The 65,656-nt window shown below is 38.9% G+C and overlaps 2 protein-coding genes across 2 annotated transcripts; both read right to left on the bottom strand.

Annotated features, from left to right (window-relative positions):
- Positions 1–16,198: 16,198 nt before the first annotated feature.
- On the bottom strand, positions 16,199–23,836 carry KERA (keratocan). Its single transcript, XM_067559094.1, has 2 exons — positions 22,951–23,836; positions 16,199–16,368 (listed from the first exon to the last, which is right to left on the bottom strand). The coding sequence occupies exons 1-2, from the start codon at positions 23,834–23,836 to the stop codon at positions 16,199–16,201; spliced, it is 1,056 nt and encodes a 351-aa protein (XP_067415195.1).
- A 25,385-nt stretch (positions 23,837–49,221) lies between these two features.
- LUM (lumican) lies at positions 49,222–64,505 on the bottom strand. The gene is made up of 3 exons (XM_067559092.1): positions 64,332–64,505; positions 59,460–60,377; positions 49,222–50,250 (listed from the first exon to the last, which is right to left on the bottom strand). Exons 2-3 carry the CDS (start codon positions 60,355–60,357, stop codon positions 50,096–50,098), a joined length of 1,053 nt encoding a protein of 350 aa, XP_067415193.1. The 5' UTR covers positions 60,358–60,377; positions 64,332–64,505; the 3' UTR covers positions 49,222–50,095.
- Between the last annotated feature and the right edge of the window lie 1,151 nt (positions 64,506–65,656).

The raw sequence follows: 65,656 nt of genomic DNA, 5'->3' as shown, positions 1-65,656 counted from the left end.
CATCCTTATGAGTAGGACCATGGCTTGAGGTGCAATCCTAATAGCCACTGGTAATGAACAGCAGTGGGCTTGCACTCATTTACCTTGCCTCACCTCCCCCTACTCCATCTATTGCTGACTTTACCTATTGCCATGAAGTATACAATCATTTCTTGTTAGTAGGGGATACTTTTTAGCCCTGGTTAGCTGCTTACTCTGGGATCTTAGGTAAAACTGATCTTGGTTACAGCTGGCAGTCTTTATGCTTGTGGAAAATGAGTTGGAGAGTCTCAAACAGAAGAAATGTTAGAAACATATACTGGCCACTGTCAGAGATATGATACTACACTACATAGTGATCTGGTTCCGACATTGCTATGTTTCTTCAGCAGAGCCTATAACCATGCTCTGTGGCCACTTAACTTTGCCCTGTACCCTATCCTGGAAGTGCAGTCTGAAACTCTGCTCCTTTCCCTACTGCCATATATGTCCCCGTGGGTGCAGTGCTTCATTGACAGTCTGTGTAGAGTCTCCCAGCAGGACAGATATTGAAAGGTCCTCCAGTACTAGAGCTTTCTGAGGGAGACACACGAGCAGAAACTGTAAAGAGTGTGTGGGACCTCAGGATTTGGGAGGTGGCCACAGAGCTCTGTTACGCAAGGCAGGGTCCTGTACATCACACAAGATTTGCCTCATAGGATGTAAGTATAAGCCCTGTGCTCTGGAGAGTACTGAGGTTGCTGTTGACTGCTGTCGGTGAACAGAGAGAGAGAAGAGCGGCCCAGAGTTGCCTGAAAACTCCAGACGCACCCTATGGGAGGGAGCTTTCTGCCAGCGTCTGTTGGGGAAAAGAGTTAGCAGCGGGCCAGCACTCATCTACATTTCTATTTCGTGACAGTTTTTGGCGTTTCGGTAATAGTTCAGTTAAGTTTAGATATGTTGTAATGTTGTTATTCCTTTAGAGAAACAAACAGGCCAGTAAACTACACCAATGTTACTTTGGGCGAGGGGTCACTGTGACCTTAACCACAGTCTGAAATGGTTAGGTAAAGGAGCCTGGACAGACTAAAGACAAAGAAAAAGGACCACTCTTTTTTTTCGGCTGGGAGTATCTCACTAGTGGCAACGAGTCTGTTAAGAGTTCTATATGCCACCGATCTCTCTTTGAGGATTCAGAAAAGCTGAGGCAGTGGATACATGCTGAGATGGCTTGGGCTGAAGCTATATAAAGCAGCAGCAGCAGCCGCCTACCTCATGAATGCTGATGATGACCAACCTACCCAGCAACAAAACTGTAATTACTTCAGCTGGGATAGGTGATAAAGCCCCTGGAGAAGATCAGGGAGCATTCCCCTTATGAGCTGGATTTGCCTGAATTTTGGACTCCGCTGGCCCTTGACAACAAACTGTGAGTGCGGAGCTGGGGAGGAGGGAAGTAGCTAATGCTAGAATGCATTGTCTCATTAGCTCCTCATAACTGAGGGAAGGAGTGAGGTTAGACTATTTGTAATTGCTGGCTTTCCCATGTTTATTCTATGTCCTTCCCTTCCTCCCCAAAATAAAGTTCTCTTAGTTTTAAACCCCTGGACTCAGTGCTTGTAATTGGGGAAGTATTGCCTATCAAGGGCACTCAAGGAAGGTAATTTAGTTTTCCCAAGTTTCTGGATTGGGGCTTTGGCTGGTGTGGTTTAAGCTCTCAGAAGAAACCCCTAGATAAATGAACCTGGCTTTCTTTGCTACCAACAACACCTGACAGAAAGGTTACATTAGAAAAATAACACTATATTTTTTCAATGAGACTTTGTTAATTATTTGAAATATTATGGAAGCAGCTCAGAGTAAAATATCACATTAGTCAGGTTTCAAAACTTATCATTGTAATATTTTTAACAAAACTTTGGTTCTCAAAAAAGATCACCCTAGATATCTACTCAGCAAAGGTGCAGATTTATACTAACATAACACAGGTGAAGGCTAATTCTGGCTCAGAATCAAAAAATGAATTTCTGCTACCATTATGAAGATCAGACATTAGCCATATTTTTGAGGAATAAATGTTTCAGGGGAAACATTTGAATTGGTGCTGCATGGTTTTTTTTTGTTAAACTAGCATTTCATAACCCATTTTTCCTGTTCTTCTATAGTTTTGCATGTGTGTCTGTTATTGATATATAATTGCTAATTTGACAGAGCCTCAACATTATTCTCATCAGATACCTTTAAAAGAACTTATTTGTTAAGCATGATTTTATTTATTTTTTCCTTCATTGCTTTCACATTGTCATTTACTTTCTCGACTGAGAATTAGTTTGCATCCAGAATTTACTGAAACTTTAATGGACTATTGTCTGAATCAGTTACCATATACTTTTTGTTCTATGAGGGAAAGCTATTATCTCTGTATTATGATTTTAATAGAAACAGTAACTTTTTGAAAGAGTTTTCTCTGGCAGAGTCAGAAATTCCCTATTGGGCAGAATTTTACTGGTGTATATCATCAGGAAGGGACATATCCAGAATAAAGCACAAGGCCTGAGTAGCTGTGAAAATCACAGGGGCAGGATGGGAGATCTTTTCCTCCTTCCCCTCAAGACTCAGAATGGCTGAGGATTCACTCCACAAAGGCTCCTTTAGCTTAGTGGTTGCAGTAGTTTTGCAAGGCTCCAGGAGCCTGAGAAGGAGGGATTGCAGGAGGATCTGCTCAGCATTGGTTCCCCGAACAACAATTCTGGTCAATTCATGCCCCATTCTCTCTCACTGCTCTACTAACAGCCACCCAGGGGTTTCATGTAGAGAAAGGTTCCATTCTGGGCAAAGAGGTGTGAAAACCTCCATTTATATTCATTCCAACCCCACCCTACTTTGGAGAACCACTCTGGTTCTGTTGCACAGGGGAACTCTGCAGCCATGCAAGAGAGGAATGGATTTGCCATTCATGGGATAAATGTAGCTTTCATTTTTGTTTCTGTCCTTTAATGCACATTGTCGTGATTATAGTGTTGTGTGCCTGGATGTCAGGCTTTATGTGTAGTTCTTTTGCTGACTCATTCCAGTAGCCAGGCCAAGTAGGCCTCACTAGCATCAATTAGAGAAAGAATTGGCCTGTTCTCTGAGATGAGGGGACTAGAGGGAGAGAAAGGAATACCTACAGGGAGAAACACTGGGAATAAAGCAATCTAACTGAATAGTATAGATCTGCTTTGGATGAGGCTCTGTGGGCAGCTCGTTCTGAGTAGGTAGAGGTTCAAGTGGGGAAAAAGCAGTGATACTATCCCAAGCTCTACCCAAAAGAGCTACATTCACTGCAGACACAAAAAAATGTTATTTGTGCAAATCTTTATAATACATTTGTTCAACAGCACCCGGGGGAGGGGAATGGGGCTTGTGGCAGATGGGTGTCACCAGGAAATACTGATACCCTAGCTAAACACCCCTTTTCCAAAACCATCTGTCCCATGCCAGTGGGCTGGCAGGGAGTGATGCAGTAGCTACCATGGAAGCTTTCATCTCTTTACACAAAGGGATCCTAAATCAGTGAGATTTACCAGGTGTACAGCAGCCGCACTGCAAGGCAGGGTCACACTTAATTAATATTATTTCTAAGTGGCAGCTTAGATTTCAAAGTACAAGATGTCAGCCTCAGAGATGAAAAATACCAGTTCCCTGAGCCATTGTGAGCCAACCCAATTCCAGTTCTCACATGCGGCAGGGCTGTTCTGTGTTAAGTTCTACTCTTAGGTTTCTGTAACTTAAATTAAATATAACTCCAGGTACATGGAATGAGTTTGGGACAAGATATTGTGTAAGAGAGAAATAGCATAGAAATGTTGCGAGTGGGTAATGTTGTAATCTGGTGTTTGCTTGTATTACGGAGAAAGCATACGGATTCTTCCACAGTTAACAGCAGGTTATAGGCCTTCTATTTCTGAACTATAGGACTAGGGTGCTACTCTAGGCTCTACAGATGTGTATCGGTGATTACGGTTAGTTTATTTCCAATAAAACTGGTGAGAATTTGGTTTAGGAAAAAAAATTTTCATCAGCAAATGCCTATAAATCAAAACTGAAACTTTTAGTGGGAAAGAGTTGGTTTCGACACATTTTTCAACTTGGAAAACTTCAGAATTTTTTTTTAATTGTCAAAAACACTTCATTTTGATATTTCAAAATGACAAATTCTGGTTGTCCATTGGATAACAGCTTTTCCTTTAGAAATTTAATTATAGTTAAAAAATTGAAAATATTTTAAATCAGAATGAAACACTTCAATTTACCCAAAATGAAATGTATTCTTTAGGCTTTTTTTTCATTAAAATTTTGAGACTTTTATTTTTCATCCCATTTGGGATGGGAAAATGTTTGAATATCCTGAAAAGATTTGTTGTACAGGAAAACTGTTTCCTGGCCAGTTCTAACTGGCAGCAATAGATTCATTGTAAAATGGCATGCTCCTGGCAGAAAGTGGGGATGCTCAAAAGAGATGAATGAATAAGTAGGGAGGGGCAGATATACGGAGGGCCTTGAATGTGAAAACAAGAAGCTTGAACTTTATGCAGTCAAAAAGGGGTAGTCATGGACGGTTGAAAATGAGGAATAACATAGTCAGATTGAGAGGAGAGGAACAGATCTTAGAAGCTTCATGGGGGAGGGGGTGATGTGATGTGGTTATCAGAGAACCCAGAGAGAATGCAGTTACAATAATCAAGACTGGAGATGGCAAGAGCTTTCATGGTGTGGATGGAAAGAAAAGTTCAGATCTTAGAAACTTTATAGCGAGGAAGAAGTAGATGGTGTAAAAATTACTTAGACTCCTGAGTGGCAGGAAGGATGATGGTGTTGCCAACTGTGACAAAGAATGAGGGCTTGGGGAGGATTTCAATGAAAACTCAGGAGTTCGCTTTGTCCATATTACATTGAAGTTATTGGTGTAACATTCAGGAGAGGTCAGAGAGAGAGGCTGGTAGTAGATTTGTGAGTCATCACTGTAAAGACTGTAGATGAAGTCACAGGATGAGGTCACCTAAGAAAAAGGAATAGTATAGCAGAGGATAAAAAACAAACTCACCAGACAGTGGGAAAGGGGATAAAGGACTCACTGGGTATGTCTACACAGCCACTTGACATCTGTGACTGGCCTGTGCCAGCCAACTTGGGCTTGTGGAGCTTGGGCTGGGTGTCTGTTTCACTGCTGTGTAGACATCTGGGTTTGGGCTGGAGCCTTGGGACTAGGACCCTGTGGGGTGGGAGGGTCCCAGAGTTTGGGCTGCAGCCCAAACCCAGAAGTCTACCAGCTATGAAACCAGCCCCGCAGCCTGATCCCCATGAGCCTGAGTCAGCTGGCACAGGCCAGCCACAGGTTTTTCTTCACTGCATAGACTGCCTCAGTGGGTATATGTCTACACTATGAACGAGTGGTACATATGCTCAGACTAGCTCTCTTCAAGCTGGCATGAGTATAAATAACAGTGTATCCACGGTAACGCTGGTAGCAGTAGTGGAAGCCTGGTTGAGCTATGCCAAGCACACACCCACTGGTTTCAGGCAGGTTTTTGCTCTGCACAGCACTGCTGCTACCCATGCTGCTATGACAACACTGCGCTTCTGCTAGCTCTGAGAGCTAGCACAAATAAGTGTACACAAGCAGAGGAATCACACTCCTAACTCTTAGTATGGGGGTAGCTTTAAAGAGATATTGAAGGAATGACCAAAGAAGTAGGAGGAGAACCAGGACTGGATGGAGTTGTGAAAGCCCAGGGAAGACAAGATGTCGAATAATTTACCAGCTGCTAAGTTTATTATTTGCATATTGATGTAATTTTGCATAAAGAAGCAAAATTTAATCACCGTTCATTGCTGTTGTGCATATGTTTGTTTTAAAGCTAAGTATTCTAAAACCCCTAATGCTCCACAGCAGTGGTAAATCTTTTCATTTTCTGATGCCAGATTTTAACTATGTGAATTTTAACTATTGAAAAGCCAACTTTCTATACATCTGTTGTTAAAGCTCAGTTATGATTCACAATATGCCTTATTTTATAGTTATGGGTTTCTCCTGTGTAAAGACTGAGGGTCAGAACCTCAGCAGGTGTAAATTATCTCCACTGAGGAGCACTGACACTAGCTGAAGATCTGACCCTGGAAACTGTGTGGTGGCTCAATTATATTAGCCAATGGTCTATGTGGACAGGATGAAACCACTAAACTTATTTGGCTTCTGACTTATAACTCTTTAGAATCCTACACCCCCCAGCCCTTCGCTGTAGAATACTGAGTCACATGCATCCCTGCTGTAAATTACTTTGAGCCAGTGATGAATTTAGCCCCTTGGAACAAATTCTCTTCTCATTCATACCCATTGATCCCCATTTACTAATGGCAGATTTCAGCCCATGAAAAGCATTCAATAGAACAAGCACCTTTGGGCTAATTAAAAAAGCCCTTATTTTTCAAAAGTTAAAAAGGAACACTGCTGGGGGAAGGGCAGGGGCCGTTAACTTTTATTGCTAATGTATTGTGCCATTAGATGTCACTGTGTCAGCAGCTACAGGGTGTCTCATTCCTATGGGGTTTGTTCTGATAGTTTGAATTGATTCCATTTAGAGAACATTGCTTAAATAAAATGGTGTACATAGTACAGAACACTGGACCATTGAATAAAGAGGTACCACGGAGAACCCTAGGATCTATTCTGCAGGGAGGAGGAGAACTGACGGCAATACAAAATGTTCCCTTTGGCAGTCATGCTTTTCCAGTCTGCCCAAGATACATGAGAACTTTTATTATATAAAACGGAGCTTTTTGTGAACTTTTCCTTTAGGCTTGCCAATGGTAGATGATGACTTTAATTTTTTCCAGATACGGACTTGGTTTAATACAAATTTCTTTTGTGTGAAGCAGAATAGGATAAATGGGGCTTGGTCCTAGAATGTTTTTTCCTTTTTACAACTCCTTAAGGCTAAATTTAATAGAATTGCAACACATTTTGGCACTCGATCCCTGCTCTAAATTTTGTGGCATTTGATTGTAAAAACAGCTTATTTAAAATTGTAAGTCATCCGTACTGTATCCTTACATTTTCCCTTTGTTTTAATGGACCGTAATGTGCACTCGAATTCAAAATGCTGTTTCAAACAGAGTTGTTTGAAGAACAAACCCTCCCACCCCATTTCAAGTTTTTAGAAACAGCTGTTACTACTGCAAACAGAGAGGTGCTTTGATGTGCCCCATTCTCATTTCATTTTTGTTGGGTTCTTTCCAGAATAGCCTGAAGCCTTGATTGTGGCTAAAAACTTCATTATTCTGTAAGTAAAAACAGTTCAAATGGAACAAAAAGTGCCTTTGTTTCATAATAGTTTGTATTCACTGTTAGGCCTCTTCCCTCATCCCTTTGGCTTTTGAACTCTATTTTGCTGGATTTCTTCCACTGCTGTTAAAAGAGATACTATAGTTATGGTTGAAAAAGAATGCTAATTCTAACCCTTTGTTTTCAGACACTTACATATTTTCAACAAATGTTAAAAACTATCTTTTTTGCCATGATATATTTTATGTTTGTCCTTCCTCTCTTTTAATGAAGTTGCTTCTTTAAAATTTGAGAGCTTGGCAACTTTCCGCTCACCCATTTTGACTTTCCTGAGTTTGAGAAAATGTGAGCAACAGGTCCCCTTGCCTGGGCATCTCTGTACACAGGACACACTTCCTCACCAATACTGGTCCTAGACTCCAGTGGCAGTCTATGATTCCTAGGCAGAATCTCCACAGGACTTTCACACAGGACTGTCCCCTTTTTAATTGCTCTCTGCCATGCAACAATTGTCATGTTTACTAGGCATCCTGGGCTACTGCATCATCCCTTGCCCTCTGGACTGTTATGCGCTCTCTCAGGGGTCACCAAATTTACTGACTCCCCCGAGACGCTCCTCCCCTCTGAGCTGTATCCTCTAGCACTGGGTTGTCCAACCCATGGTCCGCAGGCCAGAGTCTGGCCCACCAAAGGCTGCTATCCAGCCCAGCGGGGCAGAGGAGCAGCACCTTCTCTCCAGCCCCATGCTGGCTGGGCACAGCAGCAGCCTTCCCACCCCTCCCCTCCAACCCCCTCATGAGTGGGAAAAAAAATTGCAGTGTGGCCCTTCACACAAAAAGGTTGGACACCCTTGCTCTAGCACCACTACCCTGCCACAGGGCAAGAGCTCTGGGCCCCCCATCCCAGTCTGGTAGGCGGAGAATGCGGGGGACATAGGGGACTCTGTGAGCTGCACTTTAATTGGTAAAGAGCTGCATGCAGCTCACAAGCCACGCATTTTTTCCCTCCCATTTGGGTAACTTAAAACCAGTTTAATTTTGTGTGTCAAACCTGGTAGATATGGTGTCCTTGTGAACAAAGAATACTTCTGAGAATTAAAGAATGCATATTCACATGTAAATAGCCTATAAGTACTATGCATGGGCAGTATGTTCTTTTCAGGTGCCCAGACATGCATATAACTGGATAGCAATACATTGAAATAAACACACACAGGGCCTTATCTCATACTGTTTACACGAGGAAGAATCTCAGTGAATGTTAAGGGCATGTAGGTCTTCAAATCTGGCTTTTGTGTTTGTTTTTTTGGCTAGTGTAAGGAGTATGGGATCTTCTGCAAAGTGAAATATAATATCTTTTTTCTTTTATAAACAACATCGCACATTGGAAGAAACGCACAATGGGATTCTGATCATATTGAGGAAAATAGAATTGTAGGCACTGGAGCTCAACACAAGAGCGGCTTCACTCTCATTCCTCTTAACATCTCTCCTCACATCACAAAACTGTCATCATTCTCACCTGCTGTTGAACCTTCAGGCCCTAAAAACCATCTCTATTTCCACTTCCCCGGTATTGTTAATCCAGAAGGGAAGAGGAAAATATTATCTATATTTCCCACAATTTTCTTCTTCATCATTTCTTCTTTCTTCATATCTGGACAGAAGCCCATATATGTCACAGAGTTTGTGGTCCAAACCAAGCCAGTGAGAGATGTCACTACTTGTCCTGCAATCCTGGGTTCCTTACAATGAAAGCTTTGCTACTGATGCTCCCAGCCTGGGATGCTCACAACCTGAAGAGAGTGAGTGTGAGTGAGTGTGTGTGTGTGTGTGTGTGTGTGTGTGCGCGTGTGTGTGTGCATGTGCACTAGACTGCCCTTGTTCAGCAGCTCAGACCAAAGCAGTCTGTGTACAACCCCACTCTGACTTCCTTCGGCCTCGGTTACAATCAGCCAAAGTGACCCCAACACACACCCAGTCCCAAATTTTCCCAAAATCATGTGCTCTGCAACTTCCAGCTCTCTTGGACAGTTGTGAGAAATAGTAAGGTTAGTTTGTTCCTCTAAAGACATAAAAGCACATCACAGCTTATTAACCTAACTGGGGTACATACGCCTTTCCCTTTAAATACAGCATTAGGTTGGTTTATAGTAAAAATAAAATAAATTTATTAACAATAGGATATAGGTTAAATGATACCAAGTAAAAGGAACAAAGTTAGAAAGGGTTACAAGAACATAAAAGTGAAAACACACATCTAAAAGTCTAAAATTTAATTTAGCAAGGTACTGCCTTTGTTCAAGGTCATTTCTCTCACCAGTCATTCTTCTTTCCACCCATGTCTGAGTTTCCCTCAGACAGGATCTTCTTTAGAAGTAAAAGACGCTGACTTCCCTTGTCTGCCTAAGTGAAAGATATTTGCCTAAGTGGGTTTCTCACTTATTTAGTTCTAGGAACTTCAACTGCCCCTTGATTGAAGGATCCATCTTTTTTAGCTTGCAAGAGATCTGGTCTCGTGTGTCTGTCTAGTGATGGATGCCACAGATGGCTACTGTCTTTGCTTATGTCTTTCAAAGTTCAACGACTTTGTTTCAAGAGGCAGGATGACCTCATGCTGTTTTTCTCTTCCTGTGGTCTTCCCATCTACTGCTCATTTCTAGGTGACAGTTGTTCAATGATGAATTTATGCAGCAAAGGAGACCACGTGATCTCACCCAGGATATCAAAGACAGAAGTAAAACACACCAATGAGTCTTAAAGACCCAAATATATGTTTGCCCTCCATAAATGAGATGGATTTGATGGGACATCCATACGTGAGACAAGGTTACCCAGTTGTTGGATTGCACCCTAGAGGTTTATACTTAGGATTCGATCTGTGAATATTCTTTCTGTAACCACCTGACCTAGACTTTCAGCTAGGACACTGACATCCCCTTCTTTTCTGCCAGACTTAAAAATAAAGACTGTTCACTTTTAATTGTGAACTGGGCACCCACAAGAAGCAAAAGACAACAAGATCTGGCACTTAAAGCACCTACAGTACTTGCCTCTGAGCTTGTGGGATGCCTGTCACATGACCAGACATCTGAAAGAGTTTGATGTACCACATGATTCCATGACAAATTCCAAGTGAGAATGTCACTCAGAAATAATAAGCCATCGACCATCCACAGTTTGACATGTCAGCTAATAAAATTAAGTACACAACCGATTGTATGGGTTAAGCTAAGGGTTAAGAGTGAGAACATTACAGAGCTGATTTGAAAACTGGCATTGCCTCCTCATGCATTTCCAACAAATCATTAACAAAAATTAATGATTGTGGCCCATTTCTATATTCCTCCTGGAATTTATTCTGAAAGGCTATTCCACATCGTCATGCAACAGTGCACAGAATATAGTAAGGCATGATTTGAAGAACACTCAGTGATTTTTATTTTCACATGGGCACAGATCCTGCATGTTTAGACAGTGCTCAAATGTTGGATTAATATTATTAACCACAGTACACTAAAATATATCCCAGACAATAGACAATGTTCCTGGCTATGATCACTGCCCTGTCAGCCCCCAAGCAAGTAATATTGGACTACTTTGAGAGGTGGTGAATATCTGGTTTTGAAAAAGACCATGACCTACTACAGAAGGCAGTTTTGAGCCATAGTTCCCAACTTTCTGGACTTGCAGACCTGCATTAACAAGATATCTGCACCTAAGCAACTCTTGCTTCCAGCCCCCCCTACTTTCTTTCTCAACTCAAGATCCACTTTTGTCCCAGTTTCTCAAAGTTCTCTCCTCCAAATCAACCTCAGTCTCTCTTATTCCTTCCCTTCCCTTCCCTTTTCCTTTTCCCTTGTTGTATTTTTACAATTCCTCATTGACCCACCTCGGGTCACTTCCAAGGTTTCTCCTCCTCTGTTGCCCAAGTATATAGCTGGAAACTTGCAAAAAAGTTGACAAAGACAGTTCAACCCTTCTGCCAGGTGCTGTCAGCAGCAATAAGGGCTGGGTTCAAATAGCCAGGAGTCCTCTTAAAACTAACTAACAAACACCACCTGCTCAAGTCCTCTCCCACTGTTTCTGGGATCACTAACTACCTTTCCTGGGAGCCTTTCATAGTCAATGCTCTCCCCTCCCCACCCGCCCACACTCATAAACAAAGTCTGTATGAAACAAGGGACATTTTAGTATGGGGGGGAATCATCTTGGGAAAATGCATTAATAATATATCTATATGAATGATAATAAAACACTCCCCTATGGTAACATTGGCAGTAGTCTGTTAACATGGTTACTTACCCACTGGTATGAATATCCCATAAGCAAATGCACCTTTATCACACCACTTCCCCCGTGAGTGAAAATACTTCAACATATTTCAATGATGAACCAAATCTGAGGAAACACTTGCTGACAATTATATAGATTAGACTATGGAATAGCCTCTTAATCTCCGTTGCTTGACTCATCTAAAACTAATGTCTGTAACACTAGAAAATATACTCTAGAGAATAATCCTACCTGAGAGAAGGGAAGGATGAGAAGGGAAAGGACAAGTATGTCTTTTCCATCTCTAAATCCAGTGGTTTATTGCATGGATCCAATATGCTAGCCAAGATGAATCCAGTTGGTTTTGGATTGCTACCTATTTTAGGACTCTTGACGTTATTGGCCCTTGTAGAAGTCTGGAGGACAGTTCCTTCTATCGACTTCTGCAATCAATGTTTGCTTCTCTTTAATTGCTGCCCCCCGTAGAAGTAGCTACATGCTACTTCTGAGGCTGGCTCCCTGCTTGTTTCATCTGATGTAAAGTCACCTCTGCCTTACTAAATATTTTGTGTTGTATGTGCTTTTGGTGCAGGGGCCTTAATTAATTCTGTGGGGCCTCTCTCCTGTCATTATACAGGGAATGAAATACATCCTCCCACAATCCTCAGCTTCCAGTCTCCTGCTCAGGCCTTTCCAGCCCTAGGCAATCATTGCTGACAGATTTGTTCTAGTCTCAGGAAGGGATGGGTGCTTATTCTTGCTCCTCAAACCTTAAGTTTTATTAATGCTCTTTTATGAAGCATTAGTCTCTCCTTCTGGGCTGTGTCAGTGTAGTAGGGTTTACAGGCTCCACACTAAATCAGAGCAAAGACTGGAGTAGTCCCCCCCGACCACTCTCTGTCATGACAAAACCCCAAGTGGGGAAGAGGAGACCCACAGGCAGTACTGAGACCCACCGTCTATGACCCTGCAGGGCCCCCTCCAGGAAAGGCAGACTGAAAAGAACTGTGAAGCCACTGCCTGATCTCTAAGCCAGAAGGCTATCAGACTGACCACCTACAGCCTCCCATTTGGACACAAAGATAGAGAAATCAATGATCATTGAAGTGAAATGGTTAGATCATACCTTATATACACTTCTTGCAAAGCACTGGTGGTTAGGAAGTTTAATTAGTAATTGACAGTTGTTGCCACACCCCTCTCTCCAGCAAAGTGCTCAGACCTGCTTTGTGCCCAAGTTCTCAGACTCCTCATAAATACACTTATTTTTGTGACAATATGTAATATTCCAGTCAGAGCAGTTTGAGAAGACCAGAAAAAGTCATGGAAAATAGATGTCATCTCTCCCTAAAAAGCTACTGGTGCAATGGACAGCAGGCTGGATGAGACATCTTAGGGACATTTCCAAGCCTGTTGTACAATAATATCACCCTGTCCTCCCTCACGCACCTCAGCAAGCACCCATTGGCAAGCTAGCTTTGGCCCACACGTAAAGTCAGACAGATGTAGAATCTGACTCTCTGGGGCGTGCTGCACGTGAGTTCCATTGCACTGACACCACCACTGTAGCAATAAGCATGATTTCAGATACTCCAAAGCTGAATTTAGATCTATAGCTTTGAAGCCGGATGAAGTTGGAAGAAAATTCCTTACTTTTTGTTGATTTATTCGGAACATTAGTGATATTGTAAATATTTATGGGAGAACAGGTTTGTGTACAATAGGACTCACCCCCACCCTAGAACTGAACCAGTCTCTCAGGTTTAAAGGCCGGGACAAAACTGTTTTTCCATACATGCCTGTGCTTTTCCTGGATCTAGCCAGGGGTGGAATCAGAATGGAGCAAAATATCCTCAAAGAGGCAGTTTCAAGGAGCCCATTTGTTCATTTAGCTGCTGTGTCTGGTATGCTCCTTTGACATAATGGAGTTCTCCATTGTCTGTATGGGAGACACAACATTCTCAGGGGCTCGTCTAAGACTGTAGAATGCATTTCCCTCAGGAACAAAGGACTGCCACAAATCTGCTCTAAGTGCAAGGTGCATTTCTTTGCCTTAGCCTTTGCCTTCTCTAACATAAACACATAGGGAAAAATCTAACCAAAACAAGGAATTCCACTGTACACACTCCTCCCCTTGGGAGAAAATGAGATAACACTTATGACAGATGTATAGTAATGTTGCTTAATGAACTGCAGGAAGGTGCTCAGATACTATAGTGTTGAGTGAAGTATAAGAAACTACACAGAATAGAATCCAGATTGCTTGCTTTGCACATGCGGAACACAGAAAGGGCAGCAACAGTAGCTCCTCATTGCACATTTCCTTCCTTGGCTCCATGGAACCTTCCTCGTGGATATACCCCCATCATTCTGCTTTTATGGGATGGAAGGGGACAAGGCAAGGAATGACCACTATCCATCGAATCAACCAATGAAGGTTATGCTGTATAAGATAATGCTGACTCCAGAAGCATTATTTTATGTATTCACTCTCCCACAATTATCCCTCCTAAGATGAAGCTTGGGTGGAAAAAAAGTGATAAGATTAATGTCATTTGAAAATGTACAAAACTGTTATCAGTAAAATCAGGTTCCCTCACAGTCTAGGGTCCCTATCTGTTTATTTTATTTATTTATTTTATTTGTCACCTTTCAGAGGCAGAGACTATCTTTTTGTTATGTGCCTAACACAATGAGGTCTCAGACCTTGACTGGGCCTCTAGACACGACTGCAATAAAAATATTTAGCACCACTGATAGGGTGGTGATAGATAGATAGATGGATTGATGTCTTCTAAAGCAATCAGGAATTATTTTCTAAATAAAACCACATCATCATATCTTAATTTAATTATTAGTAATGTCACATTACTGCTTTTCTAAGAAATAAATTACTATACACCACCATTATCAAAGTTAAGAACATAATTAAACATGTCTATGCACTATATAGCTACATTTTAAAAAAAATCTTGTGTGTTTGTTTTTCTCCCTATTAGTGAATACCTATGTCTAGAAAATATTTAGTTATGAAGGCAGGATAGTATCCAACCAGCACACGGGAATAACCATGAAAGCAAAATCTTTTGCAGTAAGGTTTATGAAAGAACTTATTGCATTATGGTGCCATTTTAAGTTAAAAACTGATTTCTGCAGTGTTCATTTAGCAATGTTGGGTAAATTCAGATATTGACCAGAGGGGAGGGGAAATAGAATTTACATACAACTTGCATAGTCTTTATATGCTTGTCATTGAGGTCAATCTTAAAATGTCAGAATTAGATGCAGGCCAAAACAGAGCAACTATTTGCTTCTACTTACAGATAAAAGGAGACTAAAACAATGTGATCAGTGGGTAATCATTTATACTAGATATCAGAAATAGCAAAAATCTTCATATTGTCCCCCAGTGATCAGTCCGCTTTAATATTCAGATTATGTTCTGAAACCCCCATTATTGTCATAACTTACTATTAGAAAAGGAAAGAATGACTTGATAGAAAGATGGACTTTTTAAAAATCTAACCTCTTTGCATGAGTCAGTAGATTACTAAATATTACACTAAGCTGATTACATTTGCTTTAAAAAATGACATTCTTCCAATGAAAACATTTGGATATTTTGACACATCCTTGTCATGTATCTGCAGGACATATTTTGGGGCTTTTGTTTGTTATCATATTTTTTTCAAACAATAACTAATTCCCCACAACATTCCTGTGAAATAGGTAAGCAGTATTATCCCCATTTCACCTGTGTGGAAACTGAAACACATTAGTTAAGTGATTTACTCAAGGCCACAGAAAGAAATGTAATTAGAACATTGAGGATTGAATCCTGGCTCTACTGAGGTCAATGCCAAAAGGCTCCCATTGACTTCAATAGAATCAGGATTTCAGTCTGTTTTTCCTTATCCCCAGTTTTGAGTTCAGAACACTATATTTCACAGCTCATGTATTCATATGCTTGTCCTATATATGCATAGTTCAATATATGTGGTGCCCCTAGGAAGTACTATGGTACCCAGAGTCTAATAAATTTCATGCCTATGCAGCTAGGGAAGCATCACTAGAAGACTTTCATCTGTAAAGGAAAAAACACCCCCAAGAAATTGGTGTAATTTATTGATACAATGAAATCACATAATCATATCATTTACAGCAATGCCTATTTTAAGAAAGGAGAGTATAAAGTATGATAGATAATAGCAGACTAGTACATCATTTTTTATCATATATATCAGGCCAAGTGTATCTGTGAATTCATAAATCTGAGCATAATAACAGAGTGTAAGGAAATTATAATTTGACCCAGCAATGTCCTTAGTGGAACTGATACTTAATGTAGAATTTAGCAAGATAGCCAAAGAGTAGACAAGAACTTACACTGGGACTGTGGAACATTACAAATACATAATTTGCAGGATATTTGCATTAGGAATTAAAAAAACATATTGCATATAGATCTGGGAACCTCTTTTCTGAAAGAAGAGCAATCTTTGCAAATGTAAATGATACTAGCAAGTAGGAATTTAAAGTAAAAAGAAAAAAATACTGATTCATTTATGAATTAGATCAAGTTTCATGCCAGCAAAACTTGCTTCTTAAACTCTGACAATGCAAATGTGATAGAGAGATATCTTTAAATAACAACAGCTTGAAGAAGCCGAAAACATATCATGACGTCCAATGGGATAGGAGGCTGAATTTCATTTCCATCCAGGCGGAGATAGCGGAGACGTGGCATATTACTGTAAGAACTGTGATCTTCGATGGCAATAGAGGTGGGACATATTAAAGTGCCATTGACACCTATAAATACAAATACATTATGTACTTTAATTAGCATGAAAAAAGTGCAAGGAGATTAACTTTTCTAAGGTGCATTTTAACAATATTTATACAGTGTTTAGCAGTTCTTTTCAATGTTATAAAATACTGAATTGTCATAATTTCAGTTAAAAAAGAATAAGTGTGCTAAAATAGTATAATCAGATTCAGTATGTAAATGACTTGTCATGATTATTATAAAGTTACCTTCTAGAGAGGTACCAGGATGTATGAGTAAATTTTGGACAGCTGGAAGAATAGGACATGTAACTGCTAAGATGAAATTTTCAAAAATACTCCATGTTAGCCTTTATTCTGCTCGCATTGGACTTCAACAAGGGCAGAATTAGGCCAAAGCTGAGCACTGCTGAAAATCCCACTTTAGTAAAAAATATTGTCCAATTGATATTTGATATTCAAATGGTAAGAGTATTGAATCAGAGGAACTCCTCTTACAAGTGTCCTTTCTAGAGTGTTAATATACAAGCTCCCCAGTTCTCCTATATCATATTGAACAATGGCTTCATCAAATTTCACATCATAACTGATTCACTGGGTTGCTACCATTCCCATTTACTGGTAATAACTGCAATTATTTATAAGCAACAGGTACCTCATTTTATTTCAGATAAGATTTGAAATTGTGGCTCAAATCACGTAATTTTCATTAAAGTTAGGGGTATTACCTTCTTTACATCTGCCCTCCTCAATTCTATCTGCGGTTTCAATTGGATAAAGTATTTTTCACGTCTTGTCTTAAACTGTTGCTTAGTGATTTTCAGCAGGTGCCATGCTTCAGCCTATAAGTGGTTTCATATTAATTATGGCTGAAGTAATTTTTTATATCAAAGGCAGCAAATTCATTGGGCCAAATGGTGGTAGTTAGTTACTAATTTGAGTGCCTGAGGCTGCTTCTGGTCCCCTGTATACCCCCCAAAAAGAGCTTGCAGAGGCAACTTGTAGTAGGGAAACACGTACATTCTCTAAGCAGCCCAAAGCTAATGCCGGTCAAAATTTTTCTATTTAAATCTTTTTAATCAAAACCTAAAATGTTTTTGATTTTTAAAAAACTGAAATGCTTTGTATTGGCGCATTTCTGGTTTTTTGATGAAAGCCCCAAAATTGTCTATGAATATTTTTATGAAAATAAGTTTTGATGAAAACAAACAACTTTAGGTTTTATCAATGTTTTTACAGGGGAAAAAATGATTTCCTGAACGGTTCCATCCAAAATGCCATCTGTAACGTCAATTCATGCTTGGATTTATATCTTCACAACTCAAAGGGCCAGAAACGTTTTTTTTTTAATTAAGGTTTTTATATTGAAGAATATGAATCTCTCATGAGATCTAGATAAATACATCACATTGCCCAAGATTTGACTCCTTTTATTATATACCCCACTACTGGCATCATGGGAATGTTGTGAAGTTTAAATAATGCTTGTAAACCTCTTGGTATTCATGGAAGAAAAGTGCTACAGATGTGAAAACTTTTATTTATTTATAATTATATTCAGAAGAAGGTATTAGAAGCCAACCCTTACTACAAGAATTATATATGATAATATATATTATGGCTCTATCTGTCTTGCAATCAATTTACTTTATTTGTGTAATAACGCTATTGACTTGCTATAAGGTTCATATATGTGTCAGACTAAAAAATTTGGAGCCCTAGAGTGATATTTCACTATACGAGCCGTTACTAAAAGGTGTGATGTTGAATGAGCTCTATCTAGTAGAAAATATCTGTCCTTTCAGGCCACATGGGATTCAGAAGACCAGTGACACAGGGCAGTCTAGTCAGAAGATAGAAGTGTCACAACATAAGAAACAAAAAATGCCCTGCTGTGCTTTCTGTCCAAAATTTCTCTCTCTCTGCATTGGGCTTCAAAGTCCGTATTACTTATTTAAACCTTAGTGCATGGCAACGAATGAACACAGAATGCCAGACCATAGATCACGTTAAAACAAGAAAGATCTCTGAATGGTTTGGGGCATCTTTCACACCTCTCATACTAGGATCTCCAAGACTATCTCTAACTAATATTTCCCCTCACTCTGCTTGGCTGCCAATCAAATGAAGATGTCTTCCCAGTTTCCCTCATGCTATTGTTGGGACTCCCATCGCCACTGAGGTTTTGGAGTGGGATAAGAGAGCGAAATCTTCATGCTGATGTATCCCTTCCTCATTCTTGGCAGAGCTTTCAGCCCATGAGAAGCAGCAACAGTGAGTTTGAAAAGTGATGTTTTCAGCCTACTTGACCCCTTTAAAATTCTGCCTTTGCTGAAGGATTCTTAAGGAAAAGCCTGTCCCTGCTGATAGGATTGTCATTGTGCTGACTGCCATACATGGCCATCTACTTATGTGGACAGTAGCCTTGGTGGTCTGTGTAATGCCTAAACTGGGAATATGGAGCCACTACCCTGGTATAAATGTTCCCTTAGAGTAGGAAATAGCCTCCCCTTGGTACATAACTCAGTAAGCCCGCTGAGCATTCATAGTCCAGCAGCTGCAGAGGATCTTGTTTTTGTTTTTGGTGAGAAAGAGATGTTCAGTAAAGCCTGGGGTGGGAGGGGTGGGATCTTACTATTTTAGAAAGAGATTTTCTGAAAGGCCTACGATAAGGGAGCAGAAGGTAAGTCAGGCCCTTCACCTCCAGTTCTCTAACCCACAGCTGCACCCTTTGTGTTTCAGCTGGAGTACTGGCACCAGTGGCCTCCCTTTTCACAGGAAATAATGTCAGCAGACATTGAAAATCTCCAGACCCTTGGCGGCATTCTTCTCAAAGCAGCCAGCACCAGCTATAGTCCAGGGTTCAAAAGATAAATCAGGGCTTACATCCCCTCCCCCAATAAATTCTCTAGAACGGACACAGAATGGCCCACTTTAGTACCAGGCCCTGAGACTTTGCTTTCCACCTTCACGTGGGGAATACCAGCAATAGCTGAGCAGTGCCTTCCCAGACTTCACCACTTACTCAACTCTGAAATTTGGAATCTGTTTTTTTTTTTTTTTTCTTCAGTAGTGACACTGGTTGCTGGCCTCCATCCTATTTCCCTGCTGGCACTATAAACTTTCACCCATCCAACCACTCTTCCTGGCCGTTGTCCTTCTCATCTGTGTTTTTATCCCTCTTACGCCAACACTGACGACTTCTCCAATTTAACCCCAAGTCCTTTAGGAAAACCCCTTCAAATTGACTTTGTGTCTTACGTTTGTTTATATATGTACATATTTTATTTATATTTTTAAAAGATACTACGTGCCTATTGTCAACCTGGTTACTTTGTTTTAATGTTGATATTTTCTCCCATTCTATCTGTTTTTTGTCCTTTAGATTATTTCTTCTTTGAGGAAGAGTCCATGAGTGAAATCCTAGCTCCATTGAAGACTCTCATTGACTTCAGTGGGACCAGGGTTTCACCCCAGGTTGTCCTGTGTTTATACAGCCCTTAGCAAAATGGGGCTAAGACCATGACTGGGGAATTTGGTTGTAACTGTGAAGTAAATATATAATAAGTAAGCAAATTCCATAACAAGTGATATTGGTGTCTGAGCATCTACAGATCCTACTACTTTTATGGTAAGCCATCTACCTAATACACTACGGTACTGTCAAGCATGTGGGGATATTCAATTTTCATCTCTCAAGTAAAGTAAAGAGGACCAATTCTGTATGCGAAAAAGCTAACTTACTTTGGAACCACTTTATGGAGAAACTCGATCCAAGCTTTTAAAATTGTTTTTCTTTCAGCAACTCTTTAAACTAATCACTTATCTTTTGTAAGTGGAAAAACTGATCTGCAACCTGATGTCAATTCACATCACTTCTGCCAGGCAAAATTACATTCTTATGTCTTTTGAACTTTGATCCTAAAAGTCTTCTGAGATGTTAGATGTCAGAACCAGTGACTAGCGGAGTAGAATATGTCCTTACCATTTACATCTTGAGCAGCAGTAGTAAAATGTTCACACAATTATCTTATGTATTAACTGCTTTTGAATCTAGTGTTGATTTGTATTGTAATTATTTTTATTGTTTATAATTTTAAATTTGAACTAACATTGAATTAGGATATCTTTAGCTGATTTTCTTTCACACTCATGTTTTTTAAGATTAAGGGTAAAATTTTCAAAGTTTATAACTGAGTTAGGAGCCTGTCTCATTGGAAGTCATTGGGATTTAGGTTCCTAAAGCCCAGATCCTCAACAGTATTTAGGTGCCCAACTCCTGATGAGAATATACCTCTTTTGTAAGAGGAATTTAAGATTTGAAATCACTTAAGCACTCTTGAAATTTTACCTTTGATCTTTTATTTCTTTAACAAATAACATGGCTGCTATTTAAAGACTTCACTGTTACCTATTACACCAGGTAAATAACTGCTCACTTTCCACTTATTTCAATTGTGTCCATCTAAAGTGACAGCTGGTAAAGTGTGCACCTGGAGCCCTGCGGTGGAGGGATTAAGATAAATCCCTTTACAAAGAATGGGCAATGGAATTTGCTCAGTAATGACACATGCCAGGAGCACTAATTAAATTTCAGTCTTTTTGTAGTCCACTTAAATGGCATCCAGCTAAGCACAATTATCACACCCATATAAAGGTTTATACATTTGACTTTGTAAGTGCAGACATTGAAATAGTATTTAATTAACTTGATTACTTATAATTAAATGTGCACCAGTTGTTAAATCATTTCTTTCCCAGAAATCAAACTGTTAGTTTTAATACACTATATGAGATATTTTCAGATTGTAACATGACATCACATAGTGATAAGGAATAGTTTTATTAATTCATTTACCATGTTAGAAGACTTTAGGGGTGACAAGAAAGTTAGAAAAGGAATAGGACAGTATGTCGGACCAAAGTATGAAAGAGTCAACATGTGGAGGCTTAGATTTGTTTAGTTTCTTTTGTGCAGTTATTAGTAAGTGATCACTTTTTGGTTTTGATAGCAGATATAGTTTACTTTACTGGCATGAAAAAGTTAGGTGATTTTAGTTTTTCATGACATTTGATTGGGAAACATTGATGGCATAATTGCTCATCAGATCCTATGTCTGAATGGATGCTGGAAGTATGTTGTTGCAAGCAGCATGATAACATGATAGACTCATAAACTTTAATGTCAGAAGGGACCAATATGATCATCTAGTCTGACCTCATGTACAATGCAGGCCACAGAACCTCACCCACCCACTCCTGTAACAAACCTCTAACCTATGACTGAGTTATTGAGGTCCTCAGTCATGGTTTAAAGACTTCAAGGTACAGAAAATCCACCAGCAAATGAGTTGTGCACCATGCTACAGAGGAAGTCAAAAAACTCTCAGGGACTCTGCCAATCAGCCCTGGGGGAAAATTCCTTCCTGACCCCAAATATGGTGATCATCTAAAACCCTGAGCATGTGGGCAAGACTCACCAGCCAGACATCCAAGAAGGAATTCTCTATAGTAACTCAGAACCCACCCCATTTAACATCCCTTCACAGGCCATTGGGCATATTTACCATTAGTAGTCAAAGATGATAAACTTTAAGTTTATGATGATAAACTTAAATTATCTTGGGAATGAAATATGGTGTTAATTCTTTATACCATATGAAAAGCCATAAAATAGATCAAAGGGATCGAAATCCTAAAATCTTGACTCAGACTAAACTTTTGTGAAGTCTGTGGAAGTTTTTCTTGAGAAAGGACTGAGTCAAGATTTCAGGTTTTATTTCACAGACTCCAAAAGATGGAAAAGACATAATCAGATTTTCAAAACTCAGCTCCTAATGTGTCATTATTCACATAGACAAGGTTGATCAGGGCTATGTTTATTAAATATTTGGTGCCTGAAGCAAGACTCCTAATTGAATATTCAGGTATCTGAATAAGTGGACAGATTTTCAGAAGTGCTGAGCACTCACCAGCTTTCATTAATGTTAGTGGGAGCTGTTGGATGCTCAGCAACTTTGAAAATCTGGCAACTTGCTTAAGTGCCCAAGTATGGATTTAAGAGCCTGACTTGAGACACCTATTTTATTTGTTTTTTCAGAAAATCTTAGTCCTTGTATGTAAAATCCCACATTTGATTGCTCAAAATGGCTAATTGGCTGCTTAATTGGGAATTTGAGTGTGCAGGTGCACTTTAATGCATTCATTTATATGATTTGCATGCCAAATGCTCTGTAGGTACAAGTCCAGATTTTGCACATGCCATATCGTATATATGCACATATTTTGTTGACATATCTTAGAGTCCAAACCTTTAGAAATTGGCCCCATGAATCATCTTGCTCATTATTCTTGTCTTTTTACATTAAAGAAGTATTTTTTCTTGGTTTCTTTGCATGTTGATTATAATATCATCAAGACTGATGATATAAAATATGTTTCAAACCTCTCAGGAAATTAAAGGAATTAACCAGTTCAAAGATTCCTGAATGTAAGAAAACAGCCATTCTTGTGCATAACCAGACAGTGAAGTGCTTGTTTTGGTGAAGAGATATTTAATAGGATTGTAATTCTTGGTGTGATCCCACACTGACAATATACACTTACTTTTGATCCTGTTGTGATCAAGGTGAAGATGCTCAAGATGAGCATTGAAGGGTGGAATTTTAGTGAGTTGGTTGTGGGACAGCTGTAAGTCTAGAATAGATGAAACATTAAACCCGTTTGGGGGGATGCCGTCATCAGATAATTTATTGTAGTTCAGTCTAAGGAATGTCACCTTGGGTATTGCATTAAAGTAATTTTCTGGGATCACTTCAATAGAGTTGTTGTCCAAAAACAGCTGCATTGTATTAGCTGGTATGCTTAGTGGCATTTTCTTGAGGGAGTTTTTTGCTATGTTGAGTTGCATGAGGTTATTGAGCCCTTGGAAGGTGTCACTCTGGAGAGCGCTATCCAACAGCTTGTTATGATGCAGATCTAGCATAGTAAGGTTTTCCAAGTTGCTAAAGACGCCTTCAGGGATCCTGGAGATTTTGTTTCTAGCCAGTCTCAGTTGCTCCAGGCTTGTAGGTAATGGAGCAGGCACCTCTTCCAATTCATTATCTTCGAGAAACAAGTAAAGCAGACGCTTCAGTTTGCTCAGCACACCTTCTTCAATTCCCTTGTTGGTGATTTTATTCTTGTTTAAATTTATCCATTTCAGATGAGTGGCGTTCACAAAAGGCTTCTCAGAAATTGTTTCAATCAAGTTGTTTTGCAGATAGAGGTACCAGATTCTTGCTGGGATTGCAGGTATTTCTTTAAGTCCTTTGTTATCACAGTATAAAGCATTGGGGAAGCTAGGCGGACAGAAGCATTTTTGTGGACATTCAAAGGTGAAGAGAGACCAATCCTCTGGATCCATCACATCATAGACTTGTCTCAAATTCCGAGTCCACACAGTATTGGTCAAAAATAATATCAAAAGGCTGGGATAGACTTTTACAGTCATTGTTTGCCTTACAAAGGGAGAAAAGCAATTAGCTATCTCTGTAAAAGAACAGCCTGTACCAAAGTCATGTATTGAAGACAAATAGAAATAATTGTATTCTTTAACAGCACACTAGCAATTTTTAACTTATCACTGAAATAGTATTGCAGTTTTTCTTTATATGACATCACTCTGTATACTAGGGGAAAAAATGGGCAGTAATATTAAAGATATCAAACAGTACAATTTTCACCCTGGCACAATATATTCCTGATCCAAGTTAGATTTCACTTTGGGTGATCATTTCAAGAATCTGGAAATGTTACTTTTTATATTAAATCAATGATCCCTATAAATCTGAAAATAGTTATTTGTAGCATTACATAACATTTCCTATGGAGAACCACTTTGTGTAAACAAAAGGTTACACATAGCATCACAGTCAAGACAGCTACAAATGTCAGTTTTATTAATTCAATTTTACTGTGTTCCTCCTTGAAGGTAGTCATATGTTCTTACTTCTTTTACTTCTAAATTATAAGGGCATCTGGATCAGATTTTCTAATCACACAAAAAAGAAAGATCAAAGAGTATTTTAACAGCTGTTTGGCATGCTCCAAAAAAGCCTGGAGAAATCTGTTTGAATAATCCATTCCCTTGCTCTCCCCTACCCCAAATTAAAGTTTTTCTTCCTTAACTCCCCCTCTTTGGTAAATAACTTAAAGAATAAGTTCTGTATAAGGACTTACCCTGTTTTATGAAATATACAAATTCACTTATTTTGTATCCAATTCCACTTGACACTTTTCACTATTAGACAGTGAAAGGGACATCATCACTTATAATTTGTTCCTATGGATAATGTTTGAGTAGCCTAGTAACAGTGCTTCATAAACTCTGCTCTCTTTCTTACTTTTTGATAATGATTAGATAGCATTTTGGAATATAAATACAAAAGATCAGCAGCACAAACTTGTGGTGAGATACAAAAAGTTACTTTGGCAAAAATAAGATTTAGATTGAAAGAATATCTCTGATATCACTAGTGCAAGAGTAAACTTAAGGATTCTCTTATTTGTGTATAAAATGTGATCATTTATTGCTATTCTTTTCATTTTTATTGCTGTAAGCAGCAAGTGCTGTATTCCCACAGATCTGCTAACCTCAAAAACTGCTAGAGATTTGGAAGTATTCCAAAGAGGACAAACAAAAGATTTCTAGGGGATGTCATAGTTGATTTACACTTGAAATGATATCCCCCTATTACATAAATATCTATAGCCTTACAAATATTTTTAAAAGTAATGAAAATAATTTACCTTGTTAATCAAGTTACTGGAGATATCTGAAGCCTGCTAGAAATCAGTTTACAGTGCAAAGCTTTGTCTGCTAGCAATTTGTTGGATCCTGTCCTCCGGACAATTATTAGCATATAAAACCTAAAGTACACACGCATCCCATGATCCATTCCCATATACACCTTATCTATTCTTTCTAACTTGACAATGCTTCAGAATTCGCTTACCTCAGCTTTCTTGGATCTTCTTTTTCTATTGGTCACTGTTGTTAGACTGTAATAGTTTGACTCAGGCTACACGCTGTGTTTTATGAATACAGCCTAATATATACGCATCAGTGCCTACAACTTTTAACCCCTAAAATAACTAAGGCACCTCGGCACCTAGATATGAAAAGACAGGAAATCCTGACTCAAACATCAAGAGGCAACCGTACTAGGGACACTTTCACTCAGTCTGTGCTCAGATTTTTAAAAATGAGCAGGTTTGATCTAGATGAAACAGGTAATATATAATGCACCTTTTTTCACAATATTATGTGACGTGGTAATTTATAGATAAAGTTTGCTTATATCATACTTCATTTTCATAATACCTAAATCAGGACAAAAGGAATTAAAACCAGTCCCATCTGGTCCTACGGAAGTCTTTTATTTGATTCTGATGAAAACCAGATGCACAAATGCCATTTAAAGATATAAATATTGATTAGAAGCAGCAAATAGTAAGACCATTTGCTAAGAACTTTTTAACCAAATATATATTTTAGTTCTATAAGAATTAGACAATGCATTTGATCTCTTCTTTCACAAAGATATTCTACATGCTCTTCTCTAGAGATTGTGTAATCTGCTAGACATGACTTTGTGCCTCCTGTTGTGAGCTCTTTTTTTAAATAATTATTGCACCAATAAAGTGGTTTGTTTCTATTTTCTTTTAAACAAGTGTTTTCCATCCATTATGCTACCCAGAACACAGATACATGCTTCTCACATTGTCTCAAACTCAAAGTAACAGTTTAATTTCAGGAAAATTAGCCATGTTCAAAGATAATGTACTGACAAAAGTATTTTAAAGGAAAAGCTAAGGTGAAATACTGCCAACATAAAATACATTCTGCCATCTTTATAGGGCTTTATTTTATAGGAGTCTTGCTGATATAATACCACTTTAGTTTTAGTTTTATCTGATTTGGTTTAATAAAACATAATGAAATGTTTTAGGACACTAAATATTTGGGTCCCACAAATAGGGTGAGTAGAAAGAACTTAGTAGTAAAATACACAAAAAGGTCTGTAATGAAATCTAATTTTTAACCCTTACTTTTTCAGATCATCTTAAAAACAGGACTGTCATCCTGATTCAGCAAAACACTAAATATGTGCTTAACTTCAATGAGACTTAGGTGCATCCCTAAAGTTAAGCACATGCTTAAGGCCTTGATTCAGCAAAACATTAAAGTAAATGCTCAAATCCTATTTTTTTCACTGGGATTTTAGCATATGCTTTATTTTAAGCAGAAGCTTAAGTGATTTGCTTAACAGTTCAGATTTCTTCAAGGCATTTCAATTATTCAGAGAAAATTAATTTTTTCTAAGGCTACTATGAGCTGAGGTGTGATTTTTTTCCCCTCTCTTCATGTACACATACTTGTGCTTGATCTCCTTAAGGTAGTGTCAGTATAAATAGCAGTATAGGTGCAGCAGCACAGGTAGTGGTAGCGGAGGCACAGCTGTGAAGAGTGCATTCCTAACAGTTTCAGGTGGGTGTGTACTCTGCATGGCTCAGCCACACCTCTGCTACTGCTGCCTGTGCTACTCCAGTTACAATGCTGTTTATGCTGTCACTAGCTTAATGAGAGCTAGCACAAGTATGTGCCTGTGATCAGGGGAATCACTCCCCTAGCTAGTAATGTAGATGGAACCTAAACTGAGCCTCATACATGGGTATTCTTTCATGTGCAACATGTTGTATATTTAGATGTAGAATTAAAATACTTTAAAATATATAGCACTTAATGTTAATGATGAATAAGGTTATAGGAACTGGATATACCATGTTATTCCTGTCACTATGATTGTCACTTTAAATATCTAGGCCTTAAAATGTTTAGTCTGATCTCCATGAGCAGCCATAATATTGCCATGGACTCCTCTGACAGATGTTAAAACAGGAGTTGTTTGACAGTTGCAGTGAATGGGAGAAAGTCAGTGAGGAGTTGGAAATATGGTTGTATGTATTTGTATTATTTTATTTTATTACTTTCACAGCAAATAGCCCCAAAACACAAAAAAATGGTATGTTCATGGTCATTGTAAAAGCCAGACTATGCAATGTAAACCTGTTCTGACATTGTAGTACGCTTTTGCATAATGTATGGAGGGGATGTTGCGTTACTGAGATCTGTTCACTATTGAACTGAGACCATCAAAATCTCTTTACTATGAGATGTAAACTAGTGAGGAAAATATCTATTGTGATAGTCACTAAACTGCCAGCTGCCAGATGTGGTATGTTTTAGAAGAATAGAAAGATTGACTGTTGTATTATGCTTTCTATGGGGCTGAAAGTAACCTTTAACCTGCTAATTATTTACAGGCCTCTATTATGTATTGCTGGGGAAAAAATAACAGCAGTGAGACTCTTGGGGCTAAATTGTGACAGACAGCATGACTACATGTGTGAATAACTACCCATCAGTGTGAGAGGGAGGTCACAATCTGGCCTTAGTGGTTTAGAGCCAGGCATTTCCCTCTATTGTATAACTCAAGAGCAAAGGAGCAGAAAAAATGAAAGAAAAACTCTCCAAATCAGGAATGGAGAGACTGGTATCCACTCAGGATTATGGAAACCTTTGTGTGAGCAACATGTGCTTGGAATACTACAAGAATTTGGGTAGGTGGCCAGACTGAGTTACCTACAAAAGAGCCCAACTTTCATGAAGCCATCAAGGTTAGAATGGCAGGATGGTCCAGTCCCTAGCTTGAGACATGGGAGACCCTTGTTCAATTCTCTGCTCTATCACAGATTTCCTGAGTGACTTTTGGTCACTTAGTTTTTCTGTGTCTCTGTTCCCCATCTGTAACATGGAGTTGATGACCTAGATATCAATGATCATGAGTTACTTAGATACTGTGGTGAGGGGAGCCATGTAAGCATCTAAGATAGGTCAACGTTGAATTATATCATCACCTCCTGATCTGCATAATTAATTTCTCCATGGAAGAGATAGTATCCTGCACCCACAATGGAGGATCTAGCAGTAGCATGGCATGTAACATGGCCATGTGCCCAGGGATGAAACTAAAATGTGTTGTGAGGGGTCTCAGGTCTGTCAGACATTGGCATATCAGTAGCCATTTGTGACTTCCCCTCCCCTGCAATCTGGACTGGAGTGTAGCTGTATCACCCCAATTCCTCACTCTTGGGTCCTGACATACCCCGCTTTGCTGTGTGAACCACCTACTCCTGGGTCAGCCCACGCCCAGCCTCCTGTGAGTAATCGGTCCCTGACCTAGTAAAGGAGCACTTCTGGCCAGCCACTCATAAGATAGACTCCCAGCAAACACACCCAGCCCCAGATGCAACCCCAGAAATTGCCATCTTGCAGGGTTCAGTACTGCTCCGTGTAATCGCATTTACATTTGTCTGTCAATTTATCGAAGAAATTGATATGCACTAGCTCTGTCACTCTAAGTGGAGTCTCTATACACACTCACTCCACATTCACTGTTTTAGATAAAACAAACAAATAAATGTATTGACTACAGCAATATTTTAAGTGATTACAAGTCAGATTAATATTAATCAAGATATTTGACCACAATTAACTAAAGTAATAAATCGCATGCTAAACTAGACTTGATATTTCAGTAGCTTCCGTGATGTCAGCTTACCCACAGCTGGCTGCAATGTGTCTTGCAGCCAGGCTCCCCCCTGTGGGTAGATTCTCAGTCCTTGGTGTTGCTTTGAAGATGGATTTCAAGGGAGAGCCTTGAGACAAAGACGCCTCAGCTTTTAACAAGTTTCCCCAACGCCCTCTGGGGTCAGGGGATCAGCCCTGTCCAGCAATGGGTATGATTTCTTCCATTTGAGTCAAAGTGCTCACAGGTGCTTAGGCCAGTCCATTGTTCCTGTAAGCATGCCTCTGCTGGATGTGGAAGCACAGCTTTGTGTTCATCTGCATCTATTCAAGCCATGTGAGAGACACATTTGAGGGTATGACATAGCAGAGTTTCATATCTGTACATATGTACAACATTGCAGGAAACATGCTACCACAACAATAATGTTCAGTATGCTATGAGCATTCCAAAAACACCTTACATGGCATACTTTGCATTAGACAATACACAGTTACATTATAATGGTGAACATGAATGATACACAAATCACACTATCAGCGTGTATATGGGCTACAGCATGTCACCATCCTTTGGAGTAAATCCTCAGGCATTACAGCCCTGCCCTTTGTTCTTTACATGAGTTTGATATCTTGTCCTAAATGAGGGAATGATGAAGGGCTATGATGTGGCTCTGAAAACCTCAAGGAGTTTCAGAATACAGTTTCCAATTTGTCAGAATTTCCCCTTGTGAAGAAAACCCTAACTTTGGTAGTTTTCCAATCCTCTAATGCACTGGACTTGATTTTACTGTTTGAAATAAGTTGTTAACAAGTTCTTGGTTACTAATGAATATTAGATGAAGCAGATACTGAAAGCTGTACAAATACAAAACTATATGTAATAGTTTCCTTATTCTCAAATTCCCCTTCATCCTGTCCCTCCTCATGTGTAGTTACTATTTCTTGTTTAAACAATAGGCATAGAGAATTACAGACCAATAACAGACAATGGCCAATGTTGTAAAATTGACTACTGATTTGAGGTGTCTTCAATTATGAGTGGCCAACTTGAGACCCTGTATAAAGGATCCTGATTTTCAGATCATGAGTACTTTCTGAAAACAGGGCCCTTTTTGACATGTCTGAGATTGGGCAACCAAACAACAAAGAACTCAAAATCACAAATCATTTTTGAAAATCCTGGCCACTGTCTCTGTCCCTAAACACTTAAATTAAGACACAATGATGGGAAACAGTAACAAACACAAGGGGCTCGTGGGGAAGTAAAGGGAAGAGAACCAAGAATAAAGATCTTGTGAATGCTTTTATTAGCAATAAATCCATCCCAAGGGCTTTATTTTAAAAAGATACTGTTGGCAGTGTTTTAACAATTCATACTGTTAAAAAGAGTGTTAAATACTCATGTTGACGTTTTGCTCCATGCTCTAGTTTTAGCATTGTATTATCCAGTATATCATAATCCATGCCTATTCAAATAAAAGAACAGTGTTGGCAACAGAGGACAGCAGCATCTCCTTGAGCTGAGAGGCAAGCAAGCTCAAGACCCAAAATGTACATGCATTTGAGCTGCTAGAAGATCTGGAGAAGTGGGAGGGTCTTAAGAACAGCTGCTTTATTTAAGTGCTCAAAAGGAAAAATGGCTGACTTTCCTTGACTCTTGATTGACATGTGTCTTACATTTCTGCATGACCAGGGCCTGATCAACATCAAGCATGTATAAAGCTCATTACTAGTAAAACCAGGAGCCTGCTCACCATCCTCATGGATTACAACACAGTTAAGCATATGCATAGGTACAAAATCTTTAAGGCATACCATTTATTCCTCCCCCTGCAACTCACAAATGGAACTGGATCTTTTTACTTTAGGACATTCTTCTGGGATAGCACAGAAGAGAAAAGTCAGTGTGTTCCTAGCCCCTGTGGAGAGACTGCTCACCCTTTATGTGAAATATCCATCATTGCTGAATGTGCTTCATTATGGAAATATTTGGCTGTCCACTCACCTTCTCTCTTCTGTGCTCTTCATCATGGTGACTTCACAAAGGTTCCATGATCCTGGGCCAGCAACTGAGAATGGAATTTGTCTTGGTTGGTTAGTTTTAACTAAACTGCTATGTGAATCTTGTTGTATATCTATTGCCTCAGTTTGTCTTCATGCTTTAAGCAATCAGCACTTGGTTGCTGTCACTGTCAATATTGAAGCAATTCTGTACATGGTAAGTACTTTGGGCCTGATTATTATAATGTCACCTGTACAATTGTACATGCAAATGTTTACGCTATTATTATTATTTTTTATTACCATGATAGTGCCTAAGATCCCTGATCATGGGCCAGGATCCCATTGTGCTGGTCATACTGTAAACACACAACAAAAAGACAGTCCCTGCCCCAAGAGACATACATTCTAAGATTGAACATTCTAAGATGGAACAATCAGTTTGTAAGCATTTGGAAGATAATAAGATAAGTGATAGCCAACATGGATTTGTCAAGAACAAATTATGACAAGCCAACCTAATTTCTTCCGTGACGAGGTGAATGACCTAGTGCAGGGGTGTCAAACATCCAGCATATGGTCCACCAACCTTTTTGGTCTGACCCCTGGTGGTAGCGCGCACTGCCGCAACATCTCGTGGCGTTGTACTCTCTGGTGGCGTTATGCACTGCTGTGAGATCTCGCAGGAGCGCGCACTGCAGCCAGAGTACAACACTGTGAGATCTCGTGGCAGCGCGCTGACGCCAGAAAGTACAATGCCACAAGATATTGCGGCGTCACGTGCTGCCACGAGATCTGTGTACTCTGGCGGCAATGCGTGGAGCGCTGTGTGCATAAGACACAGTGCTCCGAAAGGCGGGAGAGGGACAGTGTGGTCTTGGGGCATCGCGCAGTACTAAAATTCTTAATCATTGATCGATTCTTTTAATCATAAAATAGTAGTAGTTCTAGAAGTGAATTTACTGCGGTTTTTATATCGCTGATATCTAGCAAATAAAATATAATACTACATAAAAATGGTTGTGCCTAGTATTTCGATTTATGGTATGTATGGCACACTTGAAGTACATTTAATTCAAATCTGGCCCACCATAGCAAATGAGTTTGACACCCCTGACCTGGTGGATGGAGGAAGCAGTAGATGTGATATATCTTGACATATCTAGTGGGGTCCCCCGGGTGTTTGTCCTAAATCTAGTACTAGTCAATATACTAGTTAGTATTTCATTAACAACATGGATAATGGAATGGAGAACTTACTTAATAAATTTCCGTATAACTATAAACTAGGAGGAGTTGCAAGCACTTTGAAGAACCAGATTGGAATTCAAAACAATTACAGGAGCCATCAAACAGAGCTGAAAACAGTGGAGTTTCAGTGGGCCTTAGGGGCAGTGGCTGAGTTTTGTGGAGTTGTGTGTCTTTGTTTTGTTTTGTTTCTTTTTTTTTTCCCTTCAGTTGCAGGAGCTGGTACTGGGTGTTGTACTGAGATCTGCTGACCCTAATTAGGCTTCCCTAATTAGAGGCCTTATAAAGGCAGCCATTCAATCAGGCAGTGGCACAGGAGCCAGCAAACATAGCTGAAAACGGGAGTTTGAGTGGGAGTTTGGGGAGGAAGTGTGCAGTGTTCTGGTATTTTTGGGGTGCTCGTTGGGGGTTGTTTTAGTGGGTTTTTTTTGTTGAAAGCATCAGACGAGGTCTTTCCAGTAGAGATAGGGAGGTGTTAGCACCGTTATACAAGGCATTGATGAGAACTCATCTGGAATACTGTGTGCAGATGTGGTCCCCCATGTTTAAGAAGGATGAATTCAAACTGGAACAGGTGCAGAGAAGGGCTACTAGGATGATCCGCAGAATGGAAAACCTGCCTTATGACAGGAGACTCAAAGAGCTTGGCTCGTTTAGCCTAACCAGAAGAAGGTTGAGGGGAGATATGATTGCTCTCTATAAATACATCAGAGGGATAAATATCGGAGGGAGAGGAATTATTTAAGTTCAGCACCAATGTGGACACAAGAACTAATGGGTAGTTCCAGAACTTCACTCCTCTGATGTTTTGGCCATCAGGAAATTTAGACTTGAAATTAGATGCAGGTTTCTAAACATCAGAAGAGTGAAGTTCTGGAGCAGCCTTCCTAGGGGAGCAGTCGGGCAAAAAACCTAGCTGGCTTCAAAACTGAGCTTGATAAATTTATGGAGGGGATGGTATGATGGGACAGCCTAGTTTGGCAATTGACTGATCTTTGACAACTGGTAGTAAATATGCCAATGGCCTGTGAAGGGATGTTAGATGCGGGGGGGTTCTGAGTTATTACAGATAATTTTTTCTTCGGTGTCTGGCTGGTGAATCTTGCCCAAATGCTCAGGGTTTAGCTTATTACCATATTTGTGATTGGGAAGGAATTTTCCCCCAAGACAGATTGGCAGAGGCCCTGAGAGTTTTTTGCCTTTTAATAACCATGACCTCTGAGGAAAGGGTAAAAAAACTGAGCATGTTTTGTCTTGAGAAAAAGAGATTGAGTAGGGATACCTGATAACTTAAGGGCAATTATGAAGAGGATGGTGATCATTTGTATTGTATGTCCACTGAAGGTAGGACAACAGTAATTGACTTAATCTGCAGTAAGAGAGATTTAGGTTAGATATCAGGAAAAACTTTCCAACTCTAAGGATACTTTAGTACTAGAATAGGTTAACAAGGGAGGCTGTGGAATCCCCATCACAGAAATTTTTTTAAAAAAGTTTAGACAAAAACCTGTCAGGGATGATCTATATTTACTTAGTCCATCACCTGTGCTACAGCAGGACCACATGAGCTCTTAAGGTCCCTTCCAGCCTACATTTCTATGATTTTATGAGACACTATTGGTCAATGTGATGGACAGTGGTTTCTGGATGCCAGCAGCCTAACCATCGTCAGGATTTTTGTAGGCCTCAAGCATGACAGGGAGCATGGGAGAAGGAAATTGTCTTCAAATTTAAAAAGTGTGCAGTGGAGGCTGTCATCATGGGCCCAGTGGAGGTTGCCATCCATCATTTGATAATGAATGATAGATGACGGGTATGATGTGGACTGACTGGGAATAGAAGCAGCTTATATTTTATACAATAAAGAAGGGGGAGCTAGTGGAGGGATAGAAAGAGAGGGGTCACATGGTCAAAATGACAGGCTAGGAAAATGCAGCAGTCTCCTGAATACTGTGATATAGCGAAGGCAGAAGGCTGTAGAAAAGTGATTGAAGGGAGATAGGGAAGCCTCCGAATGCTCCGGGCTCTGTTCCCTGCAGTTTAGCTGAGAGTCGTTAGGGGGCAATTAGGAGCAGCTGGGGCTAATTAGGGACCAGCCAGGTGCTCCATAAAAACCCTCTGACCCAAACAGACAGGGCATGAGCTGGGAGGAGCAGGAGTGCCATGCCATGCCATGCCGTGCATAGCAGTACTAATTGCGAGGAGGAACAGACCAGAGTGCAGAGATTCTGTGGAAGAGCAGGCTGGAGGAAGGTACCAGGCTCAAGAAGCCAGAAGGAGGGGGAAAATTAGCCCAGGGGAAGAGAGTTTGCAGTTGGGAACACGGTGCCAGCAGCACATAGCTGCTTCTCACAGGGCCCCTGGGCTGGGACCCGGAGGATTGGGTGGGCCCGGGTCCCTACCCCCTCCTCGGGGAAACTGGAGTGACTGGAGACGCCTTGACCCACTACAAGTAATGGAAGCGTGAGGCCCACTAGGGTGGACTCGGCTGTCTGCCACAATACATAAAAGCAGGTTAAGATTGCCTTTGTCGAGGCCAGAGAGGAGAATGTTGCAGTAAGTGAGACACAAGATGCCGAAAGACTGGATAAGAATATAATGCATAACAACAGCTATACTGGATCAAACCAATGGTCCATCAAGCCCAGTATCTTTTTTTTATGAGATGGGGCAACCCAAACTGCACACAGTATTAAATGTGTGGGAGTTCCATGGATTTATATAGTGGCATTATGATAAGTGCTGTTTTGTTATCTACTCCTTTCCTATTGGTTCCTAACATTCTGTTCGCTTTTTTGACTGCCGCTGCACATTGAGCGGATGTTTTCAGAGAACTATCCACAGTGACTCCAAGATTTCTTTCTTAAGTGGTAACAGCTAATTTAGACCCCATCATTTTGTATGTATAGTTGGGATTATGTTTTTCTATATGTGTTACTTTGCATTTATCAACATTGAATTTCATCTGCCATTTTGTTGCCCAGTCACCCAGATTTGTGAGATCTCTTTGTAACTCTTGCAGTCTGCTTTGGACTTAACTATCTTGAGTAAACGAGAGCTTTATTGTGGATGGATTAAAAAGGCCAAATCTTAGAGCCGTTATGCTGAAGTAATTGGCAAGATTTAGATATAGCCTGGATGTGAGTATTAATGGAGATAAATAGTATGTTCCTTTCCCATGACTGCATATACCCATTGGGCATTGGTGCATGCAAGTAGATAGTGTGAGATATAATTTCAGCACAGCTATAAATAACTTCCTTACGAAGGCTGGAGAATCAGGGTCCATAAGTACGTTAAAAAAAAAGACATAGGTTGTGTAAATCCAGTCCTTATTTAGTCTTCTTCTCTAATGCTTGTAATATATTTTACACCTGGTTGATAATACACATCCTTTTGAAGGAAATTAATTTGTAGGAAAATTACACTGCATAATATAGCATTAAAAACTGTAGTCACATTGGCCACATCTTTCAAACCCAAGTGCCTAAAAGATTGGCTGACTATCTGACTAAGGAGCAGAAGTCTTGTTGAAAGTCAATGGTCTGGTGCTCCTAAATCACTTAGGTACTTTTAAAAATCCCACCCTGAGGTACTTTTGAACTCCATATTTAGGTGCCTAAATAAAACTGGCTTTATTTTCAGATGTGCTGAACAAACACAAATTCCTATTAAAGTTAATGGGAGCTGCAGCTACTTTGGATTTAGTATCTTAACTTTAGGCATCTTGAGTTAAAAATGTTGGTCCTCAAATTTACTTTGTTGGCCGTAAAAAGGATTTATGAGCCCATGAGGCTTTATTACATCATCCCAAAAAATGGTCCCAATAATATGAATATGAAGGCCAGTAAACATTGCTTATCAAATCTGGAAAGCATCCAGTAGAGCTAGATGGATGACAGATGTGCAGGATGTGATAATGGAAATTTCATGAAGGAGGCATGATTTCAAAAGTCTGCATTTGGCCTTCTTTATCTTGATGAGAGCTTGATACTGAAATTGCTTGTAAGATATGCATCTTCCAAAAATTCTATCTGCAGTCTTATGAGCCTTCCAACTAACGCATTATCTTCAGTAAAGGAGAGTTCCTGAATGTACTATTCAATATAATACAAAAAATTCACTGTTATTATAAGATAGCCAAGACTGGACATGTGCAAACTGATAATTATAATGCTGCCTCCATTTCCATCTTTGCTTACCCTTGCACTCCTTCAAATTAAAGGAAATGTCAAAGTTGTTCTGCATGGTGTAACTATCTGTCAATTTGAAAATTCCATTTTCAGAAGTGTCCATCTTACAAAAGGACATGGCTTGTCTGACTCTGCTTGTAGTGTATTTGACTGAATATAATGTGATCCATTGTTATTGTCCTCCTCTCATTTCCCCCCCAAAAATGTTTTCGTATTTATATTGTGGATCTGAGAGTCCATGGTTTTCCCCACATTTGAGTCTCAACTTTGCAGTCACCTTCTTTTCAGATAAAAAAGACTGAATGGTGCTACCATTGGAGCATATCAATGTCACTCCTCCATATAATACATCCTTCTGTGCAAGGGAGTTGTCTTCTGGACAGAGGTCCTCAGACTTTAAGAGTCAGGGGTCAAGAGAGACTTTTGGGAGTGGGGAGACTATCCAGAAGGATATGTCCAGACTGAAGGATGTTCAATGACTCCACCTGGGAAACAGTCTGCATGTTACACTTATAAAAGAAAAAACCCAGTAGGATCTTATTCAGCTGGACAAGGCAATACGCCGCATTTATTGTGAATACAGAAGTTTCAAAAAGCAATTGCACACACACAAACATACACACACATGTTCTGCATGCAGAGTAAAATACCAGCCTACAAGCTGCAAATTGTAGTCCATTGCCATATAGCAGAAACTGAAGTAAAACCAAACAGTAGCCTCCTGAACTCGTACGGACCCTTTTGTTTATTGATTGTGAGGTATACCTTAAACTCTTCCTCAACATCCATCTGTAGGTAGGCCTGGGACAAATCAATGTTGCTGAATCATTGTCCCCCTGCATGTGTAACAAATGTGTCTTTAATTTGAGGTAGGTGGTATTTTTCATCTTTCAGTACAGAGTTTATGGTGACCTTAAAATCTCCATAAACCCTTGCTGCACCACTTTTATTTTTTTTTACAGTTGTAATGATAGGAGTTCCCCACTCACTCCAGGCCACTTTTGAAAGTATGCCCCCTCTTTCTAGATGTTCCTGGTCAGCATCTACTTCCGAGCGACTCTTGCAAGGAACAGATTAAGCTTTGTGAAACTTGGGCTGCACTTTCTTGACCAGGTTTATTTTAGCCTTCATGTGCTTTAGAGTTCCTAAGCCCTCCCTTGAATATGCCTGATGCCTGATTCAGCATCCCTTCCAGCTTCTGTTCAACTCTTTTAGTGGGATCTGCTGAAAGTGACTGCAGTATCTTTATAGATTTGCAATTCAGAGGAACCTCATGTAACCATTCACAACCCCACAGGGCCAGTCCCCCCTTCTCAATGACATATACGTCTAATAAACATTGCTTATTGTTATAGTCCACATTCATTTGCATTATTCCAGTTGGCATTGTCTTTTCTCCTGCATATGTTTTAATAACTCTGGTGTCTCCTTCAGGCCAAGTGGGCTGAACACGAGGATGGAGCCGGGCTCTGTTGGTTGTGAATCCAATGCTCCTGGATGTTTGCAGAACAAACACAAAGTTCTCATCTTTTCACCCCATCTTTATAGTGGTCAGTTCCCATTTTGGGTCTGTGGCTGTGTTATGCTGTATCCGAATCCTAGTGTGATTATCAATGACCCACAATGTTGCAAACATGACATCTGTTTGTTATCTCCTTGTTCCTGTTTCACACTTTGTCTTGTTCCTGTCCTTGGGGTGAACTCCTCTGGACCTGGGTTTATCCTGATCCGCATTCTTTGGCCATCTGGATCATAGAAGTTGTTACAATGAACTCTTGCTTCACTCCCTTTTGTTATCAAGGAGACTTAGAGTTACCACCTTTTACTTCATTAATACACACACACCATTCATTCCTCAGTCACATGAACTAACTTCTAATTCAAAGAAAAACAAGCTCAAAACAAAAATTATAATTTCCAGTTAGAATTACATTCCAACTAAATGATATATACTTTCAGACAAAGAGGGGAGTCAAAGTTATTACAATCCTAAAAATACTAAAGTGGAATTAGCCATCAATATGGACTATTCCAGTGACATAGAATAATAAAGCACATTCACAGTAAATGTTCTTAGATATGGGCCAGACAGTTGTTTGTATAACAAAAGGCCTCAAAATATTTCTAAACAACAGACTGAACTATGAGATATTACAGGCAAAATGCAAACAAAACTGCAAGATGTTACAAGCAGAATGTTCCCAACACAGGTAAACATAATTATAGCAATAGAGTCCCAGGATGTCAGGATGTTACCATTACTTCTGCCTCCTGAATATTGGTAAAAAGGCAAAATAGTTGCTCTTGGCCTACATGCACACCCAGAGTGCGGACATTAAGTGCCCCAGAGAGCTTTATAAGGAAAGTCAGAGTAATGCATTTACCTTAATGGCAGCAATGTTATCCATAAGGAGACAATATAGGACACGCAGTAAAAACTCAGAACATGGGCAGACCACCCTAAATGGTTTTATTTAAACTAATTATAGGTAAGAACCTGAAAGTGGAAATCTGTATATAAGAAAGGGCTGGATTTGACTGCACACAAACTTACATGTAAAACACTGCAGTCCAGCTATCCTCCTCCATCCAAAACACCCCCACTAAAGCTATATCTCTTCTGTAAAGGCAAAATTCAAACACCAAACACATTCCATGTTAGGATTACTGAGGAATGACATACAAACTCTCCTTAATCTGAAGTGCACAAATGTTGGCTGCCTTGTAGACTATATGGCTTGTTGTCTTGGAGAAGGGGCTTCAGTAATGAGGTAGAAGAGAGGCTTCCCAAAGGATGTAAAAGGTTGGAGATGTCTCAGGAACCACTGAGTCTCTAACTAAGATTTTCAGAAACAGGTATCTAAAGATAGCTGCCTAAATGTTGATTTTGCTAAATAAGTGGCCTGATGTTCAAAAAGTATGCTCTAGTTATCTCTGATTTCCCAAACTTCATTGCTAACTCTCATTGGCCTTGTACTCTCTTCCCCCTTTGGGGAAAAATTACTAGATTTTGTTTCACTCAAAAGACTTTGGTGATTTTTGCCAACCTCCGTTAGCCATTTTAAAAACCATTTTAAGAAAGGGGAGCTCTTTTTGTTATAGCAATTGGAGACAAAACCAGTAATCTATTCAGAAGTTCTTTGCCTGGAGTCACTGTTACAAGTGGGTTTGAGGGGAAAGATGGCGAGAGCTCACAAACAAAAATAAATAACATGGGACTTCTACTGATTAATATTACCTAATATGTTCATTATGCTGACTCCTTGGCTCCTAGCAGAATCCTCCTTTGCTCTGTTACACCCACAGAATCATGATCTTATGCCATAAGAATGTGCCTTATGAAGTGGGCATCCCTCTTTTCATGTATTTGTCTTCTATGGACAGCAGCCAGTCAGTACACATCACGCTGTAGGGCAATGGGAAAAGAGGACACTTTGGCCAAATGCATCAGTACTGATGCTTGTATGATCAATATGATGAGTTCTTTAATACCCATGCATGCCAGATAGGATCTTGTGTTTTTAAGCATTCAGAAGACCCATATGCAGTAAACTACAGACAAATTTAGCTCAGAAGCATGAAGGGGTGAATCAGTCCTGCCAGGATTTAGAAGTCTGTGGTTTGAGGGAGACTAAATATTTCAAGTATGATGCTTCAAGCATATAATGATCCCTTTCAGAACAGTTAGCCAAAGGGATTGTTATTGAGTAACACAAGCACTCTCTTTGCCCACTCAAGTTGAGTACACCACCTCTCCAGAAATCCAACTCCTTGCCTTCTTGGAGAACAAGACTGGAACAGGGACTTCCCCAGGTCCCCTTTCCCTTGGAGAACAAGACTGAAAAGGGACATCCAAGCAGTGCACACCCATTATCATCAGTGGTGGCTTCGCCTTAACATTCAAAAAACAACCTGCCCAGCCTTCCACCTGAATAACAGGGAGGCAAACAAAGAACCCATCATCCGACTCCACGGATCGTCCCTGCCATTTCTGAGCACCCCAACTTATTTAGGGGTAAAGCCGGACAGAACCCTTTTTTCCAGCCATCACATCAATGGAGTGGTAGTGAAAATGACAGCCCATATCAACCTGCTGAGGAGACTGTGCAGTTATGACTGGGGTGTGAATTTTGCAACCCTGCGCTCTGCTGCTCTGGCACTTGTGTAGGCTCCAGCAGAATAGTGCATGTCTGCTTGGGGCAGGATACACATACATCTAAGCTGGACCCACATCTCAATGCTGCTCTTTGCATTATCAGCGGATGCCTACGCCCCCCACCATCTTACAAACTGCCCATTCTGTCTGATGTTCCACCACACCACCTGAGACGGCTGGCTGCAACCAGGCAGGCAGCGTTCAAAGCTGCTAACAGCCTGCTCCACCCCCTTCATGAAAAGATCCTCCAGCCTCTGTCGGTTCAACACCTCAGGAGCCACAGGCCTTTCATAAGAGTGCCTCAGGCCTTCATTCAGGCAGATAATGGCCAAAGCCGGAGTGAGTGGGTCATGAGCCAGTGGAGAAAGGAACAACGCCCTGGCAGATGGCAAAAACTGCCTCCCATCTCCACCTCACCCATAGGCTGCAGCCTGCCACAAAGGGAGTGGACCCGCTTAAACCACCTGTGGACTGGTGTCGGGTACTTTAACGTCTGCATGCACAGCTGGAATCTCTGTGCTACTGCAGTCTACGAGTGTGGAGAAATACAAACAGTGGATCATTTTGTGGAGGAATGTCCCATCCACTGCCTTGAAGGAGGATGGGTCTCCCTCAACCTTCTGACCAATAACGCACTGGAATGGCTGAGCTCTGCCACATACAATTGCTGAATGAATGCTTGAATGGAACTCTACACCACACACAAGAAGAAGTTCCCAGGGCTGCGAATAATTTCTAGTAGATTCTGAGTTTGCTATGAATTTTTGTTTGAGAGAGAGGATAGAAGAGATTTCAGAATACAGTTACTGGACCACAAAGACATTGTATAAGGCAAAAGTGTACATAATTATTTATTAATTCCCATGCTAACTCAGTTATTCTCTATGATACATTTTCTAGACTTTGGGTAATGTTTTCAAAAGAGCTCAAGGGTCAAATTTTTAAAGGTATTTAAGTGTCTAAGGTTCAGATAGGCTTCAATGGGATTTTCAAAAGTACCCCTCTGCATCTTTAGGTTCCTAAATACCTTTAAGTACCATTTTCAAAAAATTGACACAGTTCTTTAGGCCCAGATTTATAAAGGTGTTTAGATGTTGCTGGGCTGAGCATCACAGTGCCTAGATGATTTAGGAGACTAAATCTCATTTTCAAAACGGTTTGAAGCACTTGGGAATCTAAATCTCTTTTGAAAAATGAGATTAGGCTCCTAAATCAATTAGGTATTTCAATGCTGAGCACAGCAACACCTAAATACCTTTTAAAAATCTGGGCCTAAGTGGCTTCACAAAGGGGACCTAGCCATTGCAGCACTTTTCATCCTGCCTAAGGATGATATCAAATCTCAAAATCTCAGAATTTCCCGGCGAGCTGAAACCCCCCTTTTTGATTATCTCAACTAAAAATACACACTGAGGTTAAAAAACATGGATCATATTTTGAGAGTATTATTCAGATTTTATTCAGTCCTAACTGAGGCAAAATCTTATTCACTTCAGGAGTTTGCATAAATAAAAATTGTGTAAGGACCTCAGGATTTGATCTGACAGATTAAATAAATAATGAATATGTTTATTACAAATTACACTCTATATTATGACAGATATTTAAAAAGTAACCCACTCTTCATTATGTATACAGAACCAGATCTTCAATTGGTATTTAATCAGTGTCACTCCACTGACTTCAACTTAGACACACAGTTTTAAATCAATTGACATCTTGCCTGTTGTTTGTATACTTGCTGTTGCATTTCTCTCAGCTTGATCCATTGATGTATAAAGCTTGATACAGAAATTGAAGCTATAAAACTATTGTATGTGGTAAAGCTTTGCCCATAAAGAAAAAGTAACATCCTGTGACTTTTCCTTGCTTTTATATAAAAATACTTTGACATATTTCTCTCATTTTTATAATGAGATAAAGCAGCTTCAATTCATGGGAATGAAAAAGCAACACTTTTCAGGATGTCAAAGACAATAAAGTGTAAATTCCATGTGCTGCCACTAGGGTTTTTTTGGTTGGTGGCAGGGTGAGGGAAGATTTACATTATCCTATTCATCTGATTTGCTGAGATTCCCAAACAGGAGAGTTCAAATGGAGGATGAGTAGATTTCTTCTCAGAAACACCTCTGATAATACACATAAAAATGTCATTACTTTTTCATTGCAAAACAAAAATGATGTTTTATCCCTGTCTGTCTCTCAGCATGGTTTGAGAGGAATTGGGAGCTGGGGAAATTGGTTGTTCTCTTGTTTCCTTGCGGGAGTGATAGAACCTAAACCAAAATAAAAATATATTTAAAAAAAAGAAGAAATAGAAAGAGGCTACAGAGCACTTTCTGAAAATCCCTTTAAGGTGTCTTAAGGTGTCTTAAGTTTGATCCCCAAAAAAGAATGGGTTTAATATGATTTTTAAGGTGGAATTTAATGCAATTTCAGGTTTCCTTTGAAGAGGTTGCACTGCTCTAATCAATGTGTTATGACTAAATGTGCTGAAGGATTCTTCCTGGTGCACTAACCAGTTCCTGTGTAATACATGCTGACATGGTTACTTCAGTGCTGCTGTGTACCAAACAAAGTTAACAGCTGACTTTAAAAAATGGTACTGTTTCCTACAAGACTCAAAGTTTGTTTCACTTTAAATCATAGCATCATGTCAGCATCATTTTTTGCCTTCTAGTTAAATGTGCTCCATTCATTTTCAAGCAGACCATTTTCTCCACCATCAAAAGCCCAACAGCAAATTTGCTAAAATGAGTGGTTTTGTTCAGCGTTGGACTTGTACAAGCTTTCTGAACTGCATAAAGAATTATGCCAACTAGCAACAAAGACCACCAGAGTGACTAAATTATGGAGATGTAGATAAACCCTGGAGGTACACATGGCAAAATGTTTATAGCTGTATTAGCCTCTTCAATTTTCCATCATCACAACAACAACAGTTGCTAGTTGGAGTGCCTTTGCCTAAGCAATTTATATTCAGGTATAGATCTGTGCTGAGTACATTCTCAACCATCCTTTTCCAAAAGGATTTGTGTTACATTGAGCAGTAACTATTCCTTCCTCTTACCTGAGCAGGTAAACACTGTGTCTGTGAAAATGTAGATGAAATGTTAGACTGCTCTGGATATGAGGAGTGCTATAAATTCTGCAGTATAGTTTCCAAAGATTCAGGCAGAGTATGTAGATTCATCTCCTACTTCCATTTCTCTTTGAGGTAAAAAGTAAACAGACAATGTTGAAATATCTGAAACGTATATTTCCCAGAAAAAAAATCTTGTATTGCCATAAATAGCTTGTGTATATGATTTTCTAATGGTAAACCTGCAACTGATGATTATAAATTAATCAATACCCCACAAAACTACAAACAAAAGTTACATACTCCCTGTAGAGTCAAAAAAAAAATTGCCTAGCAAGAAAGGTAATTCCAAAATAACACTATATGTGCGCCAACCTAAGCCTTCTTCATAGGCTTGACTGATGATAGGTTTATTTCCTAAGCCTTCTCTCCAGATACCTGCTCCCTCTGCCAGAAGACTACTGTCCACTCTCTAATATTCAGAGTGGAGTCCAAAGAACCAGGTTGGCTAGAATGAGTCAGCAGTAGTTAACCTGTAGCTCCCTGTACAATTCCAAAACCCAGTGAGATGGTAAAGCAAAAGGAAAATGTTGCCATCTTTGTTATATGGCTTAATTCAAGGTTCACTAAGGTCAGCTGAAAGACCCGGTGTTGACTCGGGTGGGCTTTGGATTAGGCCCATAATGAACAAGTTATCTGTATGGATCTTTTTGCATATCTAATGGAAGGATATATGGCATGATAGTAAGTATCTGAGATGTACAATGTTTCAGGGAACTTCCAGGGAACACAGCCATTGAGCACCATTAAAGTATATATACATGAGCTTCCATCATCAGCCGACCAATTCCTCTGGTTAGTGCAGAGGAAAAGCAGGGCTATGGCACCTCCTGCTCTCTGTTCCCTTTGAATGGCTAATGCTGGTAGTTGGTGCTTGCTTTATGTACTCCTATTGTCCCACTGAGCCTTGTTCTCTATTTTGCACCTGCTGTGTATAGACTGGATAAATCTGGCCCATATTGTGACTTTATTCCTATATAATATAAGTAACAAGAGTGTCTGTTCTTAAAGCCAAAGGAAATCTGTTTTATTAAGAAGTAGAAACAAGTTTTGCATTTGGAGCTTTGGCTCATTGAAATTACTCCATTCTCTTAATGCTGCACTCTTAAAGGGAGCATCAAAAAAGTGCAAATTCATAAAAAAGGCATACTTTTATAATGTAATCCATTTTCATTGACTGAAAATATTTATATAGGAAATGAATTTCTGGACTGAGGCCAGGTTTGCCAAGATTTGTCATTGGAGGAGCTATTACAATGCACTGAATATGCAAGTTTGTAATGGAAATGTGATTTCAGTGTTAACTACTGTTACTGTAAAGAATGGCAGTGGATGCTGATAACATTATTTTTCTTTAAAACTGTTGGTAATTCTTCCTAATCCAAAAGTATCTAGATAGCTAGAGGAAGTTCCTGTGTACCAGATGTGTGTCTACTGCTCATCTTTTACAGAAAATATCACAGGCCAGTTTGCTTGATTTGCTTCTCCTTAAGTAGGAAAATCCATTGGATCGAGAGAGAACCCTCGTGATAGCTGGCCTTATGTGGTAGTCTGTCCTACCTCTGACAAAACCAGGATGGAAAGCAGAACTATCATTTTTGATTATGTGGCTGGGCCATTTAAAATCAAACATTTGTATAACAAGATCCAAACAGAAATTGAGTTTTATTAAGATGTGGGATGCTCAGTACATATTTGGCCTTATAAACAATTTATTATAATTGGAGGGAAGCAATTTATTTATGGACCGTAAGCTATCCACTGAACTTAAACAAAACCTGTGCACTCTAGAGGCAGATCCCATATATTGTCATTTTTTATAAGAAGTTTAGTGGTAAATTCTGGCATTTGAAAATCAGTGGGAATTGAACCCCTCTCTCCCTCTGAAAATCACAACCTAATAGACATTTGCCAATTTAGATCCAAAATTGAGCTTCTGTAAAAACAGGTTTTAATAATTAATATCAATAGAAATATTCCTTGAGCAACCACATCTCAATGGAAACAGTTTAATTTTTAATGAATTATATTTCTTTATTTTGTGCATCACTGAAGTACAATAGCATGCTACCATTACCTTGTGCTCTCCTGACTGTTTCTTCTATCCGCTTCTTGTCTCTCATTTTATACTCTGATTGTAAGCTCATTGACTTACAGTCTATCTTTGTGCTGTGTCTGCCAGCTGCCTGGGGGAAGATAAAATTGTATTCTACAAAAGGGTATAATGGAGAGCATGAAAGCTTTCTGCTCCCAGTGTGCCCTTGGGATTGTCAAGGCTTCACACAGCCTCTTACTGGATAATGTCTATAAAGTAAATCTAGTCCTTTATGAAAATATATTTTATATTAAGAAATACGTTTGTTTTAAACACTAGTTTGATGGTCAATCACATTTTCATCTATGAAAGGTTGAATGAAATTGATGAAAAACAGTTCCCGAAATTCCATATGCAACTTTTCACTGGCTAATTTTGTGTGTTTTCTGAATCCTTGTAATGTTGCTTTTCATGAAATTGAGTGCCTGCATATTTTTGCATATCAGATCTCAAAATCCACATCTTTCGCCTGCTTTTGCATCATGTTTGCAAATTGGGGAGTTACATGTGCAAAATGGGTATTTAGATCTATTTGCATATGCAAAAGTAGGTGCAAAAATGCACATGGACTGTGGCTCCTCACTGTATGAAAATCAGAACCACAATGTGAAAATGAAGAGGCTGATGGTTCCTTTCTTTTTCACTAGCTGAGAGGACCCTGATTGTATCTGATCTTCCGAGTGAGAGGTAAGTACTGGTTCTGCATTATCAATCCTCCCACCCCCTTGTGACTCCAAGCTTTGTGCTGGAGATCTGCAGGACTGCGCTCTATGAAGTTTAGGGGATAAGCCGTAGAGTGAGTACCTGCTGTCCATAGCCACCTTCTCTGCAATGCAATTGGTTGTCCAATACTCATCCCAAAGGAGGAAAGGAGGCTATTCTTTAGTTGTTGTGGGGATTCATTAGTGCTATATTGATGTAGGGATGCCCTCTACTATCCCCCTCAGTACCCTGTAATGATGCCAGACAGCCAAAGTGGTAGATAACCAATGAAATATGAAATACAATAACAGGAGAAAGAGAAAGCAAATGTAATCTCACTGTTCAGTGTATGTTACAGGTCCTTCTCAGTGCCCAGTCCACAGAGGATATGAAACGTACAGCTTTGACCTACAGGGGATACTCCATTAATTTAAGCGGTAAAGGCTCATGTTTTTAGCCTTGGAGGTCCCTGTGTCAATCAAGATGGTGGTCATCACAAAAGCATAGCAGAAATATCTGTCAGCATAGGAAGAATCAACATGTGAGCAGCCAACATAGGAAGTATCAAATTCATAACACATATCAATTCAAACCCTACATAAATAAACTGTGTTGTCCACCTTCACAATTTTATTGAGTGTCCTGCAATATATGGTGTTTCCATAAAGCCCCAGCTGCTAGAGTCCTGTTATTATGTGAGAAATGCAGCTTTAATTTTTAAACTAAGTTTCTGTCTTTCAGTATTGTGGAGAAAAGCTTGAAATCACAAACACCAAAGGCTAAAAAAAAAAAAAAGAAAGAAAGAAGATAGAAATATCCCATTTTTTTGTAATTCATGATTTTGGGCAGCTGTTGCATGCTTTTTAGATGTTTGGGTTTGGCAGTATTCAAGGGATATCATTTTGGGTGGTAGTGCTGGGATGTCTGATTCCACCATAAAATTTAGGAGAGTTTTTATTTAAGGGTTTCATAATCAAGCAGTCAAAAGGCAGATAGTATCCATGGGTCAGTACTTGTTTACAAGCAAACTATTATAGTGGCTTTTAGTTAATGCCAAGTCTATTTTAATGTGTGTTCCAAGACACACAGTACTTAGACTTCCCATTACGGACCAGGGGAATTACAGATTGGTCAGCTTAACTTCAGAACCTGGAAAGATAAGGAAGCAAATAATGAAGCAATCAATTAGCAAACACGTAGAAGATAATAAATTGTTAAGTAACGGTCAGCATGTCAAACCAACCTGATAGCTTTCTTTGACAGGATAACAAGCCTTGTGGGTGAGGCAAGGAAGCAGTAGATGTAGTGTATCTTGACTTTAGTAAGGCTTTTGATTCTGTCTCTCATGACCTTCTCATAATCATACTAGGGATATACAACTTAGATGGAGCTACTGTAAGGTGGGTGCATAATTGGTTGGAAAACCATTCCCAGAGAGTAGTTAGCAGTGGTTCACAGTTAAGCTGGAAAGGCGTATCAAGTGGGGTCCCACAGGGACCAGGTCTGGGTCTGGTTCTATTTAATATCTTCATCAGTGAACTTACAAAGTTTGTGAACAATACCAAGTTGAGTGAGGTTGCAAGTGCTTTGAAGGATAGGATTAAAATATCTAATGATCTGGAGAAACTAGAGAAATGGTCTCAAGTAAATAGGATGAAATTCAACAAGGACAAATGCAAAGTGCTCCACTTAGGAAGGAACAATCAGCTGCACACATAATTGAAATGACTCCCTAGGAAAGAGTATTGCAGAAAGGGATCTAGGAGTCATAATGGATCACAAGCTAACTTTGAGTGAACAATGTAACACTGCTGAAAAAAACCAAACATCATTCTGGGATGTATTAGCAGGGATGTTGTAAGCAAGACACATGAAGTAATTCTTCCACTCAACTCTAGGCCGTTTAGGCTTCAGCTGTAGTATTGTGTCCAGTTTTAAGTGCCACATTTCAGGAAAGATGTGGACAAATTGGAGAAAGTCTAGAAACAGCAAAAAAAAGATAAAGGTGTAGAAAACATGATATACGAGGGAAGATTGAAAAGATTCCGTTTGTTTAGTCTGGAGAAGAGAAGACTAAGCGGGGACATAACAGTTTTCAAGTACATAAAAGGTTGTTACAAGGAGAAGGGAAAAAAATTGTTCTCCTTAACTTCTGAGGATAGGACAAGAAGCAGTGGGCTTAAATTGCAGAAAGGCCAATTTATGTTGGATATTAGGAAAAACTTCCTAACTGTCAGGGTAATTAAGCACTTGAATAAATTGCCTGGGGAGGTTGTGGAATCTCCGCCATTGGAGATTTTTAAGAGCAGGTTAGACAAATATCTGTCAGGGATGGTCTATTTAATACTTAGTCCTGCCATAAATGTAGGGGACTGGACTAGATGACCTCTCGAGGTCCCTTCCAGTCCTACGATTCTATGATTCCAGGGTACCATTCACTAGTTTATTTGCATCATAAGGGATTAGTGCTTCCTTACACTTATGCCTGTGACATCTAATATATTTCATTTTCATGTTCCCAATATTCATAAATGAATTTCAAACTATTACTTCAGAGTTCATTATGGCAGACATGCTTCGCCTGGCCATTCTCAGTACACAAGGCCTGGATAAAATGGTAAACACAAGTACTGGTGGATATAATTAGATGATATGTTTAAAAACATTTTGAAACTACAAAGTACAGAAAACAGTTTATTTAACCTTACAATATATCCAGCAAAATATAATACCTTAGAATTTTTGTTTTAACCTGAACTTCCTTTTCAAGTTTATAAAAAAACTGCAACATATTTGACAATGATATGGACACAACAGAACTATTTGCTATGTTTTATTTTCTACAATTAGGTTAAACGTAGCATGCAAGTAATTGAATAAAAATACTTGTATATATGATTTACTGTGAAATAACAATTCTACCGGTAGCAGACAAAAATATCTCCATGAAAGTATATATGTAAGTATGAGAAAACAACAACAAATAATGGAAAAAACCTGAAAAATGTTCTTGTTGCTTCATAATCTTTCATGTGTCTCATTAATGTCATATGGGCTCTGAAAATATATTTTCATACAAATGTTATCATTTTTATATTGCTGTATTGTATTATGCTGTTGTTTTGCAGTTTCTAAAATATATATCAAAGGCATGAATAACTTAGAATATTAATGTTGACCAGGGTAAATATTGTACATTCACAGTTCAGCCCTATATTATCATTCAGTACTCTAGCAAAAACACATTTAACTTCCGTGAGAAGCTGAGCAAGATTGCATACACCAGTGTGTGTGCATGTGTGTGAGCGCACACAGGTTTCTACAACCATGATCATATTCCTCCAATTTGGAAGCCAGGTTAATTTATTTATTTAGTGGCTGAATCAGGTCCTTCTTGTGTTTCCTAAAACAAACAATTAAAACTACTTGTAAAACTATGCACAAACATGTTTTGGTAGAATCACCAGGTTCATGCTAACTATTAACAAATAGGGTAGATGATATGAAAATTGACTTTTGTTAAGACAGCCTAATTTTAAAGAGTTATGGTGGTGTAAATCTGCAGTATAGTTATGGCACCTCACTCCAGTGAGATATCAGCAGCTACACGGAGACAGTTGTACATTTCCTGTGGCAGGTCAGCTCGAGTGAGATTATTTCCATCCAAACGCAAATGTTTGACCTTGGAATAGTTTAGTGGTCCAACAACCTTACAAAAGCTGCTCAGTGGGAACTCTGAAACACAAAACAAAGATGATAATTAATCATAATAATCGCCTACTTTACACAATAATCTGAAACTATGACTAATGGCAGGAAGCATCTGTGGCCTTGAACACACTGGGCTAATATATTTAGCTGGAGTAAAGTGATAGCTCTTGACTTCAGTGGGGCTCCATGGTTTCACATTAGAAGGAAGAGCTCACCTTTAGTTGCTGGATTTTCAAGTGCTCATCCACCTACATTTGGTACCAGATTTTAAAAGGAGTTTAGCTCCCATTTAGACACCTAAATAAGTGGCCAGATTTTCAAAAGAGCTCAGCACCCAGTTGGTAGGGGTATGGGGAGGAATGCATGGTTGTAGTGGATAAATTGTGAGAGAAGTATAAAGCAAATGCTACATGGTGTAAATATGAAAAAAGACAGAAATGTCCTGCCAGATTAAGGATATGATGGCAGACTGATTCAGACCAATGGGCCTCTGTGTTAGGGATTATCTTTTAAATGTCTTGTTTTTTTATTTATTATATCTCTAAGTGAAATGAATTTCTCTTACATTTAAAGGCCTGGAAGTGAGCCCCGAGGCAACTACAGAATTGAGGGTGAAAATGGAAAAGCAATCTTTATTTGCATTTATTGTACTTTATATACTGCCCTGCATGTGTTCTATCCAGTATTTTGCAGTTTTCGTATCATCAGGTTTGCCATGGAAAATGCCCTGTGTTGAGTGTGCTGAAATAGCAAGAAATTAGCTAAACCACTACATTTTTTTTTTCATTTTTTTAACTTTAGATATCAAACTGGATGAGGCACAGAAGGGAAGCAAACAAGAAACAAAAGGGAGCCCATGTCAATGTTCTTTTTCCAACTTCTGCCTGCTTCTGCAGAGTTTTTTCTCTTCATTTTTAGCTGCCATTTTCTTTTATTCAGCCAGAGAATGCTCCATTCAGAGGCTAAAGTTATTGATGCTCTGCCGCTGAGTGACTAGCCTTAGTGGCTTGTCCTCCATATGCTCATTATATATAGACAATATATAAAGAGAGTATTTTTAAAAGTGAATCTTGCCAGAGACACTATTTATTGTTTTGCTGGAGGATTTCATGTCCTCTGTTGCCTTTATTCTGCTATAGATTTGGATGCCAGTTGAGAAATAAGGATACTTTTTCCAAAAGAAACAAAGTCACTTAGAAGTTTGTACTTTAAGCGTGTAAGTCATTTATGAACCTTTGAAAATTCCACCCTAAATTTTTCAGTCTGATTAACACTCCTTTCTAAAGTCAGCTAGAAATATTGCTGCACCTTGTAGATTAAAAATACTTTTTCTTGATGGCATATTAAAGGAGATAGAGATCTGAAAAATATCATATTCCCATTTGGACTTCACGTGGACTCCTTGAGCATGTTCATTAGAATTTTCCGTTGTCACTGGTGAAATATAGCCTGTATGAACCAAGCATATGAGTACTGCACCTACATGATTTACCTATGTTTCTTCAAAACATTGAAGCAAAGGTCATTTCTAAGGAATGGAGACATAAAATTGGGGAGTAAGGGAAGCTTTCTGTGGTATTCACAAAATAAAGAGGTTTTTTTAGGAAAGTCGAGTTTACTATAAAAAGTGGGGCATAGCTCAGCGTTCTGTTTCATTCTGCCTCAATCTGCCACTGACAATTTTCCAACTGTTATATATTGTGCAGACTTCTCTTTGAAGGGGAGGGATAATGGATATTCTTATGTGGATAAAGGTGCCCTATTTTGGAGTGTAGAATAATATATAAACTACAATGGAAAAAAGTGGAAACTAGGGCAAATTACGAAGGATCAATATAAAAAAAAATACAAGCATATAGGGACAAAATTAGGAAGGCCAAGGCACAAAGTGAGATTAAATCAGCTAGAGAAATAAAAGGTAAAAATAAAACATTCTAAAAATACATTAGAAGCAAGAGGAAGACTAAGGACAGGGTGGGTCCATTACTCAATGGGTGGGGAGACAATAACTGAAAATATGGAAATGGTGGAAGTGCTAATTGACTTTTTTTTGTTTGTTTTCACTAAAAAGGTTAGTAGCAATCGGATGTCTAATATAGTGAATGCCAATGAAAATAAGATAGGATCTGAGACTAAAATAGGGAAAGTTTAAGGTTTACTTAAGACAAGTTAGATTCCTTCAAGTCGGCAGGGCCTAATGAAATATACCCTAGAATACTCAAGGAGCTGACTGAGGAGATATCCAAGCCATTAGCGATTATCTTTGAAAACTAATGGCAGATGGGAGAGATTCCAGAGGACTGGAGGAGGGCAAATATAGTGCCAATCTATAAAAAGGAGAATAAGAACAATCTGGGGAATTACAAACCAGTCACCTTAACTTCAGTGCCTGAAAAAATAATGGCGCAATTAATCAAGCAATAAATTTGCAAACTCCTAGAAGATAATAAGGTGATAATTAACAGTCAGCATAGATTTGTCAAGAATAAATCATGTCAAACCAACCCAATAGCTTTCTTTGACAGGGTAACAAGCCTTGGAGATACAAGGAAGTGGTAGATGTGACATATCTTGACATTAGTAAGGCTTATGATACTGTCTTGCATGACCTTCTCATTAAAATCTAGGGAAATATAGCCTAAATAGGGCTACTAAAAGATGGGTGTATAACTGGCTGGAAAGTAATTATCAGTGATTCAGGGTCAGGTTGGATGGGCTTATCAAATGGGATTCCACAGAGGTCGGTTCTGGGTCCAGTTCTCTTCAATATCTTCATCATAATGGCATAGAGAGTACACTTATAAAGCTTGCAGATGATTGTAATCTGGGAGGAGTTGCAAGTGGTTTGGAAGATAGGATTAGAATTCAAAATGATCTGGACAAGCTGGAGAAATGGTCTGAAGTAAGTAGGATGAAATTCAACAAGGACAAATGCAAAGTACTTCACTTAGGAAGGAGTAATCAATTGCACACATACAAAATGGAAAATGATTGCCTAGGAAGGAGTACTGCGGAAAGGGATCTGGGGATTATAGTGGATCACAAGCTAAATATGAGAGAACAGAGTAACACTGTTGAAAAAAGAGTAAATGTTATTCTGTGGTATATCAGCAGGAATGTTGTAAGCAAGACATGAGAAGTAATTCTTCCACTCTATTCCATTCTGATAAGGCTTTAACTGGAGTATTGTGTCCAGTTCTGGGCACTACATTTCAGGAAAGATGTGGACAAATTGGAGAAGGTCCAGAGAGGAGCAACACAAATTATTAAAGTTCTAGAAAACATGACCTGTGAGTAAAGACTTAAAAATTTGGGTTTGTTTAGTCTGGAGAAAAAAAGACTAAGGCAGAGACATAACAGTTTTCAAATACATAAAAGGTTGTTACAAGCATGCTGAAAAATTGTTGTCCTTAAACTCTGAGGATAGGACAAGAATCAATGGGATTAATTTAAGCAAGGGAGGTTTAAATTGGGCATTAGGAAAAACTTCCAAACTGTTGGGGTAGTTAAGCACTGGAATAAATTGCCTAAGGAAGTTGTGGAATCTCCGTCATTGGAGGTTTTTAAGAGCAGGTTAGACAAACACCTTCCAGGAATTGTCTAGTTATTACTTTGTCCTGCCTTGAGTGCAGGGGACTGGATTATCCTATTGAGGTCCCTTCCAGTACTACATTTCTTTGATTCTATAAACTGATCCTGATATTCTTCCATGCATGAGATACTGACTGATGCCATTAGGACTATTTGCATAAGTAAGAATAATTTGCTTGAGTGATGCTTGTAGGATTGGGTCTATGTAGATTGTTACTAAATATGACACTAAATAAACTATGGAAAAAGTAGGTATCACTTTTATCTTTCATGCTGCTGTGATTGCAGTTAGATATATGTCAGGACTCCAATAGGGTAATCTAACCTATGGGGCAAATCCAGCCACTTTCTCCACAGCTGTGAAGGAACCTTTGGCCGTAGAACCAATGCAATTCACTGTACACAGAAGAGATTGAATGTGTTATGTTATGCAGGGAGTCTGCCCCACTTCCTACCCAAAACAGTCAGGGACCAGGAAAGGATCCTCAATCAATTCCAGCAGGGAGCAACTCTAACGTCTCTTCATGGCTTGTGAGGGAAGATTATTCGTGCATCTGTCCGGAACCTAGTCTGGTTACTGGATTTGCACTCATTAGAAGAAAACACAAAACCATCAAGAGTTCTTATTCATTCTACAGTTTCTACAATATATTCCAATGATTAAATCTGCTAAGCTGCAAACAGTTTGGATGTAATTTGCAAACTTCACGGATAAACACATACTAGAATTTAAACGCTAATCTTTTCATTTTTTCTTGTTTAGGGTGGCAAAATTAATGGCAGTCAATGATTTTAATGGTCAATTTTTTTAAAAATGGCTCTTAATGTTGAAAATTCTATGTGCAAATTTATCATTTTTGAGCACAAAGAATACCATTAGTTGTAAAGATTTGCACCTATTAATGCATAGATATTTAACTACCTGAATACATATCCAGACCTCATCCATGCTTGTAAACTCTATCATAGGTACATTCAGACTGTAACATTTGCATGTGTGGGTGACTTCATACAAAATGATGTATGTGGTATTGAGATAAGATTGTGTACACTGTGAAAATTGTGGCCTGAGCCAGTCCTCACTGAGGTCAAAGAAAAAGTTCCCATTGATTTTCATCAGGCTCCTGGTCCATAGCTTCTACATTTTTAGGATTTTAAGATGTCATATAAAGTACATATAAACGTCAGATTGTGAGAGGCTTTGTTAATACGTTCACTTTTCTGTTGCAGTTATATGAATGAGCTAACAGGGTTTTCTGAATGCACCTGTGATCCTTATTTATGAAATATCTATAAAATGTAGTCACTGTCAGTATAAGACCACTATAATGTAGTGATATACATTAGCACCTGAATTCTAACTTTATTATAGAAACTAATATTGCAAATACTTCTCCGATCTTGTTAGTGTGTTTTGTTTCTGGAAATCTACAAAATGTTCTGAAGTTCATACAACTGTAGGACTGCAAGGGACCTTGAGAGGTAGGACAAGCCTTACCTAGACCATTCCTCACAAGTGTTTCTGTAACCTGCTCTTAAAAATTTCCAATGATGGAGATTCCACAACCTCCCTTGGCAATTTATTCCAGTGTTTAACCACCCTGACAGAATGTTTTTCCTGATGTCTAACCTAAACCACACTTGCTAAAATATAAACCCATTGCTTCTTGTCCTATCCTCAGAGGTCCAAACAAATATCAAAACATTTCTGTTGTAAATAGTGGGACAAAATTTATTAACGGAGACCATTACATGAGCATAGGTCTCCTTGACTTTCTTGGATCCCTGTGCATGCAGATGTGACCGGAGGGTGAAAGCCCTACAGAGATAGTGACTAGGACAGGTTGAACATTTTTCATCAAAACTGTTTGTCAACAAAATTTGGGTTTTCAACTAAATGAAATTATTCACACAAAGGTCTGTTTTCCATTTAAAATTTAGATATTTCACCAAATACCAATTTCCTGAAAATCAATTTTTTCAGTTTTTTCTCTGACAGCCAAAATATTTTGATTTGAAATGGCACAGCAGTGCCTGATAGAAGTTGTAGTTTCAGGTGACTTATGCTCCCATTCTCCTGTATGGACTGGGATCCCTGGCCAGACTACATCTTCCATCATACACATGACCAGGTACTTCTATAGCACACCCTCTACACTTAATGGCCCATAAAAGGGAACGGGAGTATAAAAAACTATTTTCTGACCAGCCATAGTTGTGATGGGTAATGGGTATTAGCCAGTCAAGTTGCCAGTCTGGATTGCTTCTGTATTCCATTGAAATGGTGTCTAAACCAATCTTGCATAAGCCTCCATGCAAAATCATTTTGGGGGCAGGCCTGGAACGGACCAGGAGAAGACCAGTGTTTACACAAAATGAAGTGCCCCAGAACTCACTCCATGCAGAACCAGCACAAAGGGACTGTGGTTATTTAAGTCAGCCTATAGGATTAATGGGCTGGTATGGAGGTTGATTTTCCTACACTGCACCCACATAGTGTCTAATCACTAAGACTTTAGGTGGAGGGAGTAATTCTCAGTGTTTTGCAAATGAAAAATTTGGCTATGGGCCAGATTATTGTACCACTGAACTGCTTTGGCTGCTGCACAGAGAGAGTTTCAAAGACACTTTTGCTAGATACTCAAGGTTATCTTTGGCAAATGAGAATCCATAGTGATGTGAGTCCAGCATTTTCAGCTCTACATCACCACCTTTTGTGGCCTTCGAGTGAAGAGAGGTATATTGGGGGTTTGGCTGGTGAAAAAGAGACTGAAAAGCTGTTGATCACAGGGCTGATGCTGATCTTGGGCTGCTCTACCACGTGGCGGAGGCTGGAATACCCCTGCCCAGCTACAACACTGGGGAGAGCCAAGAGGGGCCATAAAAGTGAAAAATAGTCATGTCTTCCCTCTTCTTGATTTCCAAGGTATTGCACCAAGTGGAATTGGGCTGGAGTCAAGGATCAAGCCCTATGACTGTATAAAGAACTTGATCTAATTGATTTATTTATTATATTTTGTTTATTGAATACATTTTATATTTGAAAAAATTACATTTTCTTTTTCTAAATTAATACAAAGAAATATGAAAACTCCAGCTGTTTTACCCAAACTGCAACTCCAGTGACTAACTCAAAAACCCTTAATCCCAATGGCATATCAAAGTCTGGGTGCAAACTGTGACCTAGATTAAATAGGAAAATCCACATTGGAGCAAACTTGCTAAAAATAGGGATATTTAAACTAAGAAGTCTCAGTCCTCAGCTGCATTGAGTTTGAGGACTGGAGGGGGCAAAGTCTATAAGCCTCCAATGACCCTATGAAAGCTGGGAGACCTAGTTACTAATTTACACCAGCTAAAATAGCCATGTACAGCTTCTTCTGTTGTCCTGGGATCAGTGGAATTCATTGCACTCAACTGTCATCTCAGAATGCCCCACTCCTTGTCTACAGGTGGTCCCACCATATTCCATGCAATGAGGTGGAGACAGGATCAGCTAGTGTAAAGCAGTCTATGTTACAAAATTGCTGTGTGTCTCTCTCTCTCTCTAATATAGAGTCTATATATGTGTACACCAGCTCTTAACAGGCTACTCTGCTTTGATGCCAGTTTAGGATTCCCTAACACCAGGTGAATGCTAATATGCTTTGAGTCATTTTCTGCAGCTGACACTGCAAAGTGACCTAAGTAAGGCCCAGGATTTGGTCTGAAGACACTAATTTTGAGAAATTTTTGTTTTCTTTCTGGTAATGTAGCAGGAATTTGCATTCTCTCTCTCTTTCTTTCTCTCTCTAGCAGCTCTCTTGCATGTCAAATATTGGTGTCAAATCACAATAATTTACTATAGAGGAAGTTATTATTTAGTGCTTAGAAGGTATAAAGCATTGTTTAATTGCTGTATCATTAGTATTATTTTTACTCCATCACAGCCAGCATCATGGTTTCACTTTAATGCTAGGGCCAGTTGCATGGAATGGATGAACTCTGAGACAAAGCAGCATTCAATACAAACATTGTCTGATAATTGCTAAATATGACTCAGAAAAAGGAGGACACAAGAAAGAGTGCCTTATAAATAGTTTTATGTTGCGTCTCAATGTAACCTGAAGTTTTTTAAATCCATAAGCTTAGTATGAAATGTAGTCCATCAGTTTTTAAATATATTTTTTTCATTCTAATACTTTAGGGTGTAGCTCATCAGAAGCCCTTTACCCCCTGTGCAAAGCTCTTTTACACTGTTTAGGTGTATCATGGGTTGCAGTGTGGAAGGGAAGCAGGCTCTGCATGGCCCAATTTACCAAGTTCAGAGTGGAATACCCAACTCTCACTGACTTCAGTGACAGTTCTGAGTGCTCACCATTCCTGATGAGCTCACTGTAGGCCCAATTTTCTGAAGAACTGAATGCCCACAGCTTTAGGTCAGACTTCATGGAATGAGAACTGTGGGTGCTTAGCACATCTGAAAGCAGGTCCTGCTTGGATTTAGGTGCTCAACTATAGATGTTAATTGTGGAAAATATTGGCCTTCGTCTTTTAATTAGCAATTCATAGTAAATACACAATTGTCTGCCAAAATGGAGACTTGATTACGAAAATTATACACATTCTGTGCATTCTGATGTATATTTTTTTGGTTAAAAAGCAACACTCAACCACTCATTTATCAGAGGTGCATCAATCAATATAATGTCAGTGTAGGCCTGAAACAGGTTGTACATGCCCATACACCACACCAGCATTTCTCTGAAGCTACTGACTAGTTCTTCAGAATTTTGTTTTAAAAAGTCTCCAACTGTCATGGTGGTGAAGAAAACCTCGAAAAAGTGAACCAAATGCAAACCAATGCAGGGAATCTACAGTAGTGTAAATACCAAATTATTCTCAGTGAGGTGTTAATTCAGATACCCAATAATGACAGTTTAAATGTCAACATCGTTAACATTCTTCACAGAAAAAAGGAGAGAGAAAATCACAGATCTCCACGATTTACTATGAATGATGTTTCATTTTGGCGTCACAAGAGGATGCTATTTGGATGAGTTCCATCACTCATTCTTTCTTACCAATTAAGGAAGAGCCAAGCCCAAGGAACCTAGCAGTGTACAAGGACATATTGAAGCCCAAGTGAGGGGAGCCAGGTTCCGGGAACACACTGGAGGCCAGGGAGCATAATCTAATGTGAGTGGTGTCCATTTTGGTGACTCAAATGAGTGAAGTGTATTTTGTAGGTGGACCCTGGGACAGTACCACCACCTTTCCTCCCTTCCCATCTGACCCCTTCTTTCAGTGTTTAAAAGGAGTTAGCATGACATGTTTATTTCAGCCCAGTTCAAAACAAGGTTAACCTCCCCCTGTCCTCCCCTACAAAATTGGGTTGCAAAATGGAAAAACAGAAAACTGATAAAGAATATATTTAATAAAATGGCGGAGATTGAAGGGAAAAAATACCCAGAGAGGAGAAACCTTTTAAAATTTTTATCTCTCTCCCTCTTTCTCCTGGACCAGTAAGGACTGGGAAAAACAGTAAGACAACATGTTCAGCTTCAGTAGAAATGTCATTATCTATGGATCTCCTGTAGCCTAGGCAAGGAGTGGCATTAATTGTATTATTCATTACATAAAAATATGCAAATGTGACTCACTGTTAATTTGGTTGACTTGGAGGTAGAAGTTTTCTAGGTTTTCATTGACTGTTGGAATGCTCTTCAGCTTGTTAAAGGAGAGATCCAACTCAACTAGGGAAGAGATATTGAAAACGTTGCCTGGTATTCCAGCATCTGTCAACCGATTGTGAGACAGACGCAAATATTGCAGGGCCTTAAAACCTTGGAAGTACTCATCAGGAATGTTGGCGATCTGGTTGTTGTCAAAATACAGCATGAGTAAGGCAGGAGGCAGTCCTTTTGGTAGCTTTGTAAGTTGATTGAAGCTCAAGTCAAGATACAAAAGTGAATGCAGGCCTTTAAAAGCCGCCGCAGAAATAGAGTCTACTTTCAGGTGGTTATTCTGTAGGTGAAGGACGGTCAGGTTCACCAGTCCCTCCAGTACACTGGGGCTGACTTTTGTGATCTTGTTGTGACTAAGTTGCAGGTCATCCATGGTACTGGGAAGTGGTCCAAGTGCTTCAGTCAAATTGTTAAAATTTATATGCAATTTCTTTAAACTCTTTAGTTTGGAGAAGACTCTTCCCTTAATTTTTGAATTTTCCAAATGGTTGTGGTCTAGGATCAGCCACTCCAGGTCTGTTACATTCTCAAATGCATTATCTTCAATGCCCTGAATCATGTTGTTTCGGAGATAAAGGTATTTTATTCCAGGAGGTACAATTGGGATGCTTTTCAGTTTGAGGTCGTCACAATACATTGCAGATGGATAGGTTTCAGGACAATTACATTCTGGGGCACAGACCGCTGTAGATGGCCCCATCATTGAATGAACATAGGGGTAATCTGGGTCTGGATAATATCCCCCTTCATAGTCGTATTGGCAGAAAATGCCACTAATCAATACCAGAAAGAAAGGTAGGGAGCTTAGGTGCATCTTTGCAATGTGTCCTGTCCCTGTATGGTGAGGGAAAAAAAGTTATACTTTTGTACTTATTATCCTTGATATTCTTTTTAATTTTAGCATATAAAATTATGCATAAAAACTGAAAAGGAGGGTTGGGTTAATTAAATTTGTTAGTTTATAAAAGTGTCTTTTAGGATCGTGTTATTGTTTTCATATCATGAACATTAAGTTTTTCCTGTTATATTAGTGTGTGATATTATCATAGCCTTAGTAATGTATGGTAGTTGACTCTGATGTCATAAGTAAAGAATTTTAATGTCATTCTGCACGTATTCTGTAAATAATATGAAGGAAATTAAAGTCCAAAAGTTGCGAAGACAGCTTTAAAGGTTGGTAATTCTGATATGACAAATAGTTATAAATCAGATAATAGGAAAAAGGAATTACCTACATTTTATTTTAACCAATAAATGGAAAGTATCTGTAATGACCAATGTCATTTAATATTAACATATTTAAAGTTTACAGTGCCTTATTTTGGGATGCCAATTAAAAATAAAGGCACGTGAATCTGAAATGAACTAATTATTTTGTTGGTAAAACCATTGATCAACTAACACATTTTAACCTCAGTAACAGTTATACATTTAGAAAACTCATCAATCTGTACAGAAATGCTGTACAAAAACAAACGGTATTCCAGCTATTGTGAAGGTGGTTGGATGCATTAGAAAGGTGATTAATATATAATAGGGAGAAAGTGGAGTACTAAGACTATAAGGAATAGAAGAGAAAGAGAGGATGAGTGAACTTGATTTTTATGGTGGTGATGATGATTTTTGTTAGGTGATCTCAGATAATATGATGATGAGAGGATGGATGAAGGGGGAAATGTGAAAATAGGAATGAATCTTTTTTCCTATCTGATTTCTTCTCTCCCTTTCTCTGCAAGAACATCACTGTAAATTTTTACAAAAGTCTTGCAGGTGAGTTCAGTCACACTTGTGTAGTTATATGATGGCATAATTAAATTTTTAGGATTGCACTGAGTCATGTCCAGAGGAAGATTTTGCCATTCATCTTTCATTGTGTTCATTATTATTACTAATTAAAGACAAGAAAGTTGCTGCATATTTAAATAACATCCATTGATCTGACTTCAGTTGAGAAAAGTCAGGAAATTCCAAGTTAAGGCTGACATCTCACTATATAATTAGTTGTTAAGATTCCAGTTACTTAAAATATCTACTGTTGCATGGCTCTTCCTTTGATAGCTTATTAAATGTTTTATTCAACTGAATAGGAAACTTATATACAAATCCACATCATGTTTGGAAGGCCCAGGCGAAGAGCTGGCACTGAAAATGTCTGTCTGTCTGTCTAATCTATCTAATGTGTATCTAGACTGAATAAATGGTCATATACTAATGCAAATGACTTTGCAAATTCCCATTTAGATAAAAATGAATTTAGCAAGTACACAGTGAAATCTGTTTTAAGCAACCACTCAAGGGGCAATAAACAGCTTGTTTAACACAGGTGGTCTTCTAATCTAGGTGGAGCAAAATTGTTCTCAATACACTTTGGGGGATGCTTTGATGTGGTCCTGTGCCAGGAAATTGCTTAATGTGGGGGGCGGGACCTCTTGTAACTTTTAACTGTTTAGTATAAACAAAGTATATACACATACAATCCCACTACCTATTCACACAGTGGGTCAGACTCACATCTGATGTAAATCAGCATGTAGCACCATTGAAATCAGGGACCCTAGTCTAATTCACACCAGCTGAAGACCTGGCCCAGTGTGTGCTTGACCACAGTTCAGAATATGATGAAAAGCAACAAAAAACAATTCAAATTCGAATTAAATCTTAAATTGTTCTCTTGTTTCCAAGTAATGTCAGAACATAGCCATATTTAGCTTGGTACACATAGTAGCGTCAGATCTAGATCTAAGATACATGCATACTCCTGCAAAATAAGATGAGTTATTATTATTTTTGTTATTTATCTGGTGACGATATGCTCAGAGCTACACAAACGACTGAGAATTCCTGTGGAGCTTGCAATGTAGTTAAGAAGAGCACATTTGCCTTAAGTTTCTTTCCTTGCTTTTGTTGTCTTGCTAAATGCCATGTTATACTCTAGTGGGCTAATAATCCCTGAGTTAAAACATCTCCAAGCAGGTCCTATTAATCTCTCATCCAACAGAATGTGAGAGTTTTTAAGGTGGTATTATGGTGTCTCTAATCGTTGAGCCCTGAATTTAAATGTCTCTTCTCTGCCTTAGCATGCTAAGCTTTTGATGAAGGAGATCTATTAAATGTATTTAATTAGACATTTATCCAATCATTACCTAATTAGATACAGTAAAGTAGACATGCCATTGTGGAGATTTTCAAATGTGAGTTATGAGTATGGTTTTATTTGTCTGTTGGCTACTATTGTCTGAGAACACATTAAATCAAATACAAACTATGTCACGGATCCCCAGCTAGTGTAAATGGCCACAGCTTCACTGATTGACATCAGCTGAAAATCTGGCCCCATCTGTGTAAATACATTTAGGATGGGAGGTCTTACTATTTCCCTAAAAGCATGGAAAGTCAGAGCTATGGCCAACAATTTGGACTGGCACTCTTTGGCCTGACAGTAATATTCTCTGACATGTTTGCATTGTTTTTGGCATAAGTAAAGGCCTATTAATATAGGAGCATGACTATTCTACTTTAACTCTATATTCCATTGCTTTTGTGGTTTTAATGGTTTTTAGATTCCCCCCATCGCAATAGATTGCATATACAAGACATTTGCTTCAAAGAACATGCAATATTAAAATACACTGAAAAAAACTAGAAATAATGTAAAGATTTAATCTAAATTTATATGGAGTAATGTCATCAACTAAATGTTAAAAATGAAGTGGCATATGATTGAGATGAGTGTGTGTGTGTGTGTGTATGTGTATAAAATATAATATGGTGCATGTGTGTGTGCATATGTGTGTATATGTGTGTGTGTATATATATATATATATATATATATATATATATATATATATAAAAGGCTTCCACAATAAATATAATGCAGAACGATTATCTTGTTTATTGCCAGATTCTTAATAAGTGGACCTAAAATTGTCATTACCCAAAGTGTAAAAAACAGTGATCATATATATACTGAAAATGTTACCCTGAACTATATGATTCTGAATGATAAGATCAGAGTGTGTTCAGATATTCTACTCTTATGCTGGACACATTTTTAAAAATTTCATTGTAAAATACCTGTGCACAAAGTAGGGAAGCTGTACAGCAAATGCAGACCATGATAAACTGCATCTCCACAACCTTCAAAAAATATTTACCCAGAGTAGAATAGACAGTGTCAAAAACACTTTAAAATATTTTGAAAATTGACTACATTACTTATATTTGTAATGGTCATAAAAACAATTAAATAGCTTCAATATTAAAAATAGTATGATTTGGCAACATCTGTTTCACTCTGCTGGCTATGATGTATAGGAGGAAATTAAAATAATATTTTAATTGGATACTCGAAAAATGTAAATGACAACTTAATTAAAATTTCAAACTATCTAGCATTTCCCTTTCATCAACAGCCAAACTAGAGATTTAAATGTTCATATTCTGCATCCTTTTGTTAAATAGAACAATAATGATTTAACACATCAAGAGGATTGATAAGCTGTTGTTGCTAACAGACCACTGGAGGGCTAATTGAAATGAGTGATATTTTAAAATTTTCTTTTTACTGTGTATGAAGTTTCCTTTCCCAACTATTGTACAGAAACTTCACCACTGATGCACACAACATGAGGTTGTTTTAAGCAAACTGTGAAAGCAAATACACTAAACTGCTGATTTGTGTTCAATTTACAAATTGGCAAACTTGTAGGACCTGACATTTTTCATGTCCTCATTACAGCAACATTTGAATAGCCGTACATTATAGTTAAAACATGCAACAGCGCTTACCTTCCTGCCTTGAAACTGCTTTCTTTAATTCCCAGAGCAGATGCAATAAGGGACTGAATCAACCAATATATGCTGTAAACAGTGTCAGGAGGTAACTGGTTGCCAGATCCTCTGTGATAGAAGAGCTTAAAAAAAATCTAAAAAAAACAACCCCAAACCAAAAAACCCTTGTCACGCTGTTCTCTGAAGCTGCTATGTCATCATGATGATCTTGTGGTGTGGCATGTACAAATGCTGCTCTCTAATGAAGTGCAGGTGGATACTGTATACTGTAATAGGACAACCCATCTGCAGTCCCTATGGAATAGGAAAAAGATAAGTGTTTCACAAACCTGAGAAAGTTCAGACAATGAGCCACTGCCTTATACAAGGAATTTTAGTATTCTAGAGGAAAAATGCTTTAAATAAAATACAAATTACAAACATTCCTGTTTCCCAATTTATTTTAAACCACTGGGCATCATCTAACAAATAACATTCAAACCTCAATGTAGTTAAATATCTTATGCCAAGTCATTCATTCACTTTGTCTTGCTTTTCTTTCTACCACATTGTGTCCATAATAAAGTAATAAAAGTTTCAACTGAGGAAAAGAATCAAAGATGAAAATACACCAGGATTTTTGTTCATGCTATGCTATAAATCTTTTCTCCAACCCATTGTAAGGGAGTATTGATTTAATGGGTTTTTTTTTTTCCCTATATATACAATAATGTACTAGGCTTGGGAATTTTCTCCAGTGATCTAATTGATTTAATGCATGTATATTTCATAGTAAAAATGTCCCATAAAAACTTTTCTGCAGTTGTTGTAAATTCACTTTAGACATTTGTTCCTTTTTAGTTCTCAAAACACTCTTCTACCCTTCAGAATCTGGAAGCACTCAGCTATGCGTTGTCTGTTTCTTATTTCATGGATATCATTCAAGAATGCATCCTAAAGCTTGGATGAAAATGTTAGTTTTCGTTGGACAATCCCAGAAGATAATGTAATAAAGAAAATCATTGGCAGAACCATAACTGTTCATTCTGAGTCTTAATATTTCCATAAGAGACCCCCACACACACCTAAATTGTGAGTTTCTTGGTGTGTTTATGGGATGCAAGCCCTTTTCAAAGACTTGTGTCAGACAGAAAAACTAATTGTGTTTATGGCAAGTATAGACAAGGTGTCTGGAAAGGTTTTGTGACAGAAGGGTGCATGCTGGTCAGATATGAAGCAATGAATACACTGGACTTTTATCGCAGAAGAGGTGATTGATATGTTTGCTATCACTTGTAAGGGATAAGTGATTTTGTTTAGAGTTTTCATCTGCCATTCATGTG

This window comes from Emydura macquarii, unplaced genomic scaffold, assembly GCF_026122565.2.
Source record: "Emydura macquarii macquarii isolate MOO-44397 ecotype Brisbane River unplaced genomic scaffold, CSIRO-AGI_Emac_v2 contig_2205, whole genome shotgun sequence".
Classification (NCBI taxonomy): Eukaryota; Metazoa; Chordata; order Testudines; family Chelidae; genus Emydura; species Emydura macquarii.
The sequence above is the reverse complement of the archived record's forward strand: the minus strand, read 5'-3'. Positions and strand labels throughout refer to the sequence as shown.

Bases quoted from the DNA above. Each gene is read 5' to 3' on its own strand.
- KERA (XM_067559094.1), bottom strand. From the start codon at position 23,836: ATGACTGTAAAAGTCTATCCCAGCCTTTTGATATTATTTTTGACCAAT. The intron at 16,369-22,950 runs GTAAGTGTATAT...TTGTATTTATAG, and splicing joins TGATCACAACAGGATCAAAA to GTGTCAATGGCACTTTAATA.
- LUM (XM_067559092.1), bottom strand. From the start codon at position 60,357: ATGCACCTAAGCTCCCTACCTTTCTTTCTGGTATTGATTAGTGGCATT. The intron at 50,251-59,459 runs GTGAGTCACATT...TTTGTGTTTCAG, and splicing joins CCAAGTCAACCAAATTAACA to AGTTCCCACTGAGCAGCTTT.